The following is a 72,089-nucleotide window of genomic DNA, read 5'->3' as shown; positions in this document are numbered from 1 at the left end:
ATGCCCTCATCACCTCGAGGCTCAACTACTGTAACGCTCTCTACATGGGGCTACCTTTGAAGAGTGTTCGGAAACTTCAGATCGTGCAGAATGTAGCTGCAAGAGCAATCATGGGCTTTCCTAAATATGCCCATGTTACTCCAACACTCCACAGTCTGCATTGGTTGCCAATCAATTTCCGGTCACAATTCAAAGTGTTGGTCATCACCTATAAAGCCCTTCATGGCACCGGACCAGGGTATCTACGAGGCCGCTTTCTGCCGCACGAATCCCAGCGACCGGTTAGGTCCCACAGAGTTGGTCTCCTCCAGGTCCCGTCAACTAAACAATGTCGTTTGGTGGGACCTGGGGAAGAGCCTTCTCTGTGGCGGCTCCGACCCTCTGGAATCAGCTCCCTCCAGAGATTAGAACTGCCCCCACCCTCCTTGCCTTTTGTAAACTCCTTAAAACCCACCTCTGCCGTCAAGCATGGGGGAACTGAAACATCTCCCCCTGCCTATGTAGTTTTTTGTGTATGATATGACTGTATGTATGTTTTTATATATTGGGGTTTGTTGTTGTTTAGACTTTTGAAATGTATTATTGTTATTTTAGAGTCTAACTATTAGATTTGTCCTTATATATTGTTTTTATCATTGCTGTAAGCCGCCCCGAGTCTACGGATATGGGTGGCATACAAATCTAAATAATAATAATAATAATAATAATAATAATAATAATAATAATAATAATAATAATTTAGAACTAAGGAGAAAATTCCTGACACAACAATTATCTGTGGAACGGCCTGCCTCCAGAAGTTGTGAAAGCTCCAACACTGGAAGTTTTTAAGAAGCTGTTGGATAACCATTTGTCTGAGGTGGTGTAGGGTTTCCTGCCTAGGCAGGAGGTTGAACTAGAAGACCTCCAAGGTCCCTTCTAATTTTGTTATACTTTTATTCTGTTCTGTTGTAGCACAATAGAGAATCGGGGGGGGGGGGTGTTCAGCTCTTCCCACATCTGTCAGCTGATGTTCGGGTTGTTTATGAACATGGATTTGAGGCTCTCATAGAACAGCATTGCTAATCTTTTGTTTGGCACAAATGTTTTGTGTGGGTGCATTCTCAGAAAGCCCAGTGATCAGCTCGTATTTCAACTAACCCCAGTACAAAACATGCCCTGGACACATTTGTTTCTTCTGATGTGTCGTTATGATGCAGCCTTCCTCACATCTCCAACCCAGAGATGAGGCAAGCTTTATTCATCTTTAAGCCAGTGTTAAAGAAATATATTCCTCCCTTAGTCCAACTGCTCAATGTCATCCCCAAGGTGGGCAAAATGTGAGGTGGGAAGATTGAATAACTAAATATCAGGGGCTACTTGGGCCTCTCTGAGCTTTGTTGCTTTCTTGCAGTCATTTCACAATCAATCAATCAGTCTGTCTGTCTGTCTGTCCGTCCGTCCGTCCGTCCGTCCATCCATCCATTTATTTATTGGATTTATATGCCACCTACTCCAAGGACTCGGGGCAGCTCACAACATATAAAAAAAGAACAATAAAATACAATATGCTAAATCCAATTAAGTAAAATTAAATAAACTACTCTAACATTGTTAACTATATTAAAAACCAATCAGACCCATTCAAACAGCAACCATAGATAACATTCATCAGCTAGAATCTAAACTAAGGTAAAGATTTCAACCCTAAGCTACAAATATCCTCCCTTATTGGTAGCTAATTATTGCTCTATGGAAAAGATCACTGAAAGTTTTTTTTTAAAGCAGCAAAAAAAAGATATTTAGTTATTTAACATATGGCAAAAGGAAAAAAGTAAACCTGCCAAGATATGTAGGCATAGGTTTTCAATTCATAAAGTACGCCCAGATATACAAGCACACACCTATATTCCAATGTGCATTTACATGGGAAATGGTACAAATGTAGGCTCAGCATTTTTGCTACTTGCTAAGACAACTTCACTCCAAAAGACATGCAACTGCTTCCTTTCCCCTCCATTCAGAACCAGTACTATGATCACTGATGGCCAACCACTATCCGAATATACTTCTATATTTTTGAACATTTAAACTGAACCTCCCCAGTACTAATGGTTGCACGATTGCTTATGATGAACCAGGCATTCCACCAGTGAAGGGCTACCAAAACTTTTACTACCACACTGTGGGCATTTATTTATTTATTTTATTTTATTTATTTATTAGATTTGTATGCCGCCCCTCTCCGTAGACTCGAGGCGGCTCACAACAACAATAAAACAGTTCATAATAAATTAATAATTTTTTAAAAAAATTAAAAACCCATTATTAAAGCAGACATACACACAAACATACCACACATAAATTGTATAGGCCCGGGGGAGATGTCTCAATTCCCCCATGCCTGACAGCAGAGGTGGGTTTTAAGGAGTTTACGAAAGACAAGGAGGGTGGGGGCAGTTCTAATCTCAGGGGGGAGCTGGTTCCAGAGGGTCGGGGTCGCCACAGAGAAGACTCTTCCCCTGGGACCCGCCAAATGACATTGTTTAGTTGACGGGACCCAGAGAAGGCCAACTCTGTGGGACCTAATCTGTCGCTGCGATTCGTGCGGCAGAAGGCGGTCCCGGAAATATTCTGGTCTAATGCCATGAAGGGCTTTATAGATCATAACCAACACTTTGAATTGTGACCGGAAATTGATCAGCAACCAATGCAGATTGCGGAGTGTTGGTGTAACATGGGCATACCTTGGGAAGGTAGCCCCATGTAGAGAGCATTACGGTAGTCAAATCTTGAGGCGATGAGGGCCTGAGTGACTGTAAGCAGTGAGTCCCGGTCCAGGTAGGGCCGCAACTGGTGCCACAGGCGAACCTGGGCAAACGCCCCCCTCGCCACAGCTGAAAGATGGTTCTCTAATGTGAGCTGTGGATCGAGGAGGACGCCCAAGTTGCGGACCCTCTCTGAGGGCGGGTCAATAGATCCCCCCTCCCATGGCTTATGCAGGACACCCTGCATTTTCTTTCAACATCTTCCAGTATAAATTGGGTGGTCTGGGGTGGAGCTCCATTTTCACTACCCCACTGCATTATTCCCCCCCTGGTCCGGGCAGTAGCTCGGACCAGGGGGGGAACATCTATATACCCCTGTCTCAAATTGACATCTGCTAGACTGGAAACAAGGGGATCCCGTAGGGCAGTAAAGCCTCTGCCCCTTTTTGCTGAAAGTAGCCCACTGCTGCCTCGCGCCCAGATGCTATGTGATTCCTTAGAACATTCAATCCTTTGACCTATGAACACCAAATCCTTGTCCGCGTATGATACGGGGTAGTAAAGGAGAAGGTAGGGTTACTTGGTGGGTGCTTCAGTAACGTGCCTTGCTTTGACCTTAGGTTGACCCCCGGCCAAATCCAAACCTGGCTAGCAGTTAGCACAGCTTCTATATCTCCTGGGACCATAAGAGGCCAGATCTTATTCTGCTTCTACACCAGCCTTTTCGAGCTGGGTTCCCCGGGTTCCCTTCCCATGGGGGGTGGGATGGACACAGTGGGGGTAGTAAGTTTATGCACTATTTATTGAATACTTCATAGGGTTTTTTAAAATGTCCTTCCTTCTCTAGTACCTTAATACGATCCTTAATTACTTTTAAAATAGGAAATGATTAAATAGTATGTTTTTACCCATAAATAATAGTTTTCATCATTGTCTAGAACTGAACTGTTATACCAATTAAAGAAAATTGAGCCACTTGCCTAATCTGTTATCATACTGAACCTTGTGGGTTCAGTACAAAACCTTAAAATGTGACTGCTCCTCAACAAATAATGCTGTCTATCATTTGTCCTTTTGGGGGCTATTCAAATAATGTGATTTAATCAACTGAAAAAGAGTCCAAGCACCTAGTTGAAAACTTACCTTGTTCGGTAAACCACTCCCACCCAGTCACATGACCTTTAAGCCATCCCCCGGTCACATGATTGTCAAGCCACTCCCATCTGGTCACATGGTCAGTAAGCCACTCCTATCCAGTCACATGACCATCAAACCACACCCACAGAATAAGGCACGGCCACAATTTGGCAATAAAAATTTTGGCAGCCCATCACTGTCCCTGGCCCATAATTCTCATCAATCTCAAAAGAAACACAAGGTTGAGGAAGCGGCATTATATAAGCACCGTAGCAGCCAACCTGAAATTCTCAACGTTGAGAGAATAACAGAATAACACAGTGGGAAGTGACGTTGGAGGCCTTCTATCCAACCCCCAGCTGAAGCAGAAAGCCCTGTACCTGTACAGACAGGTTGTTTGTCTGGTCTCTTCTTAAAACCTCTAGTATTGGAGCACACACAACTCCTGGAGGCAACTCCACTGATTAATAGTTCTAACTGTCAGGCAATTTCTCCTCTAGGTTGGCTTGTTTTCATCCATTCAGTAGTGGGTTCCTACCAGTACAGCTAATTGATTGTTTGTTTATATTGGTACTTATGCTGATGTATGTGAGTGTGTGTATCTTTGTATGTATGTGTATACTATACAATGGTACCTCTACTTAAGAATTTAATTCATTCTGTGACTAGGTTGTTAAGTAGAAAAGTGTGTAAGTAGAAGCAATTTTTCCCATAGGAACCAATGTAAAAGCAAATAATGCGTGCAAACCCATTAGGAAAGAAATAAAAGCTCGGAATTTGGGTGGGAGGAGGAGGAGGAAGAAGAGGAGGAGGACAGTCGCTGCCCAAGGAAGAAGGTGTGAGGGGAATCAAAAAAATCCAAAACTTTAAGGCTTTAAAAAAAAGGCAGCAAGGAGGAGCACGTGCCGCCCATACACCGGGCGTGAGGCTGCCTCCCATACAAAGCGCCAGAGAGAGAAACCCAGGGGGAATGACAGGAAACTGGCCGGGCCTTTGTGCTGGTCTCAAATTTCCTGGGAAATTTTTCTGGGCTCGGGTTCTTAAGTAGAAAATGGTTCTTAAGAAGAGGCAACAAAATCTTGAACACCCAGTTCTTATCTAGAAAATTTCTTAAGTAGAGGCGCTCTTAGGTAGAGGTACCACTGTATATCTAAGGACAGAAGCACAATCATAACAAAAGAGAAGCAAGCACTCCACAAAGCCAGAGCTGCAAAGGCTGTGATCATGGTGCCCACACATGTGTGCCCAACATATATCAGAACATTTTGTGCCTGTATAGCATTACCAGCCACCTGCAGACACCTGCAGACATATTGTTGACAGCCCACAACCTGTTAGTTGTCAAGGTCCTCTTCGAACATGATGGACAAACATCATATATATTCTTAATGCGTGTGTGTGTGTGTGTGTGCTTGTGTAATGTAGCATATTTATATGACATAATACACTGCTCAAGAAAATAAATATTGTATATTGTATAGTTTGTTGTGAGCCACTCCAAGACCTCGGAGAAGGGCTGCATACAAATCTAATAAATTATTATTATTATTATTATTATTATTATTATTATTATTATTATTATTATTTTATTTATTTATCTATCTATCTATCTATCCATCCATCCATCCATTCATTCATTCATTCATTCATTCATTTATTTATTAGATTTGTATGCCGCCCCTCTCCGAAGACTCGGAGCAACTCACAACAAGAATACAAAATACAAATCCAATTATTAAAACAGGAAAACAGTTTAAAACCCTTGATTTAAAAACACTCATACAACCCAAACAAACTATACATAAAATGGAGCGCATTATTATTATCCTAAATCTGAACGAATGAAATATTCTCATTGAATACTTTGTTCTGTACAAAGTTGAATGTGCTGACAACAAAATGAAATTGATTGTCAATCAATGTTGCTTCCTAAGTGGACAGTTTGATTTCACAGAAGTTTGGTTTACTTGGAGTTATATTGTGTTGTTTAAGTGTTCCCTTTATTTTTTTGAGCAGTATATATATATATATTGGGTAGACAGACAGACTGATAGATAGATAAATATTCTATTATGAACTATTATGTTCATACTTGGTTTTAATTGATTTTATGTGTCACTTGTTTGAATTGGGTAGTTATAGAAGTGGAATGAATGAATGAATGAATGAATGAATGAATGAATGAATGAATGAATGAATGAATGAGCAAGCAGGCCTATCCCACCTTGTGCTACTTTTTGGTCTTTGAGAATCAGGATATCAATGAGTCCTTCTTTGATCTGCTCAGCAATGTTTGTGTTATGGTTATATGTCCAAGGGTTTGTGCAGGAGCAGGCAAAGGCTTACAGCTGAATTTCATACTGTTGAAAAGAGTTTACAAGATGAGGACTTTGATGGATGAACCTTGCAAGCGGAAGGGCAAAATGAACCCAGCCATAATAATAGACATGCTATAGATATAGTGAACTGGGGGAGGCGGAGTAAGGCAAAATGGCCAGCTCTGTTCCGAAATCCAATCTGTGAAGTCCATGTGACCTCATGTGTATTTCTAGAGAAATGCAACCCCATGAAGAATATCCAGACTTGGTTGATCCTAGTCTATCTTACCAGCTCTTAAATCCTCTGCAATACAGAGAATACCCATCTGTTTATATAATTCAGGCTAATGATCTCCATTCAAAGAGTTGATCACTTATTGTTTTTCCATCCTGATTCCATGATTTGGAGCAAGAAGCCATTGGCTCTCGCAAGCCAAGCATTTGATTTGAAAGATCAAATGCTTCACTCAATGGCCTGACTTTGAGAGAACTTCCTGAAACAGCTTTCCCCTGGCTTTATTTTCAGATTTTAACCAGGTTTATGTACATTTCTATGAACAACTGCCTCCATGGGCAGAAAATGAAAGAAGAGAAATTTTCATGCATTTATAAGAACAAAAATAAACAGGAACCTGCTGGGGATAAGTGATCAAAATCACAACCGCTAACAAATATGATGATAAAATCTGATCTCATAGTAATAGCAATAGAGGGCAGAAGAATCTCATAAAATGAGTATAGAAAAGAATAGAATTCTTTATTGGCCAAGTATGGTTGGACACACTCAAGGAATTTGTCTTTGGTCCATAGGCTCTCAGAACAGTATAAGGTGTTATATTTAATATCATTTTCTTTTATTTCAAAAAAAGAGTAGATCATTCATCAGAAAAGTTTATGGATCACATCATGAAATCACTAACAATAATAAAAATGCTCCAACAGGAACGATCACCAAGGCACATTGCCTAGAATTCTGGCAAAACCAGATCAAATAAATAAAAAATGCAGAGGAAGGCCAACAGTCTAACTGCAAACAAAGCCACAATTTCTAAGAACCTAAAATCTTTGCTGTTGAGTTTCTGCTCATTGAGGCTTAGCAGAGTTGTTGGTTTCAGAATGGGGCAGAATAAACTTTATGTAGAAGCAGCAGTGGGTTGCTCCTGGTCCGCTCCTGTTCTGCAAACCAGTAGCAACGGGTGGAAGGGCTGTTGGATAAAACCAGTTGATGGTTTTTAACTATCTGAAGGAATAATTAAATAAGACATGAGGATTGCGGAAATTGAATTTCCTGCATTTTTAAAAAATTGTAATAATTTTTAAGGACAGAGTATTGAATCAAGACAACTTCACTGGGTAGAGGAATGGGAAAGGGTTATTTCTTTTCCTCTCAATATCATTTCCTTCGCTTGAACTTTCACCTCCGGCTGGCATTTGACTAATGCAATAAATGGAATTGGGGGGGGGGTCAATGTTTAATAATATGGGCCCCCGAATATTATAATTATAATTTAAATCAAGGGGGAACAAGCTTTCTTTCTGACTGAAGGTTGCAGTTCCAAAAATAGGTGGAGGTATGATGAAGGTGAGCGAGAAGCAAAACTAATCTGATCTTTTTAATTTAAATAGTTAAATAACGCTGAATCAATTCCACAAGAATCTGAAAACCTTTTCATGCCGCAAGGCTTGGGGTCACTAGACCCTAGTCTCTGGCCAATGAATGTGTGGTAGATTTGTGGTTTGAATCTGTAAAGGACCTTGGAGTACTAATATCGAATGACCTAAGTGCTAAAGCCCACTGCAACAATATCGCCAAAAAAGCCTCTAGAGTTGTTAACCTGATCCTACGCAGCTTCTGCTCAGGCAACCTCACCCTACTCACAAGAGGCTACAAAACTTTTGCCAGACCTATCCTAGACTACTCCTCATCTGCCTGGAACCCATACCACATCTCAGTCATCAACACCCTTGAAAATGTCCAAAGATATTTCACCGGAAGAGCCCTTCACTCCTCCACTCGAAACAGAATATCCTACGAAAATAGACTAACAATCCTGGGCCTAGAAAGCCTAGAACTACAACGCCTAAAACACGATCTGAGCATTGCCCACAAGATCATATGCTGCAATGTCTTACCAGTCAATGACTACTTCAGCTTCAACCGCAATAACACAAGAGCACGCCACAGATTCAAACTTAATACGAACCGTGCCAAACTTGACTGTAAAAAATATGATTTCAACAATCGAGTTATTGAAGCATGGAACTCACTACCGGACTCAATTGTGTCAACCCCTAACCCCCAACACTTCTCCCTTAGACTCTCCACGATTGACCTCTTCAGGTTCCTAAGTGGCCAGTAAGGGACATACATAAGTGCACTTGTGTGCCTTTCGTCCCCTGTCCAATTGTCTTTCCTTTTTTTCACCTATCTTATATATTCTCTTCCTTTCATATATCCTCTCCTCTAAGTTCACCTTCACCCTCTTTTTATATTATCACATGTCTATTTTCTTCCTATGTATTTATGTATTGGACAAATGAATAAATAAAAATAAATAAATGAATGAATGATTTTTTTAATATTTTAGCCTTTTAGAATGGTTTTAATTTAGTTATTTGTATTAATTGGATTTAGATGTGTGATTGTATATTGGTTTTTATTGATGTGTTATGAGCTGCCCTGAGCCCACGGAGAGGGGTGGAATATAAGTCCAATTAATGAATAAATATTAAATAAATCACAATTTAATTTGAGACCTCCCTACAATTTGATGCATTTAATATTGATACGTATTTTTGTATGTTCATGAACATATACATACACATACACACACAAACATCCACCCATACATGCACACTCCCAGAGTTATTTTTTCTTCTTCTCCTTTTTTGCAAAAGAGGCATTATTTGTGTTCCTTTCCCTTGCTTCTGATGCTGTGCCAGACCTCCATCGGTTCTCAAATACAATAATTAATACCACTGAGATTTGACCAGCTGTCCTCTTCCGGATCCCTCTGATAGATGCCATCATGCACTGCTCACTTGAATTCAACGAAATATTCCAAGTATCTTTCTAATGTGTTCCTTTGATATCCCAGATTTCAATCTCCCCCCAAGATTGTCCTCTTCAGCTGTGATGGATTACAGTGTTCATCAGCCCCAGGTAGAATGTCCTTCCCTTCGCCTTGACAAGCTGACAAATCAAAAGATGGGCACCGGAGAACATGAAGAGAACAAGAAGCAAATCCAATTAGGACGAGGAAAAAACCGTAATTGAAATTTGGAAAAGCCAAACACTTATCCAACCTATCGAAGGTCGACCTCATATTCACATTCATCTCTCCTTATTTAACCAAGCTATCTTGGTCAATTTGCCATGCAAGTAAGCACGTGATGATAATCACATAGAGAAGAAGAAGCATTGAAAGACTCTCTCCTAAATGTAAAAACTGCAGATTCTTCAACACGGTATATTTTATTTGGGATAGGAAGGTCATTTTTATGTTTGATCATCTACTGAAGCCCTCATATTGACAAACCAAAAGGGGAAAAAATTATTTATTCTAGCAAATCAAGTGCCTCTAAATAAAACACCATGGTAAAAAGTAAATAAATAAAAATCAGAAACCATTTAAAGCAATTAAAACCCATTAAAATGGTTTAAGAGGGGAGATTATAATCATGTGTCTTAAACCCTTCTAAAACCTGAGCCAGGGAGTGCCAACTGTAACATTATAGTTTGGGAACAGCCCAGGAGAAAGCCCTTCTTCTCAACTTTCAAATATTACTTCTCTTCCTCATGACAGCAATGCTATTCAGAAGGGGGGGGGGGAATGGATTGACTAGGGTGACACATTGCTATATCAGATACTTACCGCATACATGAGGGTTTCTTAGTAGAAGAGACGTTTTTCATCTCTTGTGTTGAGAGACATATTTTACACCTCCCCATCATTAATTTGTTCTCTGTCTGGTTTAGATTTAGCATATTGCATGGACTCGGCTACTGATGATTATATATGGTGGTTGCTAGTTTGTCGGGTTGTGTAAACTCTGCCAACTGGCTTATTCCAATTGGTCCAGGGTAAAGGGGAAACAGAGGCATTGCCTTGACCCAGGAGTGATGTTGTGATTCAGCCTGAGGCTCCTCAGGGACCGGCTGGAGCTCTGCCGGATCCATGCCCAGAGGAGGAGGACAGTGACCAGGAGGGGGAGGACCAGGCAGACGGGGGAGATGAACATCAGGAAGAGGAGGAGGGAGAGCAGCCTGAGACCCCCGGGGGGGCCCTCTCCCCAGCTAGTAGCCTGGATTCATTGGATGAAGACGCACAGGCTATAATAGACATGAGGCAGAGACGTGCAGCTCAAAGGAGGGGCCAATTAGAAAGGTATTTCCATCCCTGAATTGGCAACAGCTGGGTTTGGGTGTGTTCTCCTCAGCAGGGTTGAAAAGGCAGGCCCGCCCTTACAGTCTTGTGGAGAGTTATCAACTGGGAGTCCTGTGACCTTGCTTCGATTCTTGGCGTCTCTGATCTTGGCTTGTGGCCTAGAAGGCTGAAAGACTTGGGGGAGGCGTGGGTTTTCTTATCTCCAGTGTTGTTTTTGCCAGCAAGAATCCTGTTTTATTGCCTGGCCTTCGTGAAACCTCTGTGAAGCTTCATCGTGTTCCTGTCTGTAAGAACAGCTTTTGTTACCTGTGTTTGCTTTCCAGTATATAAACTGCCTTTGCTTTTTACCAGTGTATTTGGCTACTTTTTTTGGTTGGTGTTGGCTTCTGGGGGGACCCAGACAGAACAGGTGAAATCCAAAAATTTTCCCTACCAGTTCTGTTGGCTAGGCTTGGTCGGCATGACAGGGGAAGTTTATTGTAAAATCTCTATTCCCACCCAATCTCGGGACAGCCAGAGGTAGTGTTTGCTGGTTCTCTGAACTACTCAAAATTCCCGCTACCAGTTCTCCAGAACCTATCAGAACCTGCTGAATTTCACCCCACTTTGATCTACTTATTACCTTGAAATAACGGTCTGCTTGGTGGACCCAAGGGTGGAAAGCAATGAGCAAAAAGAGATTAATCCTTGTTATAATTGGAAATTGTGTGTTTTGAAGCAAATATCCTGAAGTGTGTTGGAGGACACTTCCAGGAGTGTGTTGTGCTGGAGGACACTTCCAGGAGTCTCTTGTTATATTTTGGGAGATTGTTAAAGCCCCTTATTAAAACAACCCCCACCCCCCAAAAAAGTTAACATTCCTTCTTCTAATTTCTGTGGTCCAATTCCAGAGATAGCACTGATTTGAATCCACGGGCTATTTAACGTTCATCGTGGTACCTCTCTGACCAAGAGAAGCCAGAAGCCCATCTCTATGGGGCTCAGGGTCAAGTTATGCAATGGACCAGCATGGGAAACCCGTGAATGTTATGCACTGCAAAGAGAGGGTGTTGAGTTCCCTAGGGCTAATAACAAGCCCAGCTGCTGCATCCCGCGTGGCTCCAGTTACTACTGCAACCTTTTGGGATTGGCAAAGTCAGCGGCTACAAGATAGAATGGAAAGGAGTAGGAGGCCTGGAGGAAAAAAGAGAAGATTGGAGAAAAGGGGTTCTGGAAAGAAATTGGGGTGTTCAGGACTCTTTTAAGAATGGGAGCATTGGTGTAGAAAACCAGCCCAGGGGCAAATCCACTCAGATTAATAGAATGGAATGGAATGGAATGGAATGGAATAGAATAGAATAGAATAGAATAGAATAGAATTCTTTATTGGCCAAGTGTGATTACACCCACAAGCAATTTGTCTTTGGTGCAGATGCTCTCAGTGTACATAAAAGAAAATGTACATTTGTCAAGAATCATGAGATACAACACTTAATGATTGTCATAAAGGTCAAATAAGCAATGAGGAAACAATCAATATTAATAAAAATCTTAAGGATACAAGTAACGTTATAGTCATACAGTCATAAGTGGGAGGAAACGGGTGATAGGAATGATGAGAAAAAACTAGTAGTAATAGTCGTCAGGGATGGGGGAATTGAAATATTCCTTCCCCCTAGGCCTATACAATTTATGCATGGTATGTTTGTGTGTATGTTTGGTTTTTAATAAGGGTTTTTAGTAATTTTAAATATTAGATTTCTTATATGCTGTTTTTTATCATTGTTGTTAGCCGCCCTGAGTCTACGGAGAGGGGCAGCATACAAATCTAATAAATAAATACTAGTGCAGACTTAATAAATGGTTGGACAGTGTTGAGGGAATTATTTATTTAGCAGAGTGATGGTGTTTGGGGAAGAACTGTTCTTGTGTCTAGTTGTCTTGGTGTATGGTGCTCTGTAGCGACATTTTGAAGGTAGGAGTTGAAACAGTTTATATCCAGGATGCGAGGGGTCAATAAATGATTTTATGGTTTTCTTTTTTAAAAAAAATAGTAAGGAATGGAAATGAGGTACAAGAGAAAATCTTTTCATCCCTGCTTCCCACATCTACCGAGGTTCTCCCTGGGGATTCTGGACATCTCTCAAATCTAAATCTAACCTCTTTCTCAACACTGTCATGTATATTGTTCAAAATGAATTTAGATTTCTATCCCTTCCTTTTTTCCTCATATATGATATTAACAGGAGACAGAAATCAGAACATTAGGACCGCATTCTGGCTGAGGCAGGCATCATCTTTTTATCATACATATAAGAAAGTTTCAAACAAACAATTTTGAAATCATCATGGGGAGAACTACTTCATGCAGGCTTAATAAAGCTGTGGCCAGCGGTTACCTTAGATCATCCCCAAATAATTTAGTTGCGGGGAGGGTGGCACATCAGAAAGTGCATGGGGCTCAGTCTGGGTTAATGGCCTGGGTTCCCCATCACGTCCTTGTTTCAACTTGCAGTGCCAGGAACTGCAGCTGGTGAGGTCAGTTACCCCATCCCATCTTCGACTTATCACCCTTCCCCAGAGCTCCTCCGCAGAGGGATGGGGTTACCTCAGGCCATACTGCCAGTCCCACAGGCGATGACTATGGGACCAACCCAAGGTGAGCAGATTCTGTAAATGGTAGGCCTGGAAGCTCCTTGTCATTGAAGCCATATTCTGCTACTGAGGGATGTTCTCTCAGCATCTGAGAAAATCGAGATAGAATCGAGACCTCACCTACAAAAAGATATTGACAAAATTGAACGGGTCCAAAGACAGGCTACAAGAATGGTGGAAGGTCTTAAGCATAAAACGTATCAGGAAAGACTTCATGAACTCAATCTGTATAGTCTGGAGGACAGAAGGAAAAGGGGGGGACATGATCAAAACATTTAAATATGTTAAAGGGTTAAATAAGGTTCAGGAGGGAAGTGTTTTTAATAGGAAAATGAACACAAGAACAAGGGGACACAATCTGAAGTTAGTTGGGGGAAAGATCAAAGGCAACATGAGAAAATATGATTTGACTGAAAGAGTAGTAGATCCTTGGAACAAACTTCCAGCAGACGTGGTTGGTAAATTCACAGTAACTGAATTTAAACATGCCTGGGATAAACATATATCCATTGTAAGATAAAATACAGGGAATAGTATAAGGGCAGACTAGATGGACCATGAGGTCTTTTTCTGCCGTAAGTCTTCTATGTTTCTATGTTTCTTCATTCCCCAGTCTTAAAGATCTGAGGGAGGCAGATATCATTTTTGATCACAGGGTTCCCAATTCCTGAAGACTAGTGTATTTTTTTTTTTTATGCAAAAGTTTTCATTATCAGTTGCTTAGCAGAGGAGGGGACCTCCAACACTGGTTTTTGTTTAATTGAAACCTTTGACAAAGTTGAATTTGAAATTATATGGACAGTGTTCTGCATTTTTCTTTTGTGTGAGTTGGACACTGGACTACTTAGGGTAGGTCCACAGTTGTCATTGATGCTATGAACTTCTGAGCCACATCTAAGGATTCACCAAGTAATGGTAAATTGAAGTCCCCCAGCACCATGAGCCTGGGGGACTCCACTGCCAACTGGCTACCACCTCTAGCAGCACAGGCATGGCTGTTGTAACACAGCTGGGAGGGAGGTACATCAACAACAAACCCAACTGAACCCCTAAGTCCAACCTCAAGAGGAGAGATTCACACCTAACAAACTCTGGGGCAGGGATCCTGCAAGGACAAAGACTCTTCCGGGTAATAATTGCCCACTTCTCCAGCCCTTCAATGGAATCACGGCTGATAGAAACATAGAAACATAGAAGTCTGACGGCAGAAAAAGACCTCATGGTCCATCTAGTCTGACCTTCCACCATTCTTGTACCCCATTTTGGACCCGTTCAATTTTGTCTATATCTTTTTGTAGGTGAGGTCTCCAGAACTGAACACAGTATTCCAAATGTGGTCTCACCAGCACTCTATATAGCGGGATCATAATCTCCCTCTTCCTGCTTGTTATACCTCTAGCTATGCAGCCAAGCATCCTACTTGCTTTCCCTACCGCCTGACTGCACTGTTCACCCATTTTGAGACTGTCAGAAATCACTACCCCTAAATCCTTCTCTTCTGAAGTTTTTGCTAACACAGAACTGCCAATACAATTCTCAGATTGAGGATTCCTTTTCCCCAAGTGCATTATTTTACATTTGGAAACATTAAACTGCAGTTTCCATTGCTTTGACCATTTATCTAGTAAAGCTAAATCATTTACCATATTACAGACGCCTCCAGGAATATGATGCAATATGGATAAATAGAAATATGGATAGATAGCATCATTTTTATAAATAAGAGATGGCATTCATACTTGAATCCTCCTGAAAAAGGATCAGAAGGCACTATTTGCAATGGGTGTAAAGTGAGGAGGGTATTGTCACAATTTTTTTTAAAAATGGGAAGAAGCTTGCTCAGACCAAAATTTTGTCAACAGGTATCATGACTTTTTGCTCTGTACTTTGCTCTTGCACACTTGCTCAAGCTTTGCCACCACAAACAAAGCAGGAACACTTTCAAAACTTTCAAATCTGCTCATCCTACACACGCAAGTCTACAGTAGACAGTTATGGTGCCACAAAGTTTGCAAAACCTAAGTAATATTTATTTAAAATAACTGGTATACTTATTATTTGTCCAGTCTAAACCCCAATGGGTTCGTTTAATTTATCTGCAGTAGACCCATGCAAATTCATTCATCTTTTTAGGATAAGGGAACCATATAGCCTGAGAATCACTGCAACAAACATGGCTTAACAAACAATGGTTTAACATAATTGATGATCCAGGACAGGTTTCTGCTTCTAAATGGCAATTACACATTATGGCTTGAGAATACTATAATTATAAAACTCTACCACTGAGTTCACATTTTGTAAAAGGTCCAAAACCCAATATTGTAGTGAAAAGCAAAAATACAACAGTGTTCTGTACCAATGTAAGTAGACTATGTAAATAAGTTATGTCAATCATTATTTGAAGTTACACATTTGCATAGAACGACCGCGATTGGTGGAGCTGCGAGCGGGAAAGTACAAATGGCTGTCAAAGCCGCATCTATGAAAAAGAAGCCCTTTAAAAAGAGAAACCTGAGCCGCAAGCCGCGTGTGTTAACCGCGAAGCCAAATAGTTACATTGTTGCAAGCTGCTGGTTCCTAATAATGACAAATCAAGCGAGACAGTGTCATGTACTTTCTTCAAATCTAACATTGGCGACGAGGAAATAAAGAACCCTAAAAAACTGAAGTCATGGAAGCATCAACAGTCACTCAAGCGCCGGACTTCTTTGACCCAGAACAAGAAACCTGGGACACATACATGGAGAAATTCGAGAATTTCTTGGAAGTGTCCAGCCACAAAGATGCTAGGGACAAAGTGGCATCGGACTTCATGGCATCGGACCAGAATATCTCCGGGACCGCCTTCTGCCGCACAAATCCCAGCGACCGGTTAGGTCCCACAGAGTTGGCCTTCTCCGGGTCCTGTCGACTAAGCAATGTCGTTTGGCGGGACCCAGGAAAAGAGCCTTCTCTGTGGTGGCCCCAACCCTCTGGAACCAGCTCCCCCCAGATATCAGAGTTGCCCCCACCCTCCTTGCCTTTCGCAAGCTCCTTAAAACCCACCTCTGTCGTCAGGCATGGGGGAATTGAAATTTCTCTTCCCCCTAGGCTTATAGAATTTATACATAGTATGCTTGTATGTATGAGTGGTTCTTTAAATTGGGGGTTTTTAGATTGTTTTAATATTAGATTTGTTTACATTGTCTTTTTATATTGCTGTTAGCTGCCCCGAGTCTTCGGAGAGGGGCGGCATACAAATCTAATAAATACAAATACAAATACAAGCAGGCAATCTTCCTCCATCGCTGCAGCAAGCTCATGTACAAGCTAACGAAGACACTCACACATCCCACACCAGTGCGTTCGGCACCATGGGCTACAATCACCGAAAAATTAGCAGCCGTAACAAACAGAACAAATCCAGACAGATTCCATCTACCTATATTCTGCCCAGTGCAGCTACAGATAAGATGGTGAACAATCAGGATGAGCTTCATAAATTAGAGTTGGAAGGGTCTTAGATATCTTCCTATCCAACAGCTGGAATTTTGAGAACTGTAGTCCCAGCACTGAAAAGTGCCACAAGAACTAGGGAACAAAATGGAAGATATGTCATCCTTTACAAATTAAAGGAGGTGGGTGGTGGATTAAGAAATTCATTTGCACTCTGATATCCAGTAGCTGCCTAGTGCTTCATATCACTGGTCCATCTCTTAAACACCTTGAAGGTCCTTTAGGTCAGAGGGAAATTTCATGAGAGCTGTGTAGTGTGTGGAATGGATAAGGTTGGAGTGGGTCCAGAGAGATCTGGAATCACAGCCTTGCTCAGTTTTGAAATTCAGCGTTGATCACACCTCTCAGCCTTGATAACAACATAGTGTACTTGTAAGGTTCAAATGGGATAAGCCTTCTCAGTTCATTAGAAGTGTGGGATATGGCTGTTAATGTTTTATAGGATAAAGAGAGAGAAAGGACGTTTTGTTAATATTTATTTTATTTTATTTTATTTTATTTTATTTTATTTGTTTATTTATTTATTTATTTATTTATTTATTTATTTATTTATTTATTTATTTATTTATTTATTTATTTATTTATTTATTTATTTATTTATTTATTTATTTATTTATTTATTTATTTATTTATTGGATGTGCATGCCGCCCCTCTCCAGAGACTTGGGGCGGCTAACAGCAATAATAAAACAGCATATAATAATAATCCAATACTAAAAACGATTTAAAAACCCATTAATATAAAAAACCAAACATACATACAGACATACCATGCATAAAATTGTAAAGGCCTAGGGGGAAAGAGTATCTCAATTCCCCCATGCCTGACAGCAGAGGTGGGTTTTAAGCAGCTTACAAAAGGCAAGGAGGGTGGGGACAATTCTAATCTCTGGGGGGAGTTGGTTCCATAGGGCTGGGGCCGCCAGAGAGAAGGCTCTTCCCCTGGATCCTGCCAAACGACATTGCTTAGTTGACAGGACCCGGAGAAGATCCACTCTGTGGGACCTAATCGGTCGCTGGGATTCGTGCAGCAGAAGGCGGTCCCTGAGATAATCTGGTCCGGTGCCATGAAGGGCTTTATAGGTCATAACCAACACTTTGAATTGTGACCGGAAACTGATCGGCAACCAATGCAGACTGCGGAGTGTTGGTGTAACATGGGCATACCTAGGAAAGCCCATGATTGCTCTCACAGCTGCATTCTGCACAATCTGAAGTTTCCGAACACTTTTCAAAGGTAGCCCCATGTAGAGAGTGTTACAGTAGTCGAGCCTCGAGGTGATGAGGGCATGAGTGACTGTGAGCAGTGACTCCCGGTCCAAATAGGGTCGCAACTGGTACACCAGGTGATAAATTTATTTTTAAATTAAACTGGGAATCAAAACATGCACGTCCATATCTAGATATTGAGAAACAAGCCTTCCCCTCCCCAGACATCTGAAGATAAGAGAAGAACATGAGATTTGGAGATCCGCCAATTTAAATGTTCGGTGACTTCACACTTGTGTAAATACAAAAAGACTTGCTGTGCATCCTCAAATTTGTTGGCTCATGTCTATCATGCCTATATAACCAGAATATCCTCGCTCTCCTTCTGTAGGATCTCAAAATCTTCAGGATGAGGTGGGAAAACTTCATCCAATATGTCACATTCAAGAAGACGCATAATTGGAATTCTGTTTTATTAGCTTTTGTGCAAGGGGACTAATTCTGTGGATCTCTTTTGGGATCAGACAGAAAGCTTTGAACCGATTCAGAAATCCCTTCTCCTGAAGAGAAATCTAGGTTTTCTCTTCATAAGCCAACACTTCCATTAACACCTGGTTGTTGTCCCATCACTAGTGACTTTCATTAGATTCACTGGTGAAGTTCATAAGAATTGGTCAAAAAGTCAATTTGTGCAAAGCTCCCTTGTATATCATTTAAGTTAAGAGATTCAAGTGTTCTTTGATGGCTATTTTTGGTCTCACAGTCTGTCCATAGATTCGCTTTGAACAAAACCATAAGTGTTCATAGTGGTTAGTAATCAAAATATTTTTTTTCTGTGCCTGGAAGATAGTATGATGTTATATCTGCCTGCCAGAAGGCAGTTAAGACACAAACCACCAACCAAAACCAAAAGTAAAAATGTCCAAGGAGAGAAAGTAGTGTCAAAAAACTCAAGATGATAGCTGTGACCAGAATATTGAAGCCTTGTACCTTTTCACACATGCCTTGTGTATAAGAAAAATGGTTTGAGTAAAGAGGAGGTAAGTCTAGCATCTGATGGTCACTATCTTGACTTTATCGAATTTCCCCCCTTCATGGGGACAGTGTGATGGCTCAGTGGTTAAGATGCTGGGCTTGTCAGTTGGAAATCCAACAGCCCAGGTCAGTGATGGCGAACCTATGGAACGTGTGCCACAGGAGGCACGTGGAGCCATATCTGAGGGCACGGAAGATGTTACCCTATGTCAGCTCCAGCATACATGAGTGCACTGGCAACCTTATTTTCAGCCTTCTTTTCAGCCATTTTCGCTCTCCCCACAGTTCAAGAAAGCCTCCTGAGTCCTGGAGAAGGTGAAAAACAGCCCAATGGGCCAATCGGAAGTTTGTTTCCAAATTTCCGGTTAGCCCATTTGACCATTTTCGCTCTACCGAGGCCTTAGGAGACTTTCCTGAACCAAAGGGAGAGCAATAAAACCAGCCCAATGGGCCTCCCGGAAGTCTGGAGCCTTCAGTGAGGCCTATGTGCATGCACAGGGAGAACAGAGTGGGAGGATTGTGTGCAGGGCTGGGCTACTAATCCCGACCCTACTGGAATGGGCCAGGAGCACGCATGCGCACCTGCCGCAAGATTCGGTTTCTGCACATGCAGAAGGCCTGCTCTGTGCTGTCCTGCGCTGCAGGCATCCCTCTCCTGCGGTGCGAGAGAGCAGGAGCATGGCCGGAGCAGCAGCCGGAATTTTGCATGTGGCAGCAAAAATTGCTGGTTTATTTGCTTCTGCGCATGTGTGGAAGCAAAAAACCCAGTAATTTTTTACCGGAATCACTCCAGTTGCACTTGCACAATGTTTGCATGCCTGATGGCAACCGGAGCAAGCCTACACACTCCATTTTCCCTGGTTCCAGTCGTTCTAGCTGGGGCCCATGGCTGGTTGTGTGCATGTGCCAGGGCAGTGAGGGGGTTGTGCGTATGCATGGAGAGAGGGCATTGCATTGTGGGTTTGGACACACACATGCAGAGTATTATGTGTGCGCACTCTCTTTTGGTACCTGAGGCAAAAAGGGTTTGCTATCACTGGCCTAGGTTCAAGAGCCAAGCTCCATACACTGCGGTGGCTCCTGTCTTTGCCCCAGTTCCTGCCAACCTAGAAGTTTGAAAGCATGGAAATGTGATTAGATAAATAGGTACCACTTCAGTGAGGAGCTAACAGTGCTCTGTGGTATCACGGTGGCCACATGACACAGAAATGTCTTCAGAGAACATTGGCTTAATGCAGGGGTAGGCAGAGTTGGCTCTTCTATGATATATGGACTTCAACTCCCAGAATTCCTGAGCTAGCATGATTGACTCGGGAATTCTGGGAGTTGAAGTCCACAAGTCATAGAGGAGCCAACTTTGCCTATCTCTAGCTTAATGGATTTAAAATGGAGATGAGCACACAGACCCCAGAGTCAGCAATGGCTAGCAGAGTAAAATACGCAAGAACTCCTTTGCCTCCTATCCTCCACCTTCATATGTTAAGATCCTAGAGATGACTGTATAAAGTCAATGACAGCTTGTGGGTACCTTCCTTGAAAGTAACAATTTGTATCACTTGTAATGTTTTATCGGCCTAACTAGGAGTGGGCTACTGCAGCTCCACCCCAGAGCACCCAATTTACACTGAAAGATGTTGAAAGAAAAGGCAGGGCGTCCTGCATAAGCCATGCCCACAGTGTGGTACTAAAAGTTTTGGTAGCCCTTCAGTGCTCCTAACCATTTTGCAAGGTAAGTTAGGCTGAGAAATAATGCTCACCTAAGAAGCTTCCCAGCTCAGCAAAGCTTTGAACCGAAGTGACCCGATGCCTGGTTTAATATCTCAGCTGTTGTTTTCCGGATGTGACGGACTACAAATTACAAAATTTCCATATAGACCAGACTGCATTGCACTAAGCGAGAGGACTGCCCGAGGCAAATTATTCAGGCTTTCATAAAAGGATAGCAAGTGGTTAGTTGCTTAATTTATTGCATGTTTAATTTCCAGGCTGGGAAGAGAAATGCGTTTGGGATCTATTGCCTGGGGTACCAAGACACTATATCAGTGCAAGACTGACATTTGCTGCTAAAGCAAGCCCAATACTACTGTTGACCAATTGTAATGGCATGTGGGAATGACCTTGGGAGGCAGGGGGAACAGCCAGAACCAAGGAAACTGTTGGATAAAAGGCAGCTTAACCCACAGAAGGGATGAGGGCAGAGAAAATGTCTCAGAAAAGATTCTCCATAGGTTGTGGGGGTTTTTTAATGTAAAAGGCAGTGGGGAAGAGATTATTTTTAGGCTTCTAAGGTTCTGTTTATATAACCCAGTGATGGCGAACCTTTTTTTCCTCGAGTGTCAAAGAGTGTGCATACACGCTATCACACATGTGTGAGTGCCTACACCCATAAGTCAATGCCTGGGGAGGACAAAAACGGCTTCCCCCACCCCTCGTGGGCCCAGTAGGCTTGTGTTCTGCCCTCCCCGGGCTCCAAAGGATTCCCTGGAGCTCAGGGAGGGTAAAAATGCCCTCCCCCACCCCCAGAGGCTGTCTGGAAGCTAAGAACGCCCTCCCAGAGCCTCTGAGCAAGCCAAAAATCAGCTGGCTGGCGCATGCATGCATGTTGTTGTTATTATTATTATTATTATTATTATTATTATTATTATTATTTATTAGATTTGTATGCCGCCCCTCTCCGTAGACATTAAAAAAAACCCGTTATTAAAGCAGACATACACACAAACATACCATACATAAATTGTATAGGCCCGGGGGAGATGTCTCAATTCCCCCATGCCTGACGGCAGAGGTGGGTTTTAAGGAGTTTACGAAAGACAAGGAGGGTGGGGGCAGTTCTAATCTTTGGGGAGAACTGGTTCCAGACGGTCGGGGCTGCCACAGAGAAGGCTCTTCCCCTGGGACCTGCCAAATGACATTGTTTAGTCGACGGGACCCAGAGAAGGCCAACTCTGTGGGACCTAACTGGTCGCTGGGATTCGTGCGGCAGAAGGCAGTTCCAGAGATATTCTGGTCCGATGCCAGGAAGGGCTTTATAGGTCATAACCAACACTTTGAATTGTGACCGGAAATTGATCAGCAACCAATGCAGACTGCGGAGTGTTGGTGTAACATGGGCATACCTAGGGAAGCCCTTGATTGCTCTCACAGCTGCATTCTGCACGATCTGAAGTTTCCAAACAGTTTTCAAAGGTAGCCCCATGTAGAGAGCATTACAGTAGTCAAATCTCGAGGTGATGAGGGCATGAGTGACTGTGAGCTGTGAGACCCGGTCCAGATAGGGCCGCAACTAGTGCACCAGGCAAACCTGGGCAAACGTCTCCCTCGCCACAGTTGAAAGATGGTTCTCTAATGTGAGCTGTGGATCGAGGAGGATGCCCAAGTTGCAGACCCTCTCTGAGGGGGTCAATAATTCCTCCCCCAGGGTTATGGATGGACAGATGGAATTGTCCTTGGGAGGCAGAACCCAGCCACTCCGTCTTATCGGGGTTGAGTTTGAGTCTGTTGGAGGTGAGCTCGGGAAATGGCTTGCATACCAACAGATATGCCTCTGTGTGCCACCTGTTGCACCCATGCCATAGGTTCGCCATCACTGGTAACCTAACAATAAAGTAAAATTAATTCATCAAGATGTGCTTCCTGCCTGGACTACATCACAAGCTGACACCAAATCTTGCAAGCCTCAGAACCTTGCAACCCTGTCACCTTGCAGCCAACGAAAGTAAGGAAGACTCCCTTCTGAGATGTTTGCCACACCCACACATTTCTGTGGGCTAAGCTGGTAAGATTCTTGTGGCTGGGATTCTCCCTCCTCTTTCCTAAGGTCATTACCACATACCATTACCCCAATGGACCCTCCTGTCCATTTATAGCAAGTGCAGAACAGAAGGGTAAAAGATGTCCGTCCATGGCAGGTTTCTTACATCTCAAATGCCTTCTCAAACAGATTTTCAGGTTTCTTATTCAGCCCTGCTAATGGAGAATTCTAGGGTTTTTACCCCAACATATTGGGAAGGCTGATCTAGCCATCATATCTCAGGGAGATGGTATTAATTCTGCCTTCCTTTCTTTACTCTTGGCCTCAAAGAAAACACCATTTCAAAAATCAGCCCATGTCATTCTGTAATTTTAATTCTATTTCCTACCATAGAAACACTATCCAAGATGTTACAAGGAATACAAAGGTTTCTATTCAGTTATAAAACCTTCTGCGGCCAAATTCTGTAGACATCACTAATTTCATTAGTAATTGTGAGAAGACGGGAAAGGGAAAACCTGTATCTCCCACAGGTTCCAAGCAAGTGTCAAAAAAGTCAAGATGGTGTCTGCCACCATGTGATTAAAGTCTCAGTCTTTTATATAAATCTTGACTACTCTGTAAATCAGATTTCTTAGATTATGGTGCCCTGCAAATAAGCTGGCACTTACACTTCAACAAAGTATCATCCCAAGTCGACTCTGCACACCCTTTCACTAGATGTCCATCATTGGGACATTCATGGATAAGATACTATCTGGCAAAATCAGCCCCTGCTACAGACACCTTTTTTTCTTGTCACGTGTCAATAGGAGTTTTGTTAGGAAGCATCCCTAAGAGGCAATGATTGGTTTCTGCACCCTGTTTTCAAGTGTTCTGGCAATCTCACACTATTCACAAGAGCCTACAAAACTTTTGCCAGACCCATCCTTGAATACAGCTCATCTGTCTGGGACCCATACCACATCTTGGACATCAACACCCTTGAAAACGCCCAAAGATACTTCACCAGAAGAGCCCTTCACTCCTCCACTCGAAACAGAATACTCTACGAAAATAGAGTAACAATCCTGGGTCTAGAAAGCTTAGAACTACAACGCCTAAAACACGATTTAAGTATTGCCCAAAAGATCATATGCTGCAGCGTCCTACCGGTCAATGACTACTTCAGCTTCAACTGCAACAACACAAGAGCATGCAACAGATTCAAACTTAATATTAACCGCTCCAAACTTGACTGTAAAAAATATGACTTTAACAATCGAGTGGAACTCATTACCGGACTCAATAGTGTCAACCCGTAACCCCCAACATTTCTCCCTTAGACTATCCACGATTGACCTCTCCAGGTTCCTAAGAGGTCAGTAAGGGGCGTACATAAGTGCACTAGAGTGCCTTTCATCCCCTGTCCAATTGTCTTTCCTTTATCTCATATATCATATATATTTTCTTCCTTTCATATATCTTCTCCTCTATTTTTACATATTATCTTTATATATATTACTTCATGTCTATTCTCTTCCATATGTATTTGTGTATTGGACAAATGAATAAATAAAATAAATAAATAAAGTTTTCCAAAGAATGAGTATGTTGTGGGGAATGGGGTGGACCTCTTGTCTTTCCTCTGGGGAATCTCCAAAGTTTGTAGTCCTGCAGCTAGCACCATGTCCATTAAATGCCTACCTACATTTCCTTGAATTGCTTTCGCACCGATGTGGTCTTGAAGCCTATGCGCCGAGCACATTGGCACCATCGCTGCATGGGCAAGGGACAAGGTTCGCTGAGGTCTCATACCTCGGTATCGCTCCCTTGCCCCCACCCTGCCTGAATGACAGGTCCCCTTACCTCTCCACCCACCTTCTCCAACCACAAGATCCGTCTTGAAGGAGGTGGTGTCTGTGTCTCTCCCCTGCTGGGGCACCGGCTTTTACCCTATATGGGGAGCAGCTGGGAGCTCCTTGGGCCCAAAATAGATGCAGCTGCCTCCTCTGGATTAGAGAGCTCAAGAGGAGACTTTCAGAGGGAAAGGGGAATTAAGATGGGAAGGGGGGGCTGGGAGGGAGAGGAATGGCAGAGAATGGATAGGTAGGCCAATAAAGGAGAGCAAACAGGATTTAGAATGCATGAACCAAAAGCCCAGGTCGATCTCTATGTGGATTATTGCTAAATAAGTGCACATGCTTGTTTTCGCATGGCGTCATCTAGTCTAAAATGGAAAACGGAGGTTTAAAGCGGAAAAAAAAAACCAGCCTAATGGAGTTTAGGCTGGGTCATGTGCAGTCAGCATCACATTGCTAAGGCTGCCTTTGGTAATAAAATGTGCTAGCCTAAGAATATTTTAATCAGCTTCCTGCAAGTTTCTAGCCCTCATCAATGCACAGATAGCCAATAGGAGCAACTGACTACATTTGAAGTTTATGAGAGAATGGATAAGTCAGATTTCTTGTCATGATTCTGTGCCCTTGTCTCCTTGAATAAAAATAAAATACATTGTTATAAGTTACGTTCTTTCTAATTTACTTGCCCCTTGTAATTCCCACTCCCAAGCAGAGAGCTTGGACTGCTTTGATACTTGGTGTTTGGTGGTGAATTGGAGCACAAAATATAATTTATGTTAAACATTGTACAATTTTAGGCCTGACAAAAACAGAAATCAAGTGTACATGCCTTTAGTAACTGTGAGTGTACACATCTATTCAAATATTGTAGGCAAGAGTGCATAAAACTGCAATCTTATTTTAGGATTGGATATATATTGGCCTTATAAAACATTTGTAATCAGATTCCTAAGACCCACCAATTATGACCACATGCGGTAACTATGGGAAATGGAATAATGTTTTGAAAATTCTTAACAATTTGTTTCCATTGGAGAACTTAATTCTTCACTTAACAGTTTGGGAACTTGAGATCCTTACAGGTCTTTGGTAAATCACACAGACTCCAATACAGCTTGGCTTTGATTTAGTTCACAGTCTGACAGCTGCCAGTTTCCTCTGGATTACGTTTGTCGCTAGAGCTGATCGCTATATCTTTCCTATTGGTGTTAGGAACATTTTAGTGAGGCCTGCAAAAAAAAAAAACCTAGATGATCATAGGGTTCAGGAATTGGCCATTCTGCATCTCTTTGTTGACATTTATTTATTTATTTATTTATTTATTTATTTATTTATTTATTTATTTATTTATTTATTTATTTATTTATTTATTCAATTTTTATGCCGCCCTTCTCCTTAGACTCAGGACGGCTTACAACATGTTAGCAATAGCACTTTTTAACAAAGCCAGCCTATTGCCCCCACAATCTGGGTCCTCATTTTACCCACCTCGGAAGGATGGAAGGCTGAGTCAACCTTGACCCGGTGATGAGATTTGAACCACTGACCTTTAGATCTACAGTCAGCTTCAGTGGCCTGCAGTACAGCACTCTACCTGCTGCGCCACGCCTGGCTCTTGTCATTTTGAGATGATCCAGGTTTTTGCAGTCCTACTGCTTTGAAGGTTAAACCATGATACCCATGAATTCGGAGACTAGCAGTCTAATTGTCCAAGTTAGACAATTCGGATTTAGTTAAACATTACAAAAACTAATTCAGGACATCTCTTCTATATAATGCACATTTCAGACACTCTGAAAGGGATGAAGTGGCATTTTTCAGCAAGTCTCCTGAGAACACTAGATATTTGTTAGACAAAACTCAAGTAATCAAATGAAAGTGTGGAAGATAATGCAAAATTGGGAAACCTGCTCTCCAAATGTTGTAGGACTACAGCCCTAATCAGATCAGAACAAAGAGCACTCACTCACAGAAAATTGAAACCAAAACAAATCTATATTTTAAAATGATTTGTACAACAAGGTCAGGTTTTTAGTCCATGTTGGCAGCTCTCCCGGTCAAATTGTCTAATAGATAAGGAGCAGCCAAAAGCCAAATCCAATTTCAGTGCTCTAATGTCTTTTAAACACACACTCACAAATCTTCATGTTTTCCTCAGACAGCTGCGTCTCTGCACAATGAACTTAAAGGGATAACAGCAGTTTGCCAGCAAAGCATTTCTAGAACTTCAGATCTAGTACTTCCACCATTACGAACATTGAATCTCCATGTCTTTATACCCAAAAATCCTCACTTATATACGGTCTGGCTGTGGTCAAATGTTTCCTAGAAATATTCACTGTCTAGACTTTCTTCCATAGACTCACCTTCTGGAACTTTAAAGGTATTCCTGTCTGCTTTGTGACCTTCTGACCCAGGCATCTAATAGGCGCTCCTGATTCCCAATGTCTCCCTCCTCCTCTGATTCAGACATTACCCTCATTGGGGTTTCTATAGTCTCTGGAGGTTCCTCGGGTTTCTCAGGTTCCAATTCTGCCTCACTCTTACTCTCTGATTCAGTTGTCAAGAACACTGACCTAGGGTACCAAGATGGACCCAGTTCATCCTCCTCAGAATCTGTGACTAACTTAGCTGGTTGTGGGCCACTCACAACACCAACATCCTTCTTTCACAGGCTATGTTGGATTGAAGCAGTAGGAGTTATTCAGCAACATCTGGATCCCTGTCAGCTAAACTGTTTTGGGGGGGGCAACCTTTGATCAACCACAAATTAGATTTAGATTTAGATTAGATAATCTACTTCAGAAGATGATAGGAAAGAGGAAAACAGAAACCATTATTGTCACCTTGAGCTCTTAAAATATAATCTGGAAGTTAAATGTTATTAATAAATTTATCAGCAAGATATAATAATATATATATATTCAAAAATGATTAAAAGGAAGGGATTATATACTAACCATAACCCATAGCTTCTTGCTCTAAGAAGAATCCTTCAGCCTTTTCAGTGTCTTGGATAGATGATAGCTAGATAGCTAGATAGCTAGATAGCTAGATAGCTAGATAGCTAGATAGCTAGATAGCTAGATAGATAGATAGATAGACAGACAGACAGACAGACAGACAGACAGACAGACAGACAGACAGACAGACAGACAGACAGACAGACAGACAGACAGACAGACGATGATAGATAGATAGATAGATAGATAGATAGATAGATAGATAGAGATAGATAGATAGATAGATAGATGATTGATAGATAGATAGATAGATAGACAGACAGACAGACAGACAGACAGACAGACAGACAGACAGACAGATGATAGATAGATAGATAGATAGATAGATAGATAGATAGATAGATGATAGATAGATAGATGATAGATAGATAGATGATTGATAGATGATTGATAGATAGATAGATAGATGATAGATAGATAGATAGATAGATAGATAGATAGATAGATAGATAGATAGATAGATAGATGATAGATAGATAGACAGACAGATGATAGAGAAGTTACAGAAAACAAATAAAGCTGCTCAAAAGGATTGCCTCACTTCAAGAGAATGGAATATTTATATGTATCTAAGTATTGTGTCAATTCCCCCTTTTAGACTGAATTTGAAGGCAGAGGCTAATTATTTTCTTTTCTTTTCCCCCGTAAGCTATTTTAGGAGTCTTTGGAGTAAAAACTAAGGTTAGATTGCTTACATAAGACTACATAGACTGCAAATGATGTAACTCTTCCTTAGAGTCAAAGAGTAGAATACAAAAGCTAGCCAAATTGTTTTGTCATGTGAGGTAGAAAATTTTATTATTTATTATTTATTTAATTAATTAATTCCATTTGTATGCCGCTCTATTTCCCTAAGGACTCTAGGTGGCTCACAACAAAGATTAAAACATAGAAATAATATTAAAAGGTCTAAAAAACAATTTCAAAACCATTTGAATCCCACAGTTAAGGGGTGGGTGGGGTAGTTGTTTGTTTGTTTGTTTGTTTGTTTGTTTATATGCCATCCCTCTCTGATGACTCAGGGAGGCTTAAAACATATAAAAACAACAAATACAATGGCTAAATCCAATTACATTTAAAACTAAACAAGCAATCTTATTTTATTTTATCTCTCTACATGGGGCTACCTTTGAAAAGTGGTTCAGAAACTTCAGATCGTGCAGAATACAGCTGTGAGAGCAATCATGGGCTTCCCAAGGTATGGCCATGTGTCACCAACACTCCGCAGTCTGCATTGGTTGCCGATCAATTTCCGGTCACAATTCAAAGTGTTGGTTATGATCTATAAAGCCCTTCATGGCATCGGACCAGAATATCTCCGGGACCGCCTTCTGCCGCACGAATCCCAGCGGCCGATTAGGTCCCACAGAGTTGGCCTTCTCCGGGTCCGGTTGACTAAACAATGCCGTCTGGGGGGGACCCAGGGGAAGAGCCTTCTCTGTGGCGGCCCCGGCCCTCTGGAACCAACTCCCCCCAGAGATTAGGACTGCCCCCACCCTCCTTGCCTTTCAAAAGCTCCTGAAAACCCATCTATGTGGCCAGGGATGGGGAAAATAATTAGTTTCCTTAGCTACTATGTTTTTTTATGTATGGTCTGTTAGAAACATAGAAGACTGATGGCAGAAAAAGGCTTCATGATCCATCTAGTCTGACCTTATAGTATTTTTTGTATTTTATCTTAGGACGGATCTATGTTTATCCCAGGCATAATTAAATTCAGTTACTGTGGATTTACCAACCACGTCTGCTGGAAGTTTTTTCCAAGGATCTACTACTCTTTCAGTAAAATAATATTTTCTCATTTTGCTTTTGATCTTTCCCCCAACTAACTTCATATTGTGTCCCCTTATTCTTGTGTTCACTTTCCTATTAAAAACACTTCCCTCCTGAACCTTATTTAACCCTTTAACATATTTAAATATTTCAATCATGTCCCCCCTTTTTCTGTCCTCCAGACTATACAGATTGAGTTCATGAAGTCTTTCCTGATACGTTTTATGCTTAAGACCTTCCACCATTCTTGTAGCCCGTCTTTGGACCCGTTCAATTTTGTCAATATCTTTTTGTAGTTGAGGTTAGGTTTTTTATAAGGGTTTTCAATTGTTTTTCAACATTAGATTTGTACATTATGTATTGTTGTTGTGAGCCGCTCTGAGTCCTCAGAGAGGGGCGGCATACAAATCTAATATATTGTTATTATTAGATATTGGAACACTGTTATCACATCATCTCTGATTCTTCCTTTCATTAAACTAAACCAGTGATGGCGAACCTATGGCACGGGTGCCATAGGTGGCATGTGGAGCCATATCTGCTGGCACGCTAGCCATTGCCCTAGCTCAGCTTCTATGTGCATGTGTGTGCCGGCCAGCTGATTTTTGGCTCACACAGAGGCTCTGGGAAGGTGTTTTTGGCTTCCAGAGAGCCTCTGGGGGGGATGGGGGGGGCGTTTTACCCTCTCCCGGCTCCAGGGAAGCCTTTGGAGCCTGGGGAAGGTGAAACACGAGCTTACTGGGCCCACCAGAAGTTGGGAAACAGGCCGTTTTGGATCTCCAGAGGGCCTCCAGGGGGGGGAAAGCTGTTTTCACCCTCCCAAGGCATTGAATTATGGGTGTGGGTACTCAAGCGTGCGCGATAGCATGCACGCACACTCTTTTGGCACCTGAGGAATAAAAGGTTCACCATCACTAAACTAAACATTTCCAATTCCAGCAGCCATTCTTCATATGTTTTAGTCTCCATTCTCTGCATTCTTTCTAGTCTCTCAACATACAGGGGGTGGACAGAAAAACGGAAACACCTTGCAGCTCTTCCGTGGAATCCAGATTTGTGAAGCTCCCTTCGAACAGTTTTTGTGGAAACTGGGTTCTGTACGTGTCTATTGAGCTCTGCAATGATTTTAGGAGCTGTGGTCTTGCGATCCGCTCTAACAATTCGCTTTAGAGTCCGACCAGTCTCTCTCAGACAACTTCGACTTTCGACCGGACCTGTGCTTGGCTGAGGACGTTTTTCCTTCGCTTTCAAAAGCAGTCATTACTTTTGAGATATTAGCTGTTGAAACGCCAAACATTCGGGCACTTTCTGTTACACCAGCGCCTGCCATTCTAGCACCAACAATTTGGCCTCTTTGGAAGTCTGAGAGGTCTGCCATTTCTAGGTTATAAACAATTTCCTTAAATTTCTGTTTTAAAAAATTTAGTTTAAAAAAACATATCAAATAACAGAATTTTTTTTAAAAAACATTAAAATATGTCAAGTTTTGATTGATTTGAACGTGTTCAAACATTATGATGCCAAAAGTCAAGTGTTTCATTTTTTTGTCCACCCCCTGTATTTTTTTTTTACATCGTGAGATGCAAAACCTGATGTAGTATGGTCTTAGGAAGCCATTATAAAATGGTATTTATTATTGATTCTATCCATCTTGTCATGCAGCCTAGAACTGTGTTGGCTGTTTGGGAAGCCGCAGCACCCTGCTGGCTCATATTTAAGAGACTGTCTCCTAGGATTCCACAATCCCTCTCACAGTTAGTACTATAGAGCAGTGTTTCCCAACCTTGGCAACTTGAAGATATTTGGACTTCAACTTCCAGAATTCCCCAGCCAGCAAACGCTGGCTGGGGAATTCTGGGAGTTGAAGTCCAAATATCTTCAAGTTGCCAAGGTTGGGAAACACTGCTATAGCGCCAGGTGCCACATATCAGTGATGGTGAACCTCTCTTTCCTTGGATGCCAAAGGTACATATGTGCTCACACCAGTAGTAGGTTGAAGTTTGTGTGTGACTTCTCCAGTGGCAGTCCTGTGGGTGCCACCAGTTTTATTTTGTACTTTTTGCTTCGGGCGCATGTGCAGAGATTTCAGTGGAGGTTTCTTGGCTTCTGCACATGTCCCCTCGTGAAATTTCAGCATTTTTGCTTCCTGCGCATGTGCAGAAAAGCATGCTGGACACAGACACATACAAAACTCAAATGAAGCTGAGTGCACAGCGCACCATTAGCAGCGGTAGTGGCAATTTTCAGAAACATAATTCAATGCCCCCATGCCTCCCGCCCCATGCACATGTGCATGCTATACCCCGTGCATGCGTGCATGAACACATATCTCTCTGCTGCTGCTCCATTTCTCGACTTCCACTAGGCCCGGTAGGCCCACTTTTCACCCTCCCTAGGATCCAGAGGCTTCCCTGGAGCCTGGGGAGGGCGAAAACGCCCTCTCCCACTCTCTGTAGGCCCTCTGGAGGTCGAAAATGCCATCTCAGAGCCCCCACATAAGCCGAAAATCACTGGGCGGTGTGCACATGCACACTGGAGATGAGCTACGGTAGCGATTCATATGGTGGTAGATAGGGTTATGCATGCCATCACCGACCTATATTACAGTGTACCTGTGTGTGTGTTTTATTTTTCTTGTCTTAAATGTAGAACCTTACTTTTCTCACCCTTCAATTTCATTTTGCTAGATAGCGCTCTATGTTCAAATTACATAAAAACTAGGGCACGGGGATTATCTTGCACTTGGCATTTGGAACAAGAGGGATTGACCTGTAGCAAAGCCATATATGACCACATAATGGCAACCATTTAATAATGGCTGTGTATAGATTTTTTGTGTGCAGATTTTGCACTAATTTTATTTTGCAGACTTCCAAGTCAGTTGCTAGAGACACTTTGCTCAACTGTGATTGAGCACTTAAGGCCCTTCCTGGACAGGCGGACCACTTAAAGAAACTCAAGTTTTCATCACTCCTCATCTGAACTATTGTTAATGCGCTCTATATGGGGCTATTTTGAAAATTGAGTAGTCTAGAATGCAACAACCTAGTTATTAGTTAATTATTGTCAAAACTACATGACAATACTGACACTTAGGATCTTAACTATTTAATAGTCAGAACAGTTAATCAGAGTTTGCTTTTCAGTAATAATCCGTGAACTCTGCTTCCTCTAGAAATCAGAACTTGTTTTGGTCTTCTGAAAGCTTTAGAAATTGTACAAATGAAGGCAAATTTTATTTAGAAATTTTATTTCAGACTTGTGAGTCTTATGCTGCTAGGTTGATTGAAGGGAAGGGTTTGCTATGATTTGAGAATACTTCAAAAAAAATCTGTCCCTATGATCTTGAATCAAAGCTTCATGTCCAGACATATGATTTTCTGCAGGAAAAAAATATTACTATAATTTGCATTCTTAAAATTGAAAAGTAGTTCAGGCAAGCTTTTTCTTTCAGGTGGAATTAGAACCTTTAAAAAAAATTAATTGCCTCACTAGTGATTATTATTTTATCAAAAATTGTGAAGACCAGATCAGCATAGTTACAGCACCCCAGGGACACAGTTGCCATTTGTGACTTCCCCAGTCAGCTTTCAACAACCTTAAGTCAATAAAAAAAGCTGGATTCGCTTAACAATCAGTTATTTGCTTAACCCTCATTGTAAAATGTTGTAACATTGGGCATCTCACTCAGAATGAACAGAAATTCTGGTTTTAATTTGGTCATAAGTTAAGGATTACCTATATGTGTTATGGACCAATACAGATAATATAAATAGAATAGCAAAATCTCCAAAATTCCCTGTACCAAAATGATTGACTAGGTAAATTCAATTGGCATTTAAGCATGATAGTTAGTAATAAAAGAGTTACAGAGCTAATATGTCTCCCCAAAGCTCATATTCTTATCCAGAAATTAAAGACATTCCTGCCAAAAGAATAACTTCAAAATAGAAATTTTTTTGAGGATGTAGGCTGCTTGCATTTGGATTTTATTTGCTTTCCTACCAGTTTGCAGCTGCTTCAACCCGAAATGGCAGGACTGATTAGGAATTTGAAATTTAGCGCAACTACTCTATAAGGCACTAGATTGGGAAGGTTATTCTAAAGTTAAATTGCTAATTAATATGATCTGATTAAGTTAATTAAGGTCCACACTTACAAAGACCAACAGCACCCCCTTCTGGCCAAAGTTATGAAATTATTTTTACTATATACAGTACAGGCGAAACTTGAAAAGTTAAAATATTGTGCAAACGTTCATTTATTTCAGTAATGCAACTTAAAAGGTGAAGCTTAATATATGAGAGATATTCATAACATGCAAGGCAAGATAGTTCAAGCAGTTATTTGTGATTATGGGGTACAGCTCATGAAAACCCCAAACCCACCAACTCAGAAAATTATAATATTACATGTGATCAATAAAACAAGGATTGTACATAGAACAATATTGGACCTCTGAAAAGCATAAGCATGCATATGTACTCAGTACTTCGTTTGGGCCCTTTGGCAGCAATTACTGCTTCAATGCGGTGTGGCATGGAAGCTATCAACCTGTTACGCTGCTGGGGTGTTTGGCAGACCAGGATGCTTCAATAGCGGCCTTCAGCTCTTCTGCATTGTTCAGTCTCATGTCTTTCATCTTTCTCTTGGCAGTGCCCCAAAGATTCTCTATGGGGTTCCGGTCAGACAAGATTGTTGGCCAATCAAGCACAGTAATGCCACAGTCACTGAAGGTTTTGGTGCTTTTGGCAGTATGGGCAGTTGCCAAGTCCTGCTGAAAAATTTAAGTCACTATCCCCATAAAGCTCGTATGCAGATGGAAGCATGAAGTGCTCCAAAATCTCCTTTCAACCTTGGCAACTTGAAAATGGGTGGGCTTCAATTCCCAGCTAGGCATGTGGAATTTAACTGCAGTAAGGCAAACACCATGGTCATTTAAGTGAACTTCCAGTCAATAATCAAACACTGTAGTTGTCAAACAAGTCCGTTTCCCCCAATGGGCATTTTTAACCTGAAACCAGAAGGAATTGTTGGAAACTTGCAAAAAAAGCATAGAAAATCTCAGTCAAATGACTATGTGGGATGTTGTAACTAGTTGTGTGTGTGTGTGCGCGGGGCTGTCAAAACTCCAAAAACAGGTCAAGTAACTCTGGAGAGATCAGTAGTAAATTAGAACACTTGCTAAGAAACTGGCCATTAAGTGAGGACCATATGTATTGGGTTAGTCTTAAGGGTTCAGAGCTGTATGGAATCTGACCCTTTGGAGGATTGCAAAAGATCTGGGTAGGGTAATTCTCGTAAGGGGAACTAGGATTGTGCCCACCATGGGGGTTTTTTTGGAAAGTTGTTGTCTCACATGTAAAGTTAGGCCTCAACTTACAACCACAATCAAGTCCAAACTGAAACAGCTTTTTTATTTTTTTTTGCAGTAGCCCTTAACAGGATGAAAAGGCAACAGAATTTGACAGGGTGTTATTTTTCCAGTAAGAAACCAAGATCAGAACCGGTTGCATCAGAATTAGCCTTGGATGATACAATATCATCACAAGCAAAATCACCCCAACTTGGAGAAAGCAGCACATCAATTGAAATAGATAGTTCCAAAATTGAAAATAGTCTTCCTGAATGCTGGACAGTGCTACAATACAACAAATGTAAAGAAAAATATGATGGACTGATAGTTTCTAACAAAAAAATTAGGTTGCAATATTGTACAAAACATGACTTTGTAAAAGAGAAAAGTGTTCATGTGTCAAAAGAATGAAAATATTTTCAGATTGAGGCATCAGGGAAAAACAAAGATACAACAAACTTCTCTAAGGGAAAAAAAGGGAATATTTTTCATCAATAACGTTTATGAGCAAGGTTCTCATAACAATGTGAACAGGAATCGATGACAAAAACAATATATAAGATGACTGAAAAATATTTATCTACTACTTGTAGAGTATTTAATAGAGTTTACAGTCTGGCACAAAGATGTAAACCATTTTCAGACATAGAAGATGTGATAGAATTGCAAATTAAAAATGGATTAGATATGAGAATAGGATTACATTAATGCAAAACTCCAGTGAAAATAGATTTCATTGCAAAATAATTTTTTAAAAGATATATTTACTGAAATCAACTTGAAAATATTTGATTATTGACAAAGCCTCAAAGATATCTTGCAAACCAGTTGTTATAGTTTTCTTAAAAGTTGAGGATTCAGTTATCTCACCAACAATTTTTGTTGAGCTAGTTGAATTAGAAAAACAAGATGCAGAGACAATATGCTCTTCAGTTATGGAAAATTTAAATAATGTTGGGTTTACTAAAAATTAACTAGAATAAAATTTAATAAGATTTTGCTCCGATGGCGCCAGCATTATGCTTGGGAGAAAATCTGGAGTGAGCAGTAGAATAGCAAAAGTTTCCAAACATAATATGGCACTATTGTCTCTAACTTGTTTTAGATGATTCAATAAAAGAAATAAAGCAAGTAAATCATTTTAAAATATTTATTAATAAGGTATATACTATTTTTCATCAATCCAATAAAAACCAAATTGAACTTACCAAAATATCTGAACAACTTGGAATTAAAATTCTAAAGATTGGTAGTTTTTGGACCAAGATGGGCTGCCTGTAGTTTAAGGTCAATCGTAGCTGTGTGGCATGTTTATCCAGCACTACATCAGTATTTTCATTCAAATGAAAAGTACTTAGGCATGGCTGCCCATATTGAAAATAGGTATGTTATGACTGATTGGGCATTGATTATTGACATTCTAAATGAAATTTCTCCTTTCAGATGTATTGCAGGCAAGAAATGTAGACATAATAAAGGCTGAAAAACTTGTGATAAGATCTGTTAAAGAATTTGAAATGCTTAGAAAGGAAAAGGTGGTGAAAAAAAGGTTGATGGTTAATTACCTTCAAAAATATCTAATTTGTAAAAAATCATCCATTTGTTGGACTTCCTTGGGAAAGACCTTTGAAAAGCATAACAAATTTGAATAAAAGAGTAATGGATTGTGAACATTTAAAAACAGGTAGCCAATTTCAAGATAGAAACAAACTACAATTTCTCAATTTTTTGGAGCCAGATTACTGGAATACAGTATTGATAAGCAGTAGTTCCATGTAAAGCAGCTGAAGAACAATTGCTTGAATTTTGTGACATTTTCAATTACAAAATTTATATTAACGATTATCGGGATTTTGTAGAAAATGTTTTAAAAGATTCCAATAAATATGCAATTCCTGATAGTATTTTAAAAAGCTAAAGATACCATCAGAACAATTGCGGTAAGTTCAGCAGAAGCAGAAAGGGTCCTTTCAAAAATGAACCTCATATGTTCCAAGAAGAGAAATTGCCTGACCATTTCCAAGATAGCAAACATAATGACTTTCAGTTTAATTGACCGAGCTCTAAAGGATTGGGACCCTATTCCTGTAGTTTAAAATTTGTTACGAGTAAATCACACATCTAATGATGCTCAAATAAAACTTAAGAAAAGTAAAAGTGAGGACGCCAATCAAGCAGCAATTTGGAGATACCTAACATAAGCTTTATTTTTTGTCAGGTATTATTTAATAGTTTTTCATTCATATTGTAAAACTCATGTAGTTTTGTATAAATAATGTTTATTCATATTGCAAAACTTGTATAGTTTTTCATTCATATTGTAAAACTCTTGTAACAAAATCTAGTTTTATGTACCTCTTTATTCTTATTTAAGTATTAAATGCATAAAATAAACTACCTTTTGGTATATCTTTTTTTATACTTAAAACAGTAACTAGGGCAAAGAAATGATGTCGAGTTGGTCACACCCACCCGTCACATGACCCACCTACCCATGCCCACAGAACCTGTTGTTAAGTTATTTGAATCCCACCACTGGATCATGTACCCTATTCCTTCATTCAGTCCCTCCAGACCAAGAAAAGTCAATGCAAAACACTTCAAAACTATTACTGAGAGAATCAGAGAAATATCCATTAAGCAATCAGCAATCAAAATGGGACTAAGAGAAGGCTTATACATGAAGCCTGATGATTATCAAGCATTCTGCAGGTAATCCTTGCTTAGAGATCATTCATCCAGCCACTGTACAAACAAACACACTGTACAAAGGTACTGGGAAAATAATTTTGTAGCTCATTTACAACTGACCTATGTAGTGTCCCTCAGTTAAATGATCACCATTAGAGTCAAAAATAATTGTTTTGTTCTTACAGATTCCCCGACTCCCCACAGAACAGAAAAATTGGAGAAGGGTTTCAAGAGAGTAAGCTGTTTGCCCTTCTACAGTCAGATGGCAATGTGATCATAATCTCTCTTTTGTCTGACACTTTCGCCCACCTCCCTAAGGGAGATTGGAGCAGAAAAGGTTTCAAAAAGGAAATATCAGTTTGTTCTTCTACATACTGATAGCCTGGCAGCAGGAAAGGATCAGGCAAAGAATAGATTGTCTACAGAAATTATTTGCTTTTTTCTTTTTCATTCCACCCTCAATCAGAGCAGAGACCAGAAAGAAACAAATTTCATGATAGCATTGTAAGCTGTTTGCACAAAACAATTTCAGCATTCAAACTCTGGATTGTGATGCAACCAAATTACTTTTCAAGACAATAAGATAGCACTCCATCATTTGGGGAGTGGCTAGGAGGCAAACAAACCAAACCAATACCAAACCAAAGATGTGAAACTGACTCATCTTAACCCTTTCCTGGCTGTAAAGCAATTGTAGTGATGTGACTCTGTGTTCACCCCACTTAGGGATCACTTTGTTTAGTGGCAAAGTTGCCGCCCCCAATTAGGTCTTAAAGCGACTACTGTAAATGTAAAGTAACGTCTTCACTTGATTCCATATTTGCCAATCAAGGCATGGAAATTAGTTCAAAAGGACATCTGACAAATATTAATTTTTTCCCAAAATAAACAAGCTGCTCCCCCCCACCCCACCTTTCAGTTTTTACTAATTTTACTTACTATATTTTTTCTTTAAAAAGTTCACTTTAAAAAGGTAAAATGATGTTTCCTTTATTTATTTTTATACAAACTCCCTCCCCCCATAAACAAAACACAGAACTGTATCCCAGAATAATTAAAAAACGGAGAGAAAAAATTCAAAGAGGCGGGGGGGGGGGGGGGGGCTGAACAGTCCAACTAGTCCACAGTAGAAAAATAAATCTTAAAAGAGAAGGAAGAGAGGCAGTGGGAGTAAGAGGACAGTCTTCCCAGAGGTGTATTCATAGCATGATGCAATTCCCTGGGGTGTAGACTGTTTAATGAGTGACCATAATTTGGTGGGAAGGGGTAAGAAGGAATCAGAAGTTCGGGTTTTGCCCTGTGTAATATTTTGCATGTCTATGCGACGTTTCGGTGAAATCACATTCACCATCATCAGGCTGAAGTTTGGAAACTTCAGCCTGATGATGGTGAATGTGATTTCACCGAAACGTCGCATAGACATGCAAAATATTACACAGGGCAAAACCCGAACTCAGAACAATCTACACACACACACACACACACACACACACACACACATATATATATATGTTTTTTCCTCTGTTGGATGAGGCCAGAACAAGGCCGAAATAGCGCTATCCTAGTCTCTCTTAATTTTAAAAATTCAGCAAAAACATGTGATATATATATATATATATATATATGTGTGTGTGTGTGTGTGTATCACGTTTTTGCTGAATTTTTAAAATTAAAGGAGACTAGGATAGTGCTATTTGGGCCTTTTTCTAGCCTCATCAGCTAGCCATACCCTTACTGGGAGATGTATGTCTGTCTGTCTGTCTGTCTGTCTGTCTGTCTGTCTGTCTGTCTGTCTGTCTGTCTATCTATCTATCTATCTATCTATCTATTTATCTCCCAGTAAGGGTATGGCTAGCTGATGAATATATATATATATATATATATGTATATGTATGTATATATGTGTGTGTGTGTATATATATATATGTGTGTGTGTGTGTGTGTGTGTGTGTGTGAATTTTTTGGGGGGGAAGCAGCCAATTTCCCCCCACAAGAGGAAACTTCAAGGGGGAAAAATTACATTCAGAAACTCCATACATTCACCGAGCAAAGCAGGGGTACAAACGGTGGAAGTCAACATTTATCCTGGAGCCACAACCACTCCCACTTTCTCCAGGTAGTGTTTCTTGTGGACTATCCAACTGCAGAGGCTTGAAGAAAGGGAGGGGGTCTGAGGAGGAAGAAAGAGGGAAAGTACAGACCAATTTCTCAACAACAACCCAAACAGGACCAAAGTAGTGCAGACTAAGGGGTCGAAACCTGATAGCAGAACCCCAAGGGGGTCGTGTACCTAGATGGGGTGGGGAGAGTGGGTAAGCAAAAGGGAGGCTCGCTCCATACCCGGGGGAAAGGGGAGAGGAAAAAGTGAGGGGGATGACGTCTATCCCCATCTCAAAGATTTCTCAAGGAAAGTCTAGAAGTCTGTTGGGTGTTCAAGCCCATCTGGTACCTGCAGTCAGCATCAGAGCTTCCATCCAGTAATGGACAGAGTAAAAGGGCTTGTTCCCTTATTATAATTATTATTATTTTTCACATCACCACTGGGTTCAAACAAATGAGTACTGGTTGTTCACAGCCCTGGCTCGCCCTTCTGACTCCTCTGGCAGAGGAAGGGATCCCCCAACTCTCACAGACGCTCCCTCATCCACCTCTGGCTCCATCTGGCCTTCCTCTTCAGCCTGCCCTTTAGACTCCGGCAATCCGTGGTCCAGAGGAACATGAGGTGGCCGGGCTGGAGGGAGAGGAGGTGGCAGTGGCAGGTTATGAGAGATGCTCGGCTCTGTGGAGGGAGAGAAGAGACAGGTGGACAGACAAGAGAGACAGATGGTCTGAGGTTAAGACAGGAAGAAGGAATAAACACCGAGAGCCAGTATTATTCCAGCAAGATACACATCACAAACAGATTTAGCATCAACTATGTTATGATATCCAATGCTTGTCAAATGCAATCATTCAGGAATTAATAAAGGAGGATATTTGTATCTCAGGGTTTTATTACATTGATTTGGTTTCTAAAACTTGTTTCTTGCAATAGCCCCTGAATGAAATCAAGTTACTGTTGTCAAAAGAATGTATAAAGACAGGAGTTGATTATTATACCTTGTGGCTGTGGTTTTTTTTTAAAAAAAATCTATACCAAAATATATACTTCCCATAATCCATTATAATATGCAAAATTGGCATAAAGCATTGTGCTTCTGCATAAAGTCAGCTTAAATCATTTGTAGGCAATTCTTTGGCGATTAGGCAAGTTCCAGGAACCTTGTGCAAACTGATTATACTGAATTGCACACTTTGCACATGCACAAAAGCACAGCCGTTTTACCAATGTGCAAAAATGGACACATTATGTTTTGAACTCTATCCTTAGAATCAGGTTTACTTAAGCCAGAATTTATGTAGGCTAGAAATTGTTTGAACTACATTATTATTACCTGGGCTATTACCTGCTCAAAAATAATCTAATTAATTTCAGGTGTTTCTACTGTCAGTCTACAGCTAGTGCCTTTTAAGGATATAAGGAACTTTTAAGGAACTATCATTCAACAAGGTAAAATCCTAGGCTATGTTTAGGTTTTTTTTATTATTTGATAGATACCATTCAGAGACTGCAATTCCAAATACTGTATTAATAGAAAAAGGCTGACAATTATGGAGAGATGGAAGGCATGATAAATGCAGCATTGAAATCCCTATCCGTTACTTTACACTAGCATGTGTCAACCTCAGCAACTTTGAGAAGGTGTGGAATTCAACTTCCAGAATTCCATAACTATCTGGCTGAGGAATTCTAGGAGTTGCAATCCATACTTCTTAAAAGTTGATAAAGTTGCTCTATACACATCTCACAGAATATTGGCAACATGCAATGAAAGGTGACCATTAGGACATGACTTTTTAATTAAAAGAGAATTTCAAATACTTCCAGAATTTGAAGGGATGTATGTATTTTATACTGCCAATATTAGATAATTAATTCACTAATTTAAGGAAAGGCTACATATACAGGTGAAATCATGATTTATTTTGCCCTAATATGCTGAATATTCTACTGTTTGGAGCTGGAAAAACTGAAAAAAATTAAGAGCATAAATGTTTAAGCTCCTTTACAAACATCTTGTGCTATTTTAGAAACATATTGTACTGTTCTTTTTTTTTCTCCTCTAGGAGACAATACCTATGCAGTATACAGTACCTACCTTATTTCTATAACATATTTGGGAACTATAAGAATTTTCAATTATGGACATCTTCCTGTGCTTCATAGTGAGGACAAAAGTTAAGGCAATCATGCTGGTAATTTTTTCATTCTTGATCACTCTTTATGCAAGAAAGATACCTCTTTCTTGCATAAAAGCTTGTGCTGACCAAATGGCTCCATCTTCATCTGAATCACCAGAGATGTGCTATGTTCCTTCTTACCTCAAATGCTCTACTGTCAACCCACTGCCAAATACACCCTCCATCAAGGAACTCAACGATTTCAGACCAGTTGCTCTAACATCTGCAGTTATAAAAACCTTTGAAAGACTAGTATTAGCCCACCTGAAAATCATCATGGATCCACTGTTAGACCCCCTGCAATTTGCATACCCAGCAAATAGATTGACAGATGATGCTGTTAATATGGTTCTGCACTACATCCTACAACGTCTTGAATCTCCAAAGACCTATACAATGGTCCTCTTTGTAGACTTCAGCTCAGCATTCAATACCATATTTCTAGATATTCTTCTAACTAAACTAAATCAGCTAGCTGTATCTGACCAACTTGTAAATGGATCATAAGCTTCCTAATAGACAGATCTAAGCAGAATTTCACCAGATACTTATACAATTATCACAGGGGCCCCCAAGGCTATATGGTATCTCTTTTCTCTATATATACCAATGACTGCAACTCAAAAGATCCGTCTGTTAAAGTACTGAAGTTTGCAGATGTTACAACAGCGATTGGTCTCATTCACGACAATGACAAATCTGCATACAGACAGGACGTTGAACAACTAACCTTGTGGTGTGACCAGGACAATCTTAAACACGTTCCAAACCGTAGAAATTGTGGTAGGTTTTAGGAGAAATCCTCCTATACTACTGCCGGAAGTGCTCCAGCATGTCAAATATAGTCTGGAACCAGAGATGCTGAACTCTTACAATACTAGACAACACAGTATCAACAGCAGAGACCTTCTAGTTTCTAGGTTCTACCATATCTCAAAACTTAAAATGGACATCTAACATACAAAATGTCAACAAAAAAGCACAATAAAGAATGTTCTTTCTGCGCCAATTCAGGAAGCTCAAACTGCCCAAGGAGCTGGTGATACAGTTCTACAGAGGAATTATTGAATCTATCATCTGCACCTCTATAACTGTCTGGTTTGGTTCTGCAATCCAACAGGACCGACACAGACTTCAGAGGATAATCAGAACTGCAGAAAAAAACCATTGCTACCAACTTGCCTTCCATTGAGGACCTGTATACCTCACGTGTCACAAAGGGGGCTATGAAAATATCTACAGACCCACCATATCCGGGATATAAATTATTTCAATTTCTATAGGGCGTTGTATATCAGAACAACTAAATGCACGGACATTTTTTTCCTGAATGCCATCTTTCTGCTAAACAACTAATTCCCACAACACTGTCAAACTATTTACAAAGACTGTATTACTATTACAGTATTCCTCTCATACTTCCTATTACCTATCTCCTCCCACTTATGACTATTCTTCATTTTTTGTATCTCTATGATTTACATTGTTTATTTGTTTCCTAGTATGATTTGATTGCTTATTTAATAACCTATGACTGTCACTAAGTATTGTATCTTATGATTCTTGATGAATGTATTTTTTCTTTTTATGTACATAAAAGGTATATACACCTAAGACAAATTCCTTGTGTGTCCAATCACACTTGTCCAGTAAAGAATTCAATTCTATTCTATTCCTATTTAATTCTATTTCTATTCTTCTCCAAACTAGAATTCATTTGAAGTCTTGGATTATAAATCTCATTAATATCAAGCAAATGGCAAAGACAGTCTAACCCAAACCATCTTGAAGGATCTGGTAGGTGGAAAACTGGTTTAATAAATAGTATTCTTCATGTTACATTATGAGCTTATCCAGAAAGTGGTGGTGGCCAGACAGGGAAATATCACCAGATTCAAAATTGTTTCAGCCACTTGAATAAGTAAATTTCTAGAAGAAGGGAGTAAAAGAGGCAGCAGTACTATTATTTGGAGTTTGGGTAGATAATTGTTAACTTTAGGCTGTCCATCACAAGTGAGTATTTTCTGCAGGGTTCTGCTGTATCTAATGCAATTGAATTATAGAAGGAGTTGCCCAAATGATAATTGAAACTTTAGCTCTAAGATCTCCCTCTGCAGAACACTGGCAGCTCCCTTGTGCCAAACCAGACCATGGTTCCATTCAGTTAGAAAAAATATTAGTGACTCTTCGGGGTTGTGGACAGAAGCCTTTCTTAGTTCCACCTGGAAATGGTAGAAGCAGCCCCTGAAATCTCTCCCCTGCTTCCTGGTGTCAAACACAGTGGATGGCGTGGACACTGCATTCACATGACCCATGGATAGCGATGGCTATGGCGTGGGGGCCGTGACACACGCACACACACGGTCATATCCCTGCCTTCCTCCTGTGGTACCTATTGCACACTTACACGCAGTCACCCGCGGAGGCAGCAGCAAGGATGGAGATGAGGTTGGGGGGCGAGTCGGGGTCCCCACTGAACCCAGACACTGGTGCTCGGCTCCCAGCCCGGTCCCGGCCTGTGACAGAGATGCCCACATCAGAAACAGGGATTGGGGATGAGGAAGAGAGGGAGCAGTGAACATGGGGGTGAACAGGTTTATCCTCCCTCCTGCTACATGCATGCCAGGGCTGGAGAAGACTGGTGGATAAGGAGTGGGTCAAACAAAGGAGGGGCAGACTGGAACGACAATGGAAAAATGTGGAGGGAGATGGAGCGTGATATGGACTAGCAATAATGTCTATGTTCTTTCCCCCCTGCAGCTCCACTTCGTCCTACACTCACCATGCAGCCTTTGCGAAGCAACCACATAGCTGACAAGCGTCACATCACTGGAGCCCCCTGATTCGAGGGGGATGGGGTGGACCCGGAAGTGCTCCAGCATGTCAAATATAGTCTGGAACCAGAGATGCTGAACTCGGCACTGCCCTTCTTCATTCAGGGAGAGGCGCAGGTGCTAGGGGGTATGAAAAGAAAGCTGGGTGAGAAACTACTGAATCAACGTCCAACCTATCCTGTCCCAAAGCCTCTTATGTCTCGAGGCAAGACGAAAGGCAAAGAAATCTAATAAATAAATTTTAAAAACCACCATTTGATAGATTTCCCCCCCGGCTGCACTCACCTTGGCTTTGCCCTGAAAGTTGAAGGTCAGGACGTATTCCCCCCGCCGTGTCTCACTTTGACGCACTAAGAAGACGCCGTGGCTGTTTGCTCCTCCAGCCAACACCAGCTGGGCGGCCTTGAGACGGGACAGGGTGCCATGGAACCATGGATACTCAGAGAGTGGGTGTTCGGTGTCACCAAGGCTACCTCCGCCCGGGTCGGGCTCACCTTGGAAGAGGAAGGAACCTGAGCAAGGAGAAAAGCAACGGGAAACAGCCAACGCTCAGTCAGAGGAATGCTCGACCTTTTTTCAACTCAAGGAGATGCCCCAAGTTGCGTGACTGGTTGGCGTACAATTTCAGAGGTTATCTCAGAAAAAAAAGAAGTTCAGGCTAAGTAATACAAACCCTGCCCGCTTTGGACTTGTTTTACAGTAGTCCCTCACCTATCGCTGGTGTTACGTTCCAGACCCGGCCGCGATAGGTGAAATCCACGATGGGGAATTTCTCCTCCTTCCCAGCTCTTTCTACAACCCCAAGCACACCACCACCGCCGCCAACCACTAAGCGCACCTCCAAAGACTGCCTTCTCGGCACTGGCAAGGCGGGTTGAACGAGGGGACGGGCCTCCACCGGAGCTCAGTCCCCGCCCCGCTCATCATTCGCCCAGCCGCGGGCTGGTTGGCTTGTCCGTATCTGTGCCAACGCTGACTTCAAAACCCGCGATGAAGTGAAGCCGTGGCGGGTGAAGCGCAATATAGCGAGGGACTACTGTACTGTTTTTCCTCCACCGTTATGCCACCCCCAATAGAAGCTCCAGTAAGGGGTCGGGGTGGGTGGGAATTTCTCTGATCCTCCTCAAATCTAAAACCAGCTCATCCCAGCTCAAAATGTTACCTGTGGTTTCGGGGGTTTCAGGGAAAGTCGTGTGGAGGAAGCCAGTGGAAAATTGCCCTTCATTAACTGGCACCCGAGGCAGTAGCTGAGGAGGAGGCAGCTCCATTGAATCGAAGTGTGAGGCAGCAATAGAGACCGAGCTGGGAGACATGGAGGCCGAGGGGCGTTCCATCAGTCCACCGTAGGCACCTGGAAAGGAAATGTTGACAGGCTGGGTTCAGCTGGAAAATCAAAGGAACAGGGAGCTCGCTTCCCGTTATTCAGGATTCTACTTATAACCAATATGTGCTTACAGCTCCACGCATCGTTAGAGGCTCTACACACTCACTTCACGGTCTCTTTCAGCTGCTCCCCTCTGGGAAGAGGTTTCGAAGTATTTTACAGCAGGACTACTAGATTCTGTAACAGCTCCGTTCCTTTATGCCATCCGTCTTGCAAACTTGCAGGATTCTTTTTTTCACCATGTATATGCACACATTCGAGCTAGACTGTGACGTTTCTGTGTCATATATGCATGTGTAAGTGGGTATACGCATAATGTTTATCTTTTGAGAGCTGAATGCAACAAAATTTCATTTTAATGTATGCCCATTAGTGTACATTTGAAATGACAATAAACTTTCTATTCGATTCCATTCTATTCATGATTACAGTAAGTTGAAACCAGGGTGGATAAAAAAAATCAAAGATATTTTAAAAGATAAATAAAATAAATTGGATTTTTGGGGGGGTTTAAATTAAGACTATTTGATTTAAATTGGATTTTTTTTTACTTTTATCAAATTTATTTTAATAAAATGCTTTTGAAGTAAAACTCTATCTAAAGATAGTTTTCTATTTAAGTTACATTAGTTTTTTCAGCATGAAATTGATGTTAGTTATGTAGCATGAAGTTATATATTCTGCAATATTTACATTTTTGGGAAACTTATTCAATGAATCCAGCCTCTGCAAGCTGCGATAACATGCGCTGAACTGATGCATTCACACAGTTTCACAGTAACCATGAGATAAACCATAAAACAAAGTACAGGAATATTCCCATATCCCATTGTTTTGTAAATCAATGTAGGCTACAAACTGTATGATTGTTTGAAGAGAAACATAGAAACATAGAAGACTGACGGCAGAAAAAGACCTCATGGTCCATCTAGTCTGCCCTTATACTATTTCCTGTATTTTATCTTACAATGGATATATGTTTATCCCAGGCATGTTTAAATTCAGTTACTGTGGATTTACCAACCACGTCTGCTGGAAGTTTGTTCCAAGGATCTACTACTCTTTCAGTGAAATGATATTTTCTCACGTTGCTTTTGATCTTTCCCCCAACTAACCTCAGATTGTGTCCCCTTGTTCTTGTGTTCACTTTCTTATTAAAAACACTTCCCTCCTGGACCTTATTTAACCCTTTAACATATTTAACTGTTCCGATCATGTCCCCCCTTTTCCTTCTGTCCTCCAGACTATACAGATTGAGTTCATTAAGTCTTTCCTGATATGTTTTATGCTTAAGACCTTCCTCCATTCTTGTAGCCCGTCTTTGGACCCGTTCAATTTTGTCAATATCCTTCTGTAGGTGAGGTCTCCAGAACTGAACACAGTATTCCAAATGGGGTCTCACCAGCGCTCTATATAAGAAATGCATCTGAACCATCAGGCTCCAATTGTGAGGAAGGGCAAGCAATAAAAATGAAAGTGAAACCTCCTCAGCAGCTTATAAATAAAGAGCACCTGTCATTTCAGTTCCATCATGGCAGCACCCACTCACTTGCTGCCCGCCACGCCCCTCACCTTGTTGGGTCACTGCTGCATCACCAGCTATCCCATTAAAGCAGGTCAGAGGAGCCACCACTGTGGGCCAGAGATGACAGTTGCTCTTTAAAAATTATGATTTGAATCAAATGCTAAAATTTAAATCAACCCGATTTAAATCAAATCCACCCTGGTTGAAACAGACAGAAAGTACTGAATAATGGAGGCCAAACATTTCAGGCCAATATATTTCAGCCAGTTTAGGAATGGTTGAAGAGTACACACTCAAAAAGATCCTCTAGAACAGAGGTCCCCAACTCCAGGTCTGCAACCCAGACACAGTTTGAGGCCCGTTGGGATCTAGTCGGCAAAGTAATTTGTGAGTATGTGATGCTCTAATTGCACAAGCAGTGGGCATGCGTGCAAAACTATCCTTCCACGTCACCACTATAGATCCACAGGAGCCAGAAAGATTGGGGACCACTGCTCTAGAAACTATTTATATTGATATTTTTCTTCTTATTCCCTTGTGTAACTTCTCTGCAAGTGTTTTGTACTCCTTCTAAAACAAGTCTAGGTCCTCCTTTAGACTTTCTTAATGCCTATCATTTTTTTCCTTTATTGTTTTCAGTCAGATAAAATCTTCCTTCTCAATCCAGCCTTATATTTTTTCTTCTCCCTTATACAGGTAGTCCTCGACATACAACCGTTCATTTAATGACTGTTCAAAGTTTCAATGGCAGCAAAATAAGCGACTTAGAACTGGTTCTTGCACTTACAACCGATGCAGCATTCCCACCGTGATGGGATCAGATTTTAGGTGCTTGGCAACCAACCTGTATTGACCCCACTTCCTGCCTCCTGGGGTCATGTGATCACCATTTGCGGCCTTCCTTGCAAGCTTCTGGCAAGTAAAGTCAATGGAAGAAGCAAGAGTCACTTAATGACTGTGTGATTCACTTAACAATTGCAGTGATTATTTATCAACTGTAGTAAAAAAAAAAAAAAGGTGGTAAAATCGGGCATGATTCACTTAACAACCGCCTTGCTTAGCAATACAAATTCTAGTCTCAACGGTAGTAGTCAGATGAGGACTACAAAATAGTCCTCAACTTACAACCACAATTGGGCCCAAAATTTATGTTGCTAACTGAGACATTTGTTGAGTGAATTTTGCCCCATTTTACAACTTTTCTTGCCACATTTGTTAAGAGAATCATTGCAGTTGCTAAATTAGTAACATGGGTGTTAAATGGATCCTGTGAATAGTGTTCTATCTTCTAAAAACCAGGTTATTTCCTCTTTCAAGGTTCATAACTGCATACTGTATCTATATCCCGAAGGTGTCTTTGCTAACTCCTCGAGAGAGAGCACACGTGTTGTGCTCATTTCCTTTGTTCTTAACCTATAGCAAATAGATCTTGGCAGATTCTGAAAAAAGTTAAGAAAAGTTTGTTCTTAACCTATAGCAAATAGATCTTGGCAGATTCTGAAAACAGTTAAGAAAGGCCAGAGCCAATTATTATTTTGGAAACCACCAGGAAACTCTACAGTTGTAGGCACTATTGGAAGTTGAACATACACTGCAGAAGACAATGATAGAAAACCACATCTATATTGTTGCCAAAAAGCTTGATTTCAGGCATGGTTTTTTAATCTTTATCTATTTTTCTTGGGAAATTAGTAGTGTTTATCAAAGTTTTATTTGATTTTCTTTTCATGAATATCAAATCCTAGATTTAATACTATTTACATATTTCTCGTGTGCTTATCTTGAATGAGTAGTTTGTGCCTGAAAGCTGTCTTTGGTGTAATCAGGGTGTCCAGGGGGAAAGCATTTTGAAATTCCCTAATATTTTCCTGTAACTTGCGATCTAGTTAAGGCACAGTCATAGATGACATCATACCAAGCAGTTAAACCATGGAGAAATATTGGTAGCTGAGGAAGCAAGTTGTTGCCAGTTATGCTCATTTTTGCTTGACTCTACCAGGCAGAGCAATCTGGGTTTTTTTATATTTTTCCCTAATTTTAAATATTTTAATACAGTGTTTTTTCACCCTGATTTATTCCCTAATTTCCAGGTTTGCTGGTCACCCTGTGTAATGGGTAAAAACAAAAAAAACTCATATTAAATAAACTTTATTGGCAATCAATTATTGCTGGATTGCCACAGCATCATATAAGGCAGTGTTTCCCAACCTTGGCAACTTGAAGATATCTGGACTTCAACTCCCAGAATTCCCCAGCCAGCTGGCTGGAGAATTCTGGGAATTGAAGTCCAAATATCTTCAAAATGCCACCGTTGGGAAACACTGCTATAAGGTACAAAGATTCAGTTGAGATTTACTGACTCAAGGTCATGCAATCAGCTTCTTATCTTGCCTGGGATTTGAACTCTGGTCTCTGCCGGTCCTGATTTTACAATCATGCCATATGATAACTCCACCTACTTTTTAAACAATCTAGAAAATTTTTCTTGATTAAAAAAAACCCTGAAGTTTTTAATTATTTTTTTTCATCCAATATTTAAATGATCTAGGAGAAATCTCTATGGGTTGATATCTTTGCTTAGTATGGCTGGTTAACTGATCTAGACAGAAGCTTTAGAAGGCTACTATAATACTTCCTCTATTTAAGATAATTTCCACTTTATTTATTTTCCATGCATATTGGTTAAAAATATATATGCCAGCCGATATATATATATATATACAGGTATAATTGGGATATACACGAGTAAGTCATACTACCTTATAAGTTGGATTTAATGAGTGTGGAGGAGATGGGGATTTAGCACCTACAATTATTGGCTTATTTGTAAGTCTATATTGTAGTACTTCTATGCCTGGTATTGCATGGTAGAGCTTTTCAGAAAACGTCGTCCTTGAGGGAAGCATACAGTTAATCCTTGAGTTACGAACTTAATGGAGCATGCCAATTACATTCATAACCCAAGGATTCATTGGAGTAAATCACATAAAACAAATGTGATCAGTCCCTGCTTTCGCTCACACATTCGCTAATCGAATGCACAGTTGATTAAGTGCATATGAGGTATATCAGGGTAGGGAAAGCCATGGGGGGCTTAGCAATGGAACAGGCCCCCTGCTTCAGACCGCCAAAGCAGGCCCACTGAGATATTTCATGCTCCCACCCCTGGGGTCCCCATCATAGCTCCACCCCCATCCTGCCATGGCGAGTCAGTTACCTTGTGAAGATCTAGCTGCCTGCTCTGCAGCCTCTCTGCCACAGTTTCTTTGCCTGGTTGCAGTCTCAGCGCGAAAAGTGTTTGAAAACCGAAAAGACTTTGGGGCAGCAAAATCATATTGCTTCAAGCTCCCATCGGCTCGCCAACATTTTTCACACCAAGAATGGAAACTTCTGATCTTGCACTACAGTACAAGTATAGAGTCTATAAACAGTACAATCTATGAACGGGGGCCTATACTAGATCCATGGCAAAGGGAAGGCCTCTGCAGAGAACAGAGGCTTAAAGTACTGTAGTGCTTGCCGCTGGTTTACGTTACTTACAACTGAAAGAAAGATTTAAATTAGATAAAAAGCATTATGGGTTTAACTTTGTTAAAAATGAACTGGATATTCTATTGTGTGATATTGATGAGCATATTATTGCTAAAATCTATAAAGTGTTATTGAATTTAAATCTGGAAAATGAACAAGTAAAGCACTGTATGATTCAGTGGGCAAGGAATTTTGGATGTAATGTAGTTCTTGGACAGTGGCAGAATATGTGGAATAAAGAGTTAAACTTTAAATTAAATTATTATTTAAAAGAAAATGTCTATAAGATTATGTATCATTGATATTTAACTCCATATAAATTGTCAAGAACATGTAAAGGTACCTCAAATGAATGTTAGAAATATCTATGGTGGACATGTGATAAAATACTGAAGTAGGCATGACAGCTGTCAGCCTTGATAGCTTTAAGGCAGGATTAGACAGATTCATGGATGCCAAGTGTATCAGTGGTTATTGAAACGGATGTCTATGTTGGTTGAGGCAGGCAGGATTCCCTTGAGTACTATTTGTTGGGGGTCAAGGAAAAGGGAGGGTTTTGCCTTTCGCTTTCTGCTCAAGATCCCCATCTACAATTAGTGGGCCACTGTGTGAAACAGAAAGCTGGACTCGATGGCTTTGGCCTGATTCAGCATGGCTCCTCTTATGTTCTTATGGGTCCATATCTTAATACAGAAAATTCTTAAAGTGAATATAGAAAGAAAATCAGAGACTTTTCTTTTGGATTTAATCAGTGTTTCTCACTTATTTTCTCTTATGCCCCCCTCTAGGAAGAAGTAAATATTTCGGGTGCCCCCAACTCTCCACTGGGACAACTGTGTGCAATATTTAACACATTTTTGCTGAAAAAACTCAAGCAGCTTATAAACGTGATTGGGGTGTAATGTGTTTAACTGACACCTTAATTTACTTGGCTTCATGCCGCCAGGCATGGGGGAATTGAGATACTCTTTCCCCCTAGGCCTTTACAATTTTATGCATGGTATGTCTGTATGTATGTTTGGTTTTACAATAAGGGTTTTTAACTGTTTTAATATTGGATTGTCATATGCTGTTTACTACTATTGTTAGCCGCCCCGCGTCTACGGAGAGGAGCGGCATACAAATCCAATCCAATCAAATAAAATAAAATGCTGTCTGCTGCCAACATTTTTAGAGACAGTAAACATACCGGTCTTTCCTTGTCTCCCACTATAGTCAGAGTGAAGCCAAGTGCTACATACGCTTCGTCATATGTCCTCATCTTAGCTTTTGGGAGATGTTTGTCTCATTATCGCCATCTCTCTCCTTCTTTCTTTTCATCCCTGTTAAATATTTTTCCATGGTGTCTTTTAAGGATTTGTTATATGCACTTCATCTCTCCTCCTCTGTGGTGTGTGCTATTGTCCGGTGCAAAAAAACCCTACTCCCTGCAGCAAAAACCCCTCACATTCCCCATGGTCACGTGTCTCCCTCTGACAATGCTCCATGCCCCTCTGAGGCACCCCACTATTTGAGAAACACTGGGCCTAATGGAGCAAGATTGGAGGGGGGAATCAGAATTCTGATGTTAGATATGTTGACAACAGCAAAACTATTCCATGCACATAAATGGAAGGTCACCTCAATTGATGAGTGGCTACAAAGACTGATGGGAGTTAGCAGAGATGGCTAAATTGACTGCTTTGATTGAAGGAAAAAAAATACAAATACTTGCTTGGAAACCACTCTCGACTTTTTGCTTGAGGTGGAAAAAAACTAGTTTGATTTTAAGTTTTACTGATTGGACAGATTTTTTTTGTTATACAAATGGCTGGTTTCTATTATTATTATTATTATGAAAAAGTAAAAAATTGAGAGTAGATCTTAATACTTTATTTTACTGCACCACAGGAATCAGAAGTCAACACCTTTTTTTAATTTTTCCTTTGCTTTCCCCCACTATCCACTTTTCCTTTCCTAATTTCCCTAATATTTGCTTTTATATTCTCAAATTATAAATTAATAAAACTATTTGAAGTCAAAAGGAGAAAAAGGTACAAGTACTGTGGTACTGTAGTATAAGATCTTGCAGTACTTTAGGCCTCTGTTCTCCACAAATGAACTGAAGCAGATAAAAGAACTCATGGCTCGCTGGACCATCATAAGGTAAGTGAGTCTCCACAGCAGTGCTGGATTTTAAATTAGTTTGCCACTGGTTAGCTTGTGCGCTTGTACAAGCAACGCTTCTAAGCATACACAGAAGCGTCCCAGAAAGGTGGGAGGAGCATCCAGGGCAGGTGGGAGGAGTGTCCTGGGAGGGTGGGCAGAGCCTCTACTGCCACCAGTTCTAAGAACCAGTCCAAACCAAGAGAAATCCATTGCTGCTCCACAGGCCGAAGTGTGAACGACTGCTATAGTGTGCTGCAACATTAATAACTTTGGGACTGTGTTGTAAATACTTTTGGGAGAGGGGATGATGTTATAACTTCAAACAGGCAGTAAATGAACTGTAGTAACTCGAGGATTACCTGCATTCTATTGCAAACAGGTTGCCTGCACAAAGACATCATTAGAAAGCCTCTTTGTCTTTACCAAGAAATCAAAAAGGCATAACAGTGCGGGTATACATTGTGCCAAATACACACCTTGGCTGAGCTGTTCATTGCTCTCACTCGGTACCATGGGAAGTTCCCGGCTGGGCATGCTATCTGAGTGGTTCATGAAGGGCTGCTCCAGGCTATCAGTACTTTCTCTGTGGAGACAAGTATCATTAGCAATGTTTCTATAGTCCAAGACTACATATATCTAATCATCTGATGTTGCAAACAAAGGTCCTACCTCTTGTTATATCAATCAAACTATGCACCTGATAAAGTGAGATGAATCTCACAAATGCTTATACCCTTTAATATGCTTATACCACTAGACAACTTTTAATTTTTGCTACAACATATTTCCTACATTATTAAACCCCGCCTGGGAGTTTTCCGAGGAATTTGCTTCTACTGTTAGAAGCAAAAAGTCAAGATAACCTTGAGCTCTTATTCAATTGCTTGTTTAAAGGAATAAGAATCATGTACCTGTTCCACAGCCATCCAAATCTCAGGGTTGCACCACTGTTCAATTAAGGTATAGTAAGAACATTACTGTTAATACCTACATATTTGTTCTCTTTCTCATTCTTGCCCTAATTTTCCTTCTATAAGCTGTCATGAGAATCTGCTTTATATAAAACTGGAGAATGAATCATAGTTTATTATATCCCGGTCTGTGGAAAAAAGACCAAGTCAGGCATTGCCAATAATGAGATATGGTAGAGCTGTCGCCTAAACGTCTGAACACACATAGAACCAGCAACAATACAGAGGGAAAGTCTCAGTCCTCCATATAAAGTTTTTATTAAGCCCTAAAACTCTTCTCTCTTTACTTGTTGACTGAACTGAGACTCTAAACCTGTATTCTATGTATTCCACCACTAAGCTGTGGCCTTTCTTGATGTTTAGGTTAACTTACCCCAAGCCCATGCATTCCTGAATGTCAGCCAACCATGATCGCATCTGCAGTGAGTCAACAGTCTCAAGGATGTACTCCAAGGAACTTGATAGCTTGGAAGAAGGGCAAAACAATAATAAATACACAACACTATAGGATGGATTTTATTCTAAAGCCCCATTTCCTTCTGAAATGATAAACTCATATTAGTGAGAGTAAACAATGAAAACCATTCAATTGAATTGAAATGAATTGAATAAAGACCTGATCCCCATCCCGTCCATTTTTTAGTTTTCTCAGTTTCAGCTTTAGTACAGCTTTTTAATAATATTTCAACCTGTGTAGTTTTAATGTTTTAATTGTTTTTACTTGTTTTATAGCTTGCAAGCTACCCAGACCTATTTTGCAGTGGGGACAGGTGGCATAAAAATGTAATAAATAAATCAATAAATTTTCAAGAATCACGCATGCACAATTAAAATCCAAGTGCTTAATCCATCTGTTCCTATCTTAAGGTGGTTACATACAGACACAAAGTATCAAAAATGTCCTCTTTGGCTTTTGATAGAAGGGCTTCAACACTAATCAAATCCAACAACTGAAAAAATATTTTAACAGTTTATTATCCCTCTCCTCATTCAGCTTTGAATTCTTTGCTAGATGTGCTTGTAGTTATCTGCTTGCATTCCCATTGGTTTTAAAATTTAAGAATCAACGAGAACCCAAATCCCTTTCTCCCAAATGCATATTCCCCATCACATCATTTAAAAAGTCATTTCATATACAAAATAGATGGACTCCTCTCCCTCCCAAAGACATAAACAAGTTTGGAAGGAGTAAATCTGCTCAGAAATATCACCACTGCTGAATGTAGGGAACATTACTAGAGAGGGAGAATAGAAATGGCCATTAATTTTCTCTAATGAAAATGAGAGATAAGAAGCAGACAACTGCTGAAAACAACTCCAGACAGATGTTAATAATAGATTCTGAGTCAATAGAAGAAGAAATTCAATTCTACGCATCCTTTGGCTAAACATACATAACTACTAATGTTTCAATTATTACCAAATCTTAACTGTACCCCCATCAACCCTTTTCTGACCTTCAGCACAAAAGTGTTCTCTTTGTCTGGCATCTCCAATGGAGTTGTTGTCCGCACATCCATCACACAGGAACAAGCAATGCTGACCCGTGGTTTTGTTGCCTGATGGTTGGGGTAGAAAAAAAGACTGTTGTAACTATATTCTCAAGGCCTAAATTAGGAACCCCAAAATTTTGACTTTTCCCCGGGACTTATCTCTTGCCTGAACACAATGACACATTGCTCACCTTTGGTGGGATATAGAACTCCAACAGGTAACCCTCCCCTTCTCCCTTCCCTGCTTTGCGCAGGAGAAGACGGCATTTCTGCCAGCGTGTCCTACTGCCCCCGCCTGACCCATCATCAGCCACAATGTAGTTCAGTAGGCCTTCCCGGCGCACACTAGCCAGTTCAACTCGGAGAGTGGCTGGGGAGGCTTTGTTGAGCCGAAGACGTTCAAATCGGTGAGTCCAACGCTCTGAGTCACCACCACCCGAAGAATTGGAATTACTGTTGGCTCCAGTGGGTGTCCTGTCTCCGCCACCAGAGGATGATTCAGCTGAGGTCTTCCATTGCAGAATGCCACGCACACTACCTCGGACACTACGGCTAACATTACGCAAAGAAAAGCGCTTCTTCAGTTTTGGCTTCGTAGCGGTAACGGCTGCCACAGTAGAAACATCTTCAGAGCTGCGGGACTGGCTGCTAGAGAGGCCAGAAGGCGGACCTAATGGAGGTTCAACAGGGGAAGCCACCGAGGAGTCACTACACGTCTCAGAGAGGTCTCGTGCAGAAGAACAACCAGTGAAAGGGGCAATGTCACAGCGGGGCGGAGAGTCACTGGTGTAAGCCCGGCTCATCTCAGCCTCAAAATGTTCTAGGAAGTGCTCTGCAAAGCGGTGTGAGAAAGCAGCTTCCGCTCCTGGGGTGGCAAACTGGGGGTTCTCACCAAGGAAAGTCCGGAAACGACGGGCAAAATCAACTGCAGCAGCACGAGCATGGACTTCGCAGAATTCCCGCCAACCCAAGGAGGGGAAAGAGGCAGGTTCTCCCACCATCCCTCCCCCTATTGGTGACAATGGCACTGCACTTCCGTTCATGATCACCCAGGTGGGGCTAGGTAACAATATATCCAGTGCCAGGATTGAATTGCTATTAGTATCAGTGGTTTTGTGACCTGAAGAGGAAAACAGAGGAGTTATTATAAGTTATAGGGTAGAAACCACCTACATACATAATGTCCATTCAAGGATTTTTCAATAAGCCAACCATTTTCTTTTCATGCACTTTTTTTATTAATCAACAGAGGGGGTGTATTGTTGTTTTTATCTTTCTTTGATTGAGAACTATAACTGCTAACACATTTACACTTCTGAGTATTTCACACATGCTTAAAGGCTTAAGATACCATTCTTAAAAATCAAAATAATAGAAGAGTCAGAGTATTTTTTTTTTAAAAAGGACCTAATGAAGTGAGCCAGTTTTCTATCAGAAATTTAAGAAACAGTGGAAACAAGGTACGAACAATGGCATAAAAGAATGGTGCAGAGCTTGCACATTTTGGGGTAGCGGAAAAAATGTTGCCTAGATAACTGGACTATCTAAAAATAAGCACTGTTCCTTAGTGAAAGCAAAGCTAAAATATTATTTTCTGGACAAAATAAATTCTCAGACTGAATCAGTAAGCCAAGTATCACCCTATATTTATTGTATGGACATGGGGATGATTAAGTCACAATAAATATGTGATAAATCTTACCATCAAGACTGAACCTCCATACTTCTGTATAATTAATACAGTCTCAGAGAATAAACAAAGATTGGCAAAATATAAATTGAAGTACATTAGCAAGTTTCAATTAGATGAGCAATCTGTTGCTAGATACTGAGACTTTCAAAGAATGCTGAGACCAAGTACATTAGAGCAGGGATCTCCAACCTTGGCAACTTTAAGCCTGAAGGACCAACTCCCAGAATTCCCCAGCCAGCTTTGCTTTGCTGGTTGGGGAATTCTGGGAGTTGAAGTCCTCCAAGCTTACAGGTTGCCAGGGATGGAGACCCCGGCATTAGAGGATGATCCTAGTTTGTATTTTTGATAAATAATGCATATTGCTGAAAATTAGACTTCTTTTGAAAATTTTAAATACCTCTGTTGAAAATATATTTCTAACAAATTTAAGATTCAGTCAACCATTCCCAAAAATAGATAAAACACAATAGAGAGGGTCACTCTATTCTCCAGGCACCAGAGGGACAGACGAGGAACAACGGATGGAAGCTGACCAAGGAGAGATTTAACCTGGAAATAAGGAAGAACTTTCTGGCGGTCAGAGTGATCAACAAATGGAACGGCCTGCCAGCGGAGGTTGTGAATGCCCCAACTCTGGACATTTTCAAGAGGAGATTGGACTGCCATCTGGCTGGGGAGGTGTAGGATTTCCTGCTTGAGCAGGGGGTTGGACTTGATGACCTGCAAGGTCCCTTTCAACTTTAATAAAATAAATAAATAAAAGATTATGCTTACCTCATAAACATATGCAGTTCAGTTCTTACTATAGTATTTCCCAAGCTTGAAATCATTTTTACACAGAGCACCTGCATATCAAGGGGAAAATGTTTAATGTTTTACATGGAGGGAATTTTCAGTCTAAGCATGTCTTTTCAAATCAGTGACCTATTTGCATTTCTAAAATGTCGAAACCTCAAAAAAGAAACTGTGTAGCTTCAAATATCAACTCATCTAAAAAGCTATTTGTATAATTATGCAATTACCAAGTTTTCCCATATTCTTTGAGACTAGTCAAAATTTTGTGGTCTCACAAAAGAGAACATTCTTATCTCTGTTCTCCCTTAGGAAAAGCCACTTTATTTATTTTCATCCCATCGTTATTCTTTTTTATAAGAAACTCAAAGCAGCAAATATACCTAAAACTCCTTCCTACTATTTCCTCCCACAACAACCCTATGAGCTGTGAAAGAGAATCAGTGACCCCAGGTTACTGAGCTAGCTTGCATGACTAAGGCAGAACTAAATACTAGACTATATTCAATAATACCTGAACTATTTTATAATCTATTTTCTAGACCTCTGATTTTTTTAAAAAAACGATTTATATTGAAAGTTTTTTAAAAGGCTGATGCTTGTGATGTATATGAAGAAAAACTACATAGTAAACAAAAAACAGAACAAAAAGAAAAAACATATACACACACACAGACACACACATATATATTTTATAGCATCTTAAAACTCTGCATACTTAAACCAGAAAGAGAAAAACATCACAGTTCTATCATATCTTCCTTTCATACATCAATACTCATTGTCTAACTTATGCAGTTACAGTATACGTATTGTTTTCTTTTTGTACTTCAAAAATTTAATGTCTCATTCACCCATCATTATCATCATAATACTGATAGTGATATATCCTGAAAACAATGTCAATTATCAATTATAATCCCCTTTTGCTTCTTATTGCTCAATCTTTTCTCCAATATATTACCATTGTCTGTTACCTCTGATTTTTAAGATGAGAGTGAATGCTCTCCAGTTCAGCAATCATGGTGAATCATTCTTGAAATGGTCATTTCTCTGAACATGGATCAGTATAGATAGGAAAATATGTACCTAATGAAGAATAAAACAAAATGTTGTGGATGGTCCTGCCTGCTGTGGAAATAGCAATAGCATTTACACTTATATACCACTTCATAGTGCTTTTAAGCCCTCTCTAAGCGGTTTACAGAATCAGCAAATCCCCCTAACAATCTGGGTACTAGAAAAAGATCCTACAACTGAACATTTGCTGTGGCAATATCTTTTAGGAATGCAAATGATGTAGAAATGTCATTAAATACAGGGGGGGGGGGGGGGTTTAAAATTGCTTTTCATGAAAAGCAAAACCTTTGAGATGTTGCACTTTTCCCCTGTGGTTAATAGCAAAAAATTGATAGAGAGAGCAACCCCTAAAAGATATTGGAGAGGAAACAGCTTATTTTTTCCCCCTGCAAGCAATTTCATGTGCAGAACTGGAAAACCGCGGGAGTTGTTTTTGTCACATGCATTTCAAATACAGGGCGTTACAACTCCGTGAAGAAGACCTTCCTGCATCGGAGTGACCCGATCCACATGACGTGGCTCCTTTTCTCGTCACGCTCCAGCTGACTGGGGGTAAAAGCCCCACTTTGGAAACCTGCTGCTGCGCTCTTCAGGACTTTGCCCGCGCGGCCTTCGGATCGCCGTTGGTGGTGGTGAGGGGAAGCAAGGGAGCCGCTTGATTGACGAGCCTCACGGTCCTGCCTTGAGCTCGGCTGCGAAATAAAAGACACCCTCCCTGCCCAACCTCCGGATCCAGGAGCCCCGCAACCCACTCGAGGGAGGGACGAGGGGCAGAAGGCGAGCCCGTTCTCAAGGGCAGGCAGGGGAGCCGAATGGAGGTAGTGGGGGGAGGAAGGTCTCTGCGCGGGCGGGAAAAGAAGAAAAAGGGCCTCGATTCGGCTGGGCGCATCTGTCACTCACCATCCCGGCCTTGGGTTCCTTCCAAGATAAAAGGGATTGTCTGTCCCCCCCCCCTCTCTCTCTCACTCTCCCTGGCTTTCGTGCACCATTTCCGCTTCCGGGTTTGTTTGTATGTTTTTGTTTTGTTTTTGTTTTTTTTTCGTCGTCGGTGTCAATTGTTTTCCTGTTTTCATTTCCGTCTTCGTCATCCGCTCGGGAGGAAGAAAAGGCCGAAGCGGTGGAAGCCGCGGGCTTTACCATAGAGAGTAAAAATGGACCCGGCTAGAAGGGTCAAAGGCCGAAGTGATGGAAAGCTACGAGCTTTTACCATGGAGAGTCAATGGACCAGGATAGAAGGGCCAAGGGAAATTCGGAGAATCTTGTTAACGTAAGCTGTCCTTCCCTCGTTGGACGCTGCGTCCAAGTCGTTGCCATGGCGGTCCGTGACGTAGATTTGACGAATGCTCATGGAGTAGGGATGTTCTTTGGCGGTGAGCGTCTTGTTCCGGTTGCTCGGGGCAACGGTACATGCGGAACTCCCCGCCTTTTGCAATTCCCCGAATGGTAAATAGGAAGTACTGTCCACGGCAACGTTGCTCTTATGCCAAGGCTGGAAGTGCTTGTATGCAATTTTTGAGCACATCCAGAGTGCTCTCTCTAAGGAAAGCCTTCTGTCCACTTTCATTGTGGATTGGATAACCGCGTTCCTATCTAGACAAGTGGTCCAAATTGGAAGTGCTATATCAAATCCTGCGCCTGTCCCTCAAGGCAGTGTTCTACAACCAACACTCTTCAGACTGTACATAAACAATCTTTGTGCTCATATTATAAACAACTGTGTTCTCTTCGCTGATAATATTAAACTATTGAATACCACCGACAAGGCTGCTACCCTTCAGAATGGTCAAATAACTGGCAATTTCAAATCTCAACCAACAAATGCTCTGTCTTACACATTGGCAAAAAGAATCAAAACATCAAATACAAACTTGGAGCAAACAAACTTGTAGAGGACCCTCACCCTGTCAAAGACCTTATGGAGTACTCATATTCAATGACCTAAGTGCTAGAGCCCACTGTAACAGCATTGCCAAAAAGGCACTAAGAGTTGCTAATCTAAGCTTACATAGCTTCTTCTCTGGTAATATTACCCTGCCAACCAGAACTTAGAAAACATTTGTTAGACTAATTCTGGAATACAGCTTGCCGGTCTAGAACCCGCATTGCATGTCAGATATTTATATAATCAAGAGAGTCCAGAAATATTTCACAAGAGGAGTCCTTCAGTCCTCCCTTGCAACAAAATACCTTATTCCACTAGACTTGAAAGGCTGAGATTAGACAATTTACAACTATATCACCTCCAATACGTTCTAAATGTGGTTCATAAAATCATATACCAAAATGTATTTCCTATTAATGACTACTTCACCTCCAGCGGCAGCAATACACGAGCACAAAATAGATTCACACTAAATGTAAACCGCTCCAAACTTGACTGCAGAAAATATGACTTCAGCAATAGAGAGATCATTGCCTCAAATGCACTACTTGACTCTGTGGTTTCTTCCCCAAACCCCAAAAACTTTAACCTTAGATTGTCTACAGGCAATCTCTCCCCGTTTCTAAAAGGTCTATAAGGGGTATGCATAAGCACACCACTGTGCCTACCATCCCTGTCCTATAGTCCTCCTTTATTGTTAGTTTTTACTTATGTTTAGACAAACTATTACTATGCTATTCATGTTTGACAAATAAAATAAAAATAATAAAAAATAAAATAAATTTCCACACCAAAAATGTGTTTGCCAGCTAATTCCAAACCCCGCCATCTTTTTTTTTCTTCCCACATATTTATGATTCATGCCTCAATTTGACAGCCCATTTATTAGCAATTCCTTGATCATGATAGGTACATAGGGTCCTTGATTACAACAGTTCATTTAATTGATGTACAAATTTACAATGGCACTGGGGGAAAAGTGACATTGTTTTTCACACCTACGACCACTTCAGTGGTCAAATTTCAGATGTTTGACACCTGAATGATATTTATTATGTATGCAGTGTCCCAGAGTCATGTGCTCACATTTTGTGACCTTCTGACAAGCAAAGTCAATGGGAAAGCCAGACAACCGTGTTATTAACTTAACAACTGCAGCAATTAACTAAACAACTGTGGCAAAAAAGGTCATAATATGGGGCAAAATGTTGAACATGTTTCACTTAGCAACATCAATTTTGGGCTCAATTATGGTCATAAGCCGAGGGCTAACTGCATATTCTGATAACCTAAGTATTCAGCAATCATTCAGAACTGATCAGTCATGGGAGGAGGAGGAAGCCAGGGCCAATTGTGCAAGGGAGAAATTGTAAAGAAAGGGTATAGCAATAATGTGAATGTGTAAAACAACTCAATGGCTATGGGAAAGTATTAGAAACCTGCCTTCTGCCAAAAACTTTTGTAGGGAGAGAGTAATCACCCATTTTACTCTTGTGATCTACACCAAGAGCAGGGAAATTGAAGGAGAACCTCTTTTACTAGTGCGTAGTATACAGGAGGGAATATGATAGTAATATGAGCCAAGGTCTATGCTCTGACTCCACATCTGCCAATCATAGTTTCACTATTGGATACAATCTTACATAGACACCTGAGGCAGAACAGCTGCCACTGCAGCTGAATATCAGCACCTGCCATTGCTATTACTGCCAAAAGAAATTTTGTAAAAGTAGGTGGGTGTATGAGAGACACAGAGAGAAATGCTGGCAAGGTATGAAAAACTGGCATTGTTTATAGAATGCCTAGGAAATCTTTAGAAAGTATGGCTTTTTAGATAGTCTAAAATGTTTGTGCTATTTGAAAATGCTGTGTGTACTTTCCCGTGGCGTTCTATATACAGATAATCCTTGGTTTTGTTTGTTTAGTGACCTTTCAAAGTTTACAGTGACACTGAAAAAAATGACTAATAAAGCTTTTCACATTTATGACTCTTGTGGCATCTCCACGGTCAAGTTATCAAAATGCAGATAGCAAATGACGCATATTTATCATGGTTGCAGTGCCCCAGGGTCAGATAATCCACTTTTGGGACCTTCTATCAAGAAAAGTCAACGGGAAGGCCAATTAACCACTGTGTTACTAATTTGACAACTGCAGCGATTCAATTAACAAATATGGCAAGAAAGATTATAAAATGGTACGGACTAATCCAGGCAAACCAGTACAGTAGTTGCAATCTGCCCGGGCGCAATCCTGCCCTAAATTGCTGTGTTTTTTGATGCCACACAGGTGTGGATGGTGTGCACGAGCAAATTGCTTGTTTTTTGCCACCGCACAGCATGCGTGGAAAGTGTACGTGTGAGCAAAGCTATCCCGTCCTACACAATTGTTGGGTTTTTGATGCATCATGCATGTGCTCACATTTTCCATTCCACCTCTGAAGCCAATGACCCCAAAATATGACCCTGCTGATTTGCCAGCTACTCAACCAGGGAGCATTTCAATAGGATGTACATCATGCACTTCATCCTTGCCACCTTCTTCCCCCTCTTCCTAAAATCTGGTTCATTATTCTACTCCTCTACCCCAAACATCCTGTTTTCTTTTTTTTAATTTATTTTATTGAATTTAAAAAAACAAACACAGAGCATTAAAAAGCAACAACCACATTAAACGTTTAATAAATTTGTATTACATTATAAATGCTAAGAAAAATTTTAAAAATACTGAACAGAAAAAGGAAAGACAAAAACAAATAAGAAAGAGAGAAGAGGAAAAAAACTAGACTTAAATAAAACATACAAATAAAACATAAATTTGGGATAGTTACATCCCTTTCTCGTTCAGAATTTCAGTCAGAGATATAAACATTTTTAAACATCTCATTGTAAAAAGGTAAATGGAACATTTCACCACCAATGGCGGACCTGCCTAGAGGCCAAAAGATGATAGGAGAATGGCTAAAAGAAATCACAAAAGAAGAAGTTGAGAAAAACCAGAATTATTTTCATTGGGTATTTTTAATAAGAAGTATAAAAAAGAAATCCAGTATTTGATTATCCATATCTTAACAGCGGCAACATTGGAAAAGTGAAAATACTGTATATCAGAAGAAAGGATGGTAATCTAGATCAATTCATCTAGATCTAGGGAAATCTATAGATGCAATTTATATCGACTTCTGCAAAGCCTTTGATTCAGTGGTCCACGACAAATTACTCCTAAAACTCAAATCCTATGGCATCTCAAATACAAACTGAATAATCAAATTATCACAGATAATCCCCACTCGGTTAAAGACCAAAAGATTTAAGTGCCAAAGCCCACTGCAACAACATAGCCAAGAAGGCTTCAAGAGTTGTAAACCTAATCCTACGTAGCTTCTGCTCTGGCAATCTCACACTACTTACCAGAGCTTACAAAACGTTTGCCAGACCCATGCTCAAATGCAGCTCATCCGTTTGGAACCCATATCGCATCTCAGACATCAACATCCTTGAAAATGTCCAAAGATACTTCACCAGACAGCCCTTCACTCCTCCACTCGAAACAGAATACCCCACAAGACTAGACTTTCAATCCTGGGCCTAGAAAGCCTAGAACTAAGACGTCTTAAACAAGATCTAAGTATTGCCCACAAGATCATATGCTGCAACGTCCTGCCTGTCAGCGGCTACTTCAGCTTCAACCACAACAACACAAGAGCATACAACAGATTTAAACTTAATATAAACCACTCCAAACTTGACTGTAAAAAATATGACTTCAGTAACCGAGTTGTCGAAAGGTGGAACTCATTACCGGACTCCGTAGTGTCATCCCCAAATCCCCAACACTTTACCCTTAGATTATCCACGGTTGACCTATCCAGATTCCTAAAAGGTCAGTAAGGGGCGAGAACAAGTGCACTAGAGTGCCTTCCGTCCCCTGTCCTATTGCTCTCCTATATCTCCTATTTCTTTCTTCTATTCCTATATCTCTTCTTCTATTCTTTCATTGATATGTTCTATTACTATATCTTCTTTTCTATTCTTTCATAGATATATTTTACTATGAGTATCTCCTCTATAACCTTCATCATGTATTTTACTATGTATATATATCTATATCTATCTATCTATATCTATCTATCTATCTATCTAAATATATATATATATATATATATATATATATATATATATATATATATATATATATATATACAGTATATATATATATATACACACACCTACTAAAACCCTCATTGTGTATTGGACAAAATAAAAAATAATAATTTAAAAGGTGATAGATTGTGCAAAGATGGATGTGCTGTCAAGAAAACTAGAAGGGAAGGAGGATTCGGGCTATTATAAAATAGGGGAGAACTTCTATAATTGGCTAAAAGAAGGAAAGAAAGGATAAAAGCAAAGAAACTATACCAAACATTCTGTTTTCATTGAGCGAGCAGATACTGGAGAAACTGCTGTCCTGAATCAGCCTTGTTGTTGCTCATCGTGGTATTCCATGTTGATTCCTGAATCTTCTCAATATTTCCTTAGCAGGGGTTGGAAAGGTAAAACAAATGTGGTTTAGTGGGTTCAGCCAATATCTGTGTACAGTATATTAATTCAAATGGCATGGATAACTCATAATTTCAGATAACAACACTAAAATCATGCTAGGCCAAGATGATACAAACTTAACACGATGAGTAGGGAGTAGTGTTAAAATGGATATGCCTGAAATTCTGAAGTGACATATCAGGTATGTTTTTATGTAGAGATTTGCAAAAATATCCATATGAATTTTAAAAACTCATCTTTTTGAAAATTATTCCGTTTATCTGCTGAGGAAACTGAAACATCATTTTTGATGGGATACGCTACAGTATTTCTTGTTTGAATATTAGATAAAATAGACAGTGTTTTCTAAAAAGGTCAGGATCATATCATACCAGTTCCAAGAGGTCTAGATCAGTAATGGGATCTGAATTTGTTTGCTACTAGTTTGCACATGTGCTTATGCTCCAGGTGGGTAGGCGGAGCCTCCTACTGCATTGCTACCAGTTCTGAGAACCGGCTCAAACCAGGAGCAACCCACCGCTGGTCTAGATAATAAATCTAATATCAGTAAAGCCTATGTAAAATATCGTAATGAAATTCAACACATGCTGGACAACTTGCTTAGTAATTGATTGTCATGGTAATTCGATTTAGCTAATGTATTTGTCCAGGAAAAAAAAACGTACTGAGAAAGTATCAGTCTAAACTGGGAGTTTAAATCGCACATTCACATAGTGGATGGTCAAAATAAAGCCAAACCAGGAACTCTGAAGAACATAAGGGAAATAGTGGCATACCTTAAAAAAATCACAGTTTTTACAGAATTACACAAAAATCTTTTTAAGGAAACATAATAGGGAAAGATAACCGTAAATCAAGATTAAATTATAAACATTGTTGTAGTGTTTGTAATTATGTATTGTTTTTATTTCTGGGTGGAGAAAAATAAAAAAATTATACCCACAAAAAAAGGTTAAATTTCAGGATTAAGATTAATTTTCCTTAAAGAGTAAAATCACACACAGGTCAGTGTTAAATTATATTTTAAAAAGGCTAGGAAATGAAATGTCCTGTTTCTAACAGCGTTCCATAGGCATATCCAGGATCTTAGAAGCACAGCTTCTAGGATGTAATGACAACTTTGGGTAAACAGTTTTCTTGCATTAGAACTCTCACCAGATTAAGTTTACATAGCCAATAGCTGTGCCAATACACGGGTATGAAGGGGATTATTGTCTAACATATCTGGAGCAGGGTTCCTCCCCGTTCAGACTAGACCGCTTGAACCGCTAGCGACCTGCTGGTGATGCCATGGTGGTGTCATGATTTGGTCAGTGCCGGTCCACGGGCGCCACCAACTTTTTTTCTGAATTTTTGACAACTTTTTTTGTATGTTTTGATGTTGTTTCCTGTGCTACTGTGTGAAAAAGGGCTCTTCCGCCTGCCCCCAGGTTTAAACTGACCTTTATTTCTTTGCCCGAAGCACAGCTAAATAGCTCCTCAGCTGTGCTTCGAGTGGATTCTAGCTACTGAGCATGCATGGAAGCCAAATTGCACGAGGAAACATGCGCACATGTGCAAACAGAGCATGCCTGTGTGTGCAAAATATCACGATGCAAACCAGTGATGAAGGTAAGTGGAACCCACCCAACCTGAAGGAATGCCATATCTAACACACACTGAATTATGCACATCAATTTTAAAATTTATATTACATCTATATCCTATATGGTCTAATACTACTTTCAGGGGTTTACTAAACATATAGGAAATGACTATAATAACAAACTGCACTGGAGACTGCTTCGATGAAAAACTATTTATTCGGAGCAGAATTAGAACATCCAACAACCCTCTGTAATACCAAATCCCAAAAAGGGCAACAGCTACTCCGTTGCCCTATTTATACCTTTTCTTAGCACGGGAACATTTCAGACAGCCGTTTATTTTTTGGCGGCTTTTTAGAGCTAGTCGCGTCAGAGCCAATTAGGGGCTAGTTAACTTTGCTTTAGCCAAACATAACACAAACCTCCACAATAGCTGTAACTAAAAGTATTAAAATCAATAAAAACATAAAACAATAAATTAATGTGGGATAAATACATTCTAAATTTTAAAGTGTGTTCATAGAGCTCCATATGTGTATCCCTGTACACATATTAACATTGATAGATATACAAAGTTAAAATATAAATAAAATAATTATTGTGAAGAATACATGTGATTTTTGCCCCAGTATTCTGTTCCTCTTGTCACAATGCAATCACTAGACATGCTAAACTATCACTATTAATGGGGCTGTTTCAAGGCCCCTGTTTATTATTTTAATGTTTCTGAAACTCCTGAAGATGTCAACAACAATACAGTGTTCCCTCGATTTTTGCGGGGGATGTGTTCCGAGACCGCCCGCGAAAGTCAATTTCCGCGAAGTAGAGATGCGGAAGTAAATACAATATTTTTGGCTATGAACAGTATCACAAGCCTTCCCTTAGCATTTTAAGCGCCTAAATCGCAATTTCCCATTCCCTTAGCAACCATTTAGACTATTACTCACCCTGTTTATTTATTAAAGTTTATTTAAAAATATATTTATTAAAGGAAAACAAAAGTTTGGCAGTGACATATGACATCATCGGGCGGGAAAAACCGTGGTATAGGGAAAAAACCCATGAAGTATTTTTTAATTAATAGTTTTCAAAAACCCTGGTACAGCCTTTTCGCGAAGTTTGAACCCGCGAAAATCGAGGGAACACTGTACTGAAGATAGAGAAGGTAATAGCCTAACTTAATGGAAAAATAGTTTCCTCCTCTTTCACAATAGAAGTGTCTTTCTGTTCTCCTGATACTACTGCTGTTAACACAGGCTGTGCTGTTGGTGTTTCAGTTTTATTTGGACAGTTGCTTATTTTTCTTCCTTGAGGTTTTCTGCAGATGTTTATACAGCATCAAAACATCATTCATTGGATTTCTAAAGTTCATAGCACATTCCATAAAAGAACCAATCTCTAATGCCTCATCAACCAAAATAGCTGCAGGCCATAGTAGCATATCTAAATTTTATAAAAACAATTTCAGTTAGAGTTCTTCATCTTGCTTTTCTTAATTATCACATTCACTGATTGATGATGCAATCAGTTCTTAGATCCTAAGAATGGAAATACAAGAGGTGGTGACATTTTTTATATGTCTTCGGATTCATCATATATCTACCCTCAAGAAAACAAACCGACATGAAAAGCAATCAACTCACTAACTATGTTGCATCAGTATTTCCTCTTCAGAGCATTAAGCTTGTGTTGTTTCCTCCAAAGATCCTAGAAGAATCAATTTGAGCAATGGTGTACCCTTTCCACGAAACGTTAAAAGCCAGCTTTGGGATCAATTAAGCAACTATATTAATCTGCAATGCATATAATGTAATAGCTTTTTTAAAGCTTTCACAGTAATGTAGCCTGAAGAAGTGAGGTGATATTTTTTTTTTTGGGGGGGGGGGGGGGTTACAGTATGATAATTATTGGGCACCTCGAAAGCTGTGCTTAAAAATTAAACACACTTCACTTCCTTGGCCAAACAGTGCTAACAGTTATGCATGCTTGCCTATGTGCCTTCCAGGAAAAGAATAAAAGTATTTATTCCTACTCTTAAAAGTACCTGAAGCTAAGACTGCATTGGCTGCACCATGAAAACTCATATAGCCTTACCTCACAGCTGTCTTAGCAGCTGTGAACCCTCTTTCCTCCTCCTTGCAGTTTCTGTCATGTGCTTCCAGAAAGAACGGACTACTTTGAAAGACCAGGCCCATTATTTATTTATTCATTCATTCATTCATTCATTAATTCATTCATTTATTTATTTATTTATTAGATTTGTATGCTGCCCCTCTCCGTAGACTGGGGGCAGCTCACAACAATAACAAGAACAATGTAAAAACAAATCTAATAATTTAAAAAACACTAAAAACCCCATTATTAAAAGCAAACACACACTCAAACATTCCATGTATAAACTGTATAGGCCCGGGGGAGATGTGTCAGTTCCCACATGCCTGACGGCAGAGATGGGTCTTAAGAACTTTACGAAAGGCAAGGAGGGTGGGGGCCGCCACAGAGAAGGCTCTTCTCCTGGGTCCCGCCAAACGACATTGTTTAGTCGACGGGACCCGGAGAAGGCCAACTCTGTGGGACCTAACCGGTCGCTGGGATTCGTGCGGTAGAAGGCGGTCCCGGAGGTATTCTGGTCCGATGCCATGAAGGGCTTTATAGGTCATAACCAACACTTTGAATTGTGCCCGGAAATTGATTGGCAACCAATGCAGACTGCGGAGTGTTGGTATGATATGGGCATATCTTGGAAAGCCCATGATTGCTCTCGCAACTGCATTCTGCACAGTCTGAAGTTTCCAAACACTTTTCAAAGGTAGCCCCATTTAGAGAGCATTACAGTAGTCGAACCTCAAGGTGATGAGGGCATGAGTGACTGTGAGCAGTGAGTCCTGGTCCAGATAGGGCAGCAACTGGTGCACCAGGCGAACCTGGGCAAAAGTCCCCCTCGCCACAGCTGAAAGATGGTTCTCTAATGTGAGCTGTGGATCGAGGAGGACGCCCAAGTTGCGGACCCTCTCCAAGGGGGTCAATAATTCCCCCCCCCCACTGTTATTAATTCACTTTTTAAAATTTGGCAAGAAATTTGGATGCTACTTCAAACTCTGCTAAAGCCATCCCTTCTGCCAAATTTATGTCATGTAAATTGTAGTATTTCTGAACACTTTCAATCCTATCTTTGATGGACATAAACTTCCTAGCTGGACCCCTTCATTGTAGTGACAACAACATTGTGGTATATTTTAGCTCCTTAGCTTTATTATATCCACACTCCTTGTCATTTTCTTCTAGTTCTGTTCTTCCTCTGAAATGCTGAGACCTGTTCTCTCTTGCTTAGGTTTGGATCGTGTCTTGCATAAAAGACCGAACTATTGCCATTCTATTTTTTTAAATATATATTTTTACAGCTCATTTGTAATTATACCAATAGTGGATTCTGAACCATCAACTAACACTAATATTTATTTCTTCAAGCAAGTTATTCAACTCTTTTTCTTCCAATATCGATTCTACAACTCGTTTTAAGAATATGCACGACAAATTGATTTACAGAAAATTCCCCATAGATAATCAAATTTGTGTATGTGAGGGATTAATATACTGAGATGGCTACATCTGCATTCATACGTTCTTGTTAATCAAAGTAATGTCATTATATTTTATCTACAGTATTTTGGACAATGCTTTGTGACCAACTGTAAAAATCTAATATGGCAACGATAGGGCAAAAATGACACAGAGAAGTTTTCCTTATGCTAATCATGTTAATCCATGATTTGTTTTAACAGCAATTTGTTGATTTGAGTCACAAAGGCTGGATTTAGTTTAGCTGCTAAGATAAAACCGAGCAAACTACCGGTATATTATGGATATACAGTGATCCCCCGGGTATCGCGATCCCGATCATTGCGAACGGGCTAAATCGCGATTTTTCAACCCGGAAGTAAAAACACCATCTACGCATGCGCGCCCTTTTTTTTATGGCCACGCATGCGTAGATGGCGCCGGGCAGATCAGCTGCTGGGCGGCTTTCCAGCTGAGTCCTGAAGCGAATTGGTTTCAGGACTCGGGAAGCCGCGCGGCTGTTTTAAAACGTCACCGCCGGCATGGGGGGCTCCCCCATGCCGGCGGCGACGTTTTAAAACAGCCGCGCGGCTTCCCAGCTGAGTCTTGAAGCGAATTGGCTTCAGGACTCAGCTGGGAAGCGGCGCGAGCGAACGGCGTGGGCGGCGGCGGAAGTAAAAACACCATCTGCGCATGTGCAGATGGTGTTTTTACTTCCGCAGCACTACTTCGCGCAAAACCGATCATTGCGAGGGGTCCTGGAACGGAACCCTCGCAATGATCGGGGGATCACTGTACCTTAGCAAACTTATTGTAAAAAACAGATGTGGAGCTTATTATTGAAATAATATTTTTTTTTGCAATCTGCAAGGATACCAAATAATTTATATACTGTAACAAAGAAGAAAACATGAACAAAAACATAATAATAATAATAATAATAATAATAATAATAATAATAATAATAATAATTTATTAGATTTGTATGTCGCTCCTCTCCGAAGACTCTATATTATACCAGTATAAAAGCTGAGATGGCCCCTCCTCACCAATCTTTCTCAAATTTTCTATGGAATGTACTGGTTGCCAAAATGTTGTTAGAATGAGCACAGATCTTATTCAAGTGGGAGACCATTTTATAATATAAGGGATGTAATAGAAAAGTCTGTGGTTGCTACCCTTTTAATGACTTGGTAATAGGGAACCACTAGCAGATTTTAGGCTTTATAGATTAAATTTTTTTTGAGTGAATTCACATATACACTGCTCAAAAAAATAAAGGGAACACTCAAATAACACATCCTAGATCTGAATGAATGAAATATTCTCATTGAATAATTTGTCCTGTACAAAATTGAATGTGCA

General features: G+C 40.5%; 1 protein-coding gene and 1 pseudogene across 2 annotated transcripts; one reads left to right on the top strand and one right to left on the bottom strand.

Moving 5' to 3' along the window:
- The first annotated feature begins 15,898 nt into the window (after positions 1–15,898).
- On the top strand, positions 15,899–38,507 carry LOC139155256 (E3 SUMO-protein ligase KIAA1586-like; annotated as a pseudogene).
- A 970-nt stretch (positions 38,508–39,477) lies between these two features.
- On the bottom strand, positions 39,478–60,118 carry LOC139155329 (SH2B adapter protein 1-like). Of its 2 annotated transcripts, none has more exons than XM_070730461.1 (11): positions 59,034–59,145; positions 58,039–58,109; positions 55,763–56,691; positions 55,536–55,637; positions 54,452–54,543; positions 53,584–53,690; positions 45,682–45,870; positions 44,805–45,031; positions 44,468–44,639; positions 44,093–44,201; positions 39,478–40,183 (listed from the first exon to the last, which is right to left on the bottom strand). In XM_070730461.1, exons 3-11 carry the CDS (start codon positions 56,612–56,614, stop codon positions 40,165–40,167), a joined length of 1,869 nt encoding a protein of 622 aa, XP_070586562.1. In that variant the 5' UTR covers positions 56,615–56,691; positions 58,039–58,109; positions 59,034–59,145; the 3' UTR covers positions 39,478–40,164. The 2 variants fall into 2 exon arrangements, with proteins under 2 accessions (XP_070586562.1, XP_070586561.1); XM_070730460.1 differs by lacking the exon at positions 44,093–44,201 and adding an exon at positions 60,037–60,118 and having other exon boundaries at positions 39,851–40,183.
- Between the last annotated feature and the right edge of the window lie 11,971 nt (positions 60,119–72,089).

This window comes from Erythrolamprus reginae, unplaced genomic scaffold (assembly GCF_031021105.1).
Source record: "Erythrolamprus reginae isolate rEryReg1 unplaced genomic scaffold, rEryReg1.hap1 H_1, whole genome shotgun sequence".
In the NCBI taxonomy this organism is placed as follows: domain Eukaryota; kingdom Metazoa; phylum Chordata; class Lepidosauria; order Squamata; family Dipsadidae; genus Erythrolamprus; species Erythrolamprus reginae.
The sequence above is the reverse complement of the archived record's forward strand: the minus strand, read 5'-3'. Positions and strand labels throughout refer to the sequence as shown.

Bases quoted from the DNA above. Each gene is read 5' to 3' on its own strand.
- LOC139155329 (XM_070730460.1), bottom strand. From the start codon at position 56,614: ATGAACGGAAGTGCAGTGCCATTGTCACCAATAGGGGGAGGGATGGTG. The intron at 53,691-54,451 runs GTAAGTTAACCT...TTGTCTCCACAG, and splicing joins CAGGAATGCATGGGCTTGGG to AGAAAGTACTGATAGCCTGG. The intron at 45,032-45,681 runs GTAACATTTTGA...CTCCTTGCTCAG, and splicing joins TGAAACCCCCGAAACCACAG to GTTCCTTCCTCTTCCAAGGT.